General features: G+C 41.5%; 2 protein-coding genes across 2 annotated transcripts; one reads left to right on the top strand and one right to left on the bottom strand.

The window, feature by feature from the left end:
• Positions 1-14034: 14034 nt before the first annotated feature.
• DYNLT3 (dynein light chain Tctex-type 3) lies at positions 14035-21166 on the top strand. Its single transcript, XM_065643655.1, has 5 exons — positions 14035-14151; positions 15634-15675; positions 17508-17631; positions 18538-18615; positions 19730-21166. The coding sequence occupies exons 1-5, from the start codon at positions 14122-14124 to the stop codon at positions 19804-19806; spliced, it is 351 nt and encodes a 116-aa protein (XP_065499727.1). The 5' UTR covers positions 14035-14121; the 3' UTR covers positions 19807-21166.
• Positions 21167-35425: 14259 nt separating this feature from the next.
• LOC135995445 (cytochrome b-245 heavy chain) lies at positions 35426-47530 on the bottom strand. The gene is made up of 10 exons (XM_065646769.1): positions 47445-47530; positions 46035-46180; positions 45054-45244; positions 41689-41818; positions 40783-40875; positions 39061-39314; positions 38611-38773; positions 37669-37815; positions 36331-36455; positions 35426-35629 (listed from the first exon to the last, which is right to left on the bottom strand). The coding sequence occupies exons 1-10, from the start codon at positions 47473-47475 to the stop codon at positions 35503-35505; spliced, it is 1407 nt and encodes a 468-aa protein (XP_065502841.1). The 5' UTR covers positions 47476-47530; the 3' UTR covers positions 35426-35502.
• Between the last annotated feature and the right edge of the window lie 13418 nt (positions 47531-60948).

Raw genomic sequence — 60948 nt, 5'->3', positions numbered from 1 at the left:
TAATTTCATTTGAAACCGTTTCTTCACAATTCTTGCTTGATGAGTGTGCGACATATGGGGTTTGTTGGAATTTGACATAACCCTGTCAACTATGTTTTTTTTCACTGTACATCATAAATATTCATGAGATCAGTGCAACCAAGCAGCCGTGGGATCCAGACCCACCTGCTTGTCCTAGGACTTGCATTTTGTGTTTATAACAACAGTATTGGGCTGCAAGTCAGACATTCTTGTCCCTGAGCCTCCTTGCCCCACCACTTTTGTTTATGCGACACAAAGAGGTTTTCTCATTACAAAGCTAAGAAACTTACCTCTGAGAGGAACCTAGTATTTTTCAAGCTTCATTCCAGTTATTCCCTGTTGTCTTAGCCTTCTTTTCCTCCCCATACTGAATAAGTGTTGTGAAAAGCAAGATGAGGATGCAGAAAATGTTATACAGGAAGAATGAATCCTTCTCTTGTACAATGGGGCAATATTTTAAAAAGGCAGTTATTTAAGGTTTTTCTTAATGTTAGTTACTACATGAACAGGAAAATTATATGCCGCTGGCTTAGAAATGAAAAATGGGGAACCAATGTCATTAGCTGTTCCGAGACAAGACCATTTCTGTTTCAGCCAGTGAAATGATTTAGAAAAGCAGGTATTTACAAAAAGCTTTTCAGGGTAATAACAGTGTCTTCTGTTCTTTTTAAAGGAGAAGTTAAAAGCAGACTTAGAGATACATCAAATGCAGCAACATATTTGTACTTCTTTTTCTCACATCATACAATGTGGAATTTATTTACTTGCTCCTGCTTTTCTTTAGTACTTTTAAAAGAAAAAGAATAGGAGATTGGATTACAGCCTAGAATGAACTCATGCAAGCTAAGGGAATGCTCTTGCAGCCCGATTACTGTGTGTACTATTTACTTAGACAATAATTTTGGTGTCAGCTGTGGCATTCTTTGCACAAGCAAGAACTATGCAAAGTGAGTAAGAGCTGTAGGATGAAATGCTGCATAAAGAAATGTTCAGCTAACACCCAGGTGCCCTGTGTTTCACAGTAGGATGTCAAGAAGTATTCCTTGAGGAAACACTGAAAGAACCATTAAAACAACTTGAACATGTATGACGCATCTGCAAAGCATAAACTGGGAGCACAACATATAATTTAATCCTAAATGTACTAAGGTACTTTTTAGAATTGCCATTTTACTTCAAAATAGCTAGCTATAGTTCTATCAATTAGCAAATCCATCAGCAAATTATCTGTATTTTTCACAAATGTTTAATTGCAATGAATTTTAACAGCCTCTACAAAATACAGAAACATTTCGTTAAACCAGTTGATTTCCTACATATAAAATTTGTAAGGTTCATCACGAAGATAGCTCAAGTCACCTAAACGATGTTAGTGATCATCTAACTGTCAGCTGGCAAGATTTAGGCCTTTTTAAAGATGCAGAGGAAAAAATAAACAAACAAAATCTAAAATTTCACACAATAAAGAATGAGCAGAAACAGTCTTCTAGCTCATTATTTATTTTTTTCTCACACTTTATCTCAATATTTCTGTTGGAGCTGTGAAAGAGTTATGCCATTTCTTCTAAAAAAAACTCCCTAAAATTCTGCCAGTTGCCTGTAGTCACTTTGACTGAAAATGCATACACAGGACCCTTAGAGTCTGTCAATAATATGCAGCTTTCAAAAATTTCTAGAGTTTCAGGCAGAACTCTTCCTTCTCTCCTGTTTGCTGTCACTGAACTTCTCTAGGGTCAAGATATTTCACCAATGTCTTTGCATCATCTTGACTCACTGTACCACTTTGATATATGTCAACCAGAAAATGAGTCTATAAAACTATAGGGTTCACGCACTGGATTAACAGAGTGTACCAACTCACTGATCCTCAAATTTGTCTTTCATTTATGGAAGATTTCTGCTGCAAGCAAAGGTATTTGTTAGGACCAACACCAATCGTTTCAAGCAAGCTTTATACCCAATGCTTTCCATTTCGGTCAGAAACTGAAAGGGCATTTTAGCTCAAATAAATTGGTTCAACTTGTCTTTGACAAGAAAAACTGCTTAGGAAATGAGAAGCTGCATTCTGCATTTGAAACAGGGTTTAGAAAAATAACTAAGGTGGCAAACATATCTTCACAGTGAAAAATGTGTCCATTTATTTTATAAAATATTCTTCACCCTTTGGAAAACTCAATGACATGGCAAGAGTCACTAATTTGTCTTTCATGTGCATTATGTTTTGCTCGAAGTACTTGCTCACAGTTGTAGCTTTATAAGATAATTTTTGCTAAAACTGTCATCTTGAATGAAGTGTTTCTTCAACACAATTTAAGTGGCTTACAAACACAGCCTGTGTTGCCTTGAACGCTACAGAGAGATAACGCTTCCTATAGGCACTTTTCTATGCAGACGTCCAGTTTTCTCTTTGTAGAAGGCATGTTTTCCAAAGTAAACTCTCCTTCTTAAAGTCCTTAGGGCACAAGCACACCTCTTTGCTGGCTGTCCCTCCCTCAGCACATGAAGACAACTGCTAGTCCCTATATTTCCAGTTCAGAGAAGCCTTTTAGTCCAACAAGTTTCTTTTCATGCTTTTCTGTGGTATGTTGGACAGTACTCTGGACAATGTTTTTTATTGTTTCAGCAAGAATGATTAGAAGGGATGTTCAACGTCTCTTCCTGTTTAGTTGGAATAAATGTTCATTGCCTGAAACTAGGACTGTGACAGAGGTGAATCATTAAGATTTCTCACTGCCTAACAGTAGCTCCTAGCGTAGGTATAGGGACACAATCACTCTGAAAAAGATAATTAAAAAAAAAATCTTTTGATACCTGGGGAAAATGAGCTCATGTTTGGTTAAAAGGCTACATTTGCCTGATAACCTGCAGAAACTGAAAGATGAAACCTGCTGTTCACTACTTTTTTCTCTGTTTCTCAGTGGTGTCCTGCCCTCTCCCTTGCTCTGCTGCCTGTCTAACCTCTTAGCAAGCCAGTGCAGAAAACTAGCAGAAAGTTACTCAGTTTTTGTAGTTGATGATTTAGTGAGCCGCATCCTCAGGGTGAGGAGCTGGTGGAGGACCAGAGAACTCTGCCTGGGAAGGCAGAGCTGTGCTGCTGAGGATGGAAATTGAGGGACCACACCATGCACTGGTACTGAGCCTTCACATCAGCTCAGCTGTCTTGTGGTGTTTGCTCAGACTTAGAAGTAATGTGTGTTTGTTTTTTGGGTTTTTGGGGTTTTTTTTCCAAACAACAAGAAAAATGTATCCATGTAACATTCTTGCCAGTTTTTAATTTAACATATAGTGGTATGGCATTTTACATCAACTGTACTAGGAACAATGTCAGGAGTGCATCCTAGTCCTGTAATGGTTATTTTCACGTGAGTAAAGCAAATAATAGCCTAAAAGATAAGTGCTCTGGTCATGGTAAAGAACCATATGTTTCTGTTAACTTTCATGCAGTTAAGGTCTTGCATTCAAGAAAAGGATAAAGGTGTGCCTGCTTTTAGCAGGTGATTCTGCAGCATTTCTAAATTATAAAAGACTGAGATTAAGAGGTTTTAATGCACAGTGCACAACAAAAAAAAATTCATAGACTAGATGTTCTTAAACAAATAATTTTAAAAGCAATTCTTATTTTTACTTAAATGTTTATACATCATAAAACCTGTTGTCTTCAAACATGCGTGTTGTAGGAGTTTTTGGACACAAGCTCTCATAATTTATAATCTTACAGCAGCATTTTTATGACTGCTTGAATAACATTTAAAACAACAGCATATTCCATGCACTTTAAGGCACATTTAATATAATTTAACAGGAGCAAATGAAGAGTTAGAAACATGTGACCAGGCAGCCTTGGTACACTCTGATGTCTACCCAATAAGCTCACTGAAGGTCATTTTCTTTAACACGCCGTACCATTCTCAGATATCTTGAGAAATAAAACAGTTGTCTCAAAAATCATTGGAATTTATGAGCCTTCATAGTCATATTAATAGCCTCACTAAGACTTTACCTATTTCTGGTTCTTTGACTTGGAAGGTTACCCATGTACCTAAGTAAACCAAATAGCAATTGAGAATTTCAATATAGGGATCACACACTGTTTATAAACCATTTGTGGTGAATTTTGATTTTTAAGAAGTCATTCAATAAATTTTGAACAAACAAATCTGGAACCATTCTAAACTGAACTCGGGCAATTCCGGTTATTAAAAACAAACCAAAAACAACCAATCAAACAAAACCAAAACAACAGAAAAAACCAACACCAAACAAACAAACAAACTAAACCCTTATGCAATTTATTTGCTTGAAGGTATTTATTTTAAAATTCTGATAACTGGAAATTCCCACTAAATTGCTTTGCACTTTGTTTTGCTAAACAATGTTTTAAAAAGTAAAATATATTCTATAGTGTTCATTTTATATACTTGGGAAACCAAGTGTTTTGCACTCACACAACTACATATTGAATTTCCAAATCCAGCATTACAGCTATAATTAGTCCAAAAAATGTTAACATAGAATAATGCTTTATAATATATGTGAAAAATTAGTAATACATCCTAAATATAGTGTGCGTTGCCATTGATCTCTTAGATATATTCTCATTTCCTTATCTCCCTGGAACAAAGGCATCACTTTTATAACAAGAAAAAGAAAAAGACATAGGATGGAGAATGCCTAGTCATATCATCTGTGCTAGGTTTTCCGGCATTCTGCTCCTTAGCTGTTCCTGCTGTTCCTGTTTTCTATTTATTGAATCATGAGAAAAATTACAGAAGTGGAACCAATGATAAACCGGACATGTATTTTCCTCTTATGCTCTAAGAAAGCCAATATTCAAAGGTCTTCAGATAACACTTCCCACCCTCCTGCCTTTTTTGTGTCTCTAATTGCCAAGTATTACTGAATAAAACTATGCTGGCAGCTATTCTGCACCACTTACAGAGTACAGCTTGAGGTTTGGAGAAACGCATTGTTTCCAGAAGTCCGCAGGGAGCCCTGACTACAGCACCTGGGGAGAGGTAGATGTGCTGGGCTGACCCCAGCCTGCTGCTAGACCCCCACCCAGCCACGCCATCACTCCCCTCCTCAGGGCAGGGAGGGAAAATAATACAGAAAAGCTCATGGGTCATGATAAACACAGGGCGATCACTCACCAACTACTGTCACAGGCAAAACAGATTACTTGGGTGAGATTAATTTAATCTATTGCCCATTAAAAATAGAGTAGGATGGTGATAAACAAGTACAAAACTCAATCCATCTTCTCTCCAGCCCTCTCTTCTTCCCACGCTCAACTTTACTTCTTTGCTCCCGACTCTTCTACCATCTCCCCACAAAGCGGTACAGGGGGATCAGGAACCAGGGCTGCAGTCTGTCCGTAGCAGCTCCTCTCTGCCGCTCCTTCCTCCTCACTCTTTCCCCTGCTCCAGCCTGGGGTCCTTCCCATGTGATACGGTCCTTCATTAACTTCTCCAATATGGGTCCTTCCCGCGGGCTGCAGTTCTTCAGGAACTGTTCCAGCACAGGTCCTTTTCCAAGGGGTGCAGTCCTTCACAAACAGACTGCTCCTGTATGGGCTCCTCTCCACAGGCCACAGCTCCTGCCAGGAGCCTGATCCTGCACGGGCTCCCCATGGGCGGCAGCTTCCACCAGAACATGCCCACCTGCTCCGACAAGGGGTCCTCCATGGGCTGCTGTGTGTGTATCTGCTCTGGCACGTTCTTCCACAGGTTGCAGGGTGACAGCCGCCCTCATAATCATCTTTTCCACGGGGTGCAGGGGAATCTCTGCTCTGGCAGCTGGAACACCACCTCACCCTCCTTCACTGACTTTGGTGTCTGTGGGGATGTTTCTCTCATGTTTTCCTCACTCCTGTCTCGCACAGCCGCTGCACAGTGCTTTTGACCCTTTCTTAAACACGTTATCACAGAGGCACCACCAGCTTGGCTGATGGGCCCAGCTTTGGAGCAGGCTGGAACCAGCTGTATCTCAGATGGGGGCAGCTCCTGGTGTCTTCTCACAGAGGCCACCCCACTGCCAGCACCCTGCCACATAAACCCAGTGCAGAAGGGTCGCACCATTATTTGGGACCTTTATGCCAGCACAGGAGGAAACAAATGGGAAGTCAGCTCTGTTAAGCTGCGAGCGTGTTGTTCTCTCCCTAGGTAAGAGTTTGCCTGTTTCCTAAAAGCATCAAAAATAGAACCATTCTCAAGGACCACTTATTGCTTTCATTTCTTCCTTTGAGGCTGACATTTATATTTAAAACCTAGAGAGATTAATTAGATGCATCACAAACTTTTCTTAAGTTTGGTGCCAAGGAAAATACTAAAGAGCTTGTTCCAGAAGCGATCTTCTTCATAACCTACTTTGCCCCCATTTTTTTTCTCCTCAGCTTTAATTTTGGAGAAGGTAGAAGGTTTTATAAATACAAGACTACTGCAAGCATTCTTAAGGGCAAGCAACAGCTTCTCCTGACGTAGTTCAATGAACTAATGAATTACTGCCACATACAGCATCATTCATTTCTTCAGACAATCACACTCTAGGTTTTGTTAGTGCCTCACCCCATGTTCACTGAACACTTTTCCTTCTGTATTGCCAGATACACTTGCTGGTAGCATTTGGCTGCTAGTTCCAGAGCGTGTGTATAGTACTGAGCTTTTACATATAGACAGTACATATGGACCAGTACAAATTAGTTTGATCGTAGATTGTTTTGTCCTGTCATGAAAGCAACAACAAATATATTGCCTTCAGTGAGCCTGTGACCAGTTCCTACAAATTACATTTCATTTTGAAAATTATTTTTCTGCCAAAACTGTAAGGTCTGAAATGTCAGCATCCCAAGGAATAGAAATTCAAAATGTCGATCAGATTTTATCCCAAGTGAAATGTGTCTGTACAGTTGCCTGGGAACAAGGACATGACACTGTTCTGTCTGCTTCGTGCTAGAATAATTTTCAAAGCTTGGGAGGTCAAGGAGGCAAGTGCTCTGCTCTCCTTCCAGCTCAGTAGTTTCTGTCTTATGTAGGAATAGTGCTTCTGACTTTCCACAGTCATTTGCAGCATTAGCTTGTGATAAGCCTTTATAAAGTACTCAGTATTGGGGTTGCAAGAAGGTGTGTGACTTTTTTTCCCGTGCTAGAGTATCTTTCATTTTGCCAGTGGGGTTCACAGCTATTTGTTGACCAGCAGAGGCATTTTGAAATTCAGGTACACTGGACTTCATGTTCCAAAATGTTCCATGCTGGCTGTCAACTTCTTGTCCCCTCCCTACCATGCTTCTCGTCCCTTTTAGTCTGTCTCATGCCCACTCTGTCCATACCATCTTCAGATGTAACACTGTCTCTCCATTCTATTTCTCTGATCATAGAATCATAAAATAATTTTGGCTGGAAGAGACCCTCAAGATCATCGAGTCCAAACATTAACCCAACACTGATGGTGGCTTTTCTCCTCAAGCCAGTGAGGTTACTCCTCACTGGTGGCTCTACAGTTGCTTGAACACACGAGAGTTTTCAGCAGTGCTTGAGGAAAGGGCTCCAAGTTCTGCCTTTTAGCACCAAGTGCCACAGACTCATCTGCAGGTACCTGTGGATGTATTGCAGCCTGTTACTGGGGCTCTGGTCCACCAACCATGCAGACCACTGCCCTACTCATGAATGCCACAGTTTTGCTAGGGGAGCATGCCTGGGGAGCTGGGAGGCAGGGGATCTCAGCAAGGGAAAGAGGGAAAGAGAAGGCATTTAACACATTTATTCCTGAGATGAAATGAGAATGCCACACATCAACACCTGGGAAGCAAAACACATTCCTGTAACAGACATAGCCCTAATAGCCTGCAGAAGCAGCAGCTGAATGAAAAGCCCTGTTGTGTTCGTGTAGCTAACAGATAGGGCACAGAAAGGCAGCATGTTCAGTGCAAATAGAATTATTAATTGAATAATTATGATCAACTCTAACAAACTTACTCTAAAAATGTGCAAATGCTTTTTCAGAGATCTATAATTAGACCTGTTTGGGTGGGTTCTCATAAAACTCTTCTAACATTCGCTCTTTGGATGGTCTGGCCAAATAAGTTTTGGGCGGTTGTTTTTTGTTTGTTTGATTTGGGTTTGGTTTTTGGTTTGGGTTTGGGTTTTTTCAGTTTGTGCTTAGTTTTTGTCTTTGCTTTTACTTTTGTTTTGCTTTTTGTTTTTCTTCTGGAGTAGAAAGGTGCTAGACTTCCTAAAAAAAAAAAAAAAAAAAAAAAAAGTAAAAATTGTCAGTCTTTTTACATGATGAAAATAAAATATTTTCCCCTTAGCCTCAGATTAGGAAATATCCTAGCCAGTTTTGCACTAACCTTCCAAAAATATTCAACATGAAGTAGCAAATTACATAGACAGTTTTTGACCAAATAGCTGAAGTTTGGAAGTTAAATAGTTAAACAGACTCTTGCAATTGAAAGTCCTAAACAACTAGCAGCAGTACTACCAAACAATATATAAAAAAATAGAACATTTTGCACATCAACACATTAAGAAAGGAATTAATTCTTATTCCCTCTAAAGCTCACAGTACTATACTTTCAAAGACATACAGCACATAAATCAAAACACCACTTAGTGCATAGTGCAAGTAAGCATGTGCTCTCAGTTCGTACCTTTGAGGAGATTTCATTAGGTGGTTGACCATTTACTTTTACCAAGCATGGTTTTATTGCACTTTTGAAAAACGCGTAGCATCAAAAATTTCTATGTTAACTTGAGTGAAATATTGTTGCTTCGTTCTCAACTCAAACACATCATGTGAGGCATGCTTATAGAAAATAAATTTACTAAAAATCTGAATAATATTAATTGTGAAACAGAATTAAAACTTCCTATTTATTAATCAGATGTCATAATACTAATGTTACTGGTTTGGAACACTTAAGTGGGTAGGCCACTACAGTGGGTGCCATGCGAACTTACTAGCCTTGAAAAATTATTCTACCTTGATGTACATCTTAAATACTGACTACAGAAAATAAATGTTTAGGGCATTTAAGAATGTCCGCTGGTCAAGTTTAACCCTAAAATCGACTGTGTATGTCGTCATATCGCAAAGTTGATCTGACAAATCAAATCAGGTTCTGGGGAAGCCAGCACGGACTTGCAATACAGCCACTCTGGTTCAGGACTGAGCAAACACCCCGCGCTCAGCAGCTGCAGGGGCCGGAGGCAGCATCGCGCGGACACGGTTGCAGCGATTCCAGCTCCACACTTTGTTCCACGGAGCTGGGCCAAGCCGCTTGCATGGGCTTGGTGCTGTAGTTCTCACTCGTGATCACCGTGTGGTTCAACAGTACTGTGACAATTCCAAAAGTACAGAATCTGCTTTGATAGACTATTTGTAGCTATGGAAATAGCAATGTCTCTGTGACAATCTTGAAGCACTCCCCCCATCCCAATTAAAACAAAGAATGATGTTGTGCCTTAAACATCTAGTTTCTGATACTTTGGGTGGAAAAGATCAATGGCTGTGGCATCAGACACCTTGTCTTTTCTTTCCCAAGGTTTTGTGAAACGAAACATAGATTTTTAAGATAGAGGCCATTAACAGCGTTGCTGTGAAGGCCTTGTGGCCTAATTGGGATGATAGAGATGAACCATCTGGTGGACAACCAGTGACCAGAAGAAACCATGAACGAACAGCTACCCGTGACGGGCAAAACAACTCACTTCTGGTCAATACTGTGAACTTTCCCCTAGTTTGAAGACCCCAGACCCATTTCCAGAAAGAGCGAACAGAGGGAGGAGACAAACTGTCCTCTCCTACCTCACAAGTAAATGAACTGGGTTATAAAACGACCTCGCGTGAGACATGAGGTGGTGGTATGTACTAAAATCTTCAACACGTCCACACCCTCCAGAGGATGTCGTGGGACTGATCAACCTGTGGTGAAGTGATATCTTACGTTCTCTCTCTTTCTCTCTCTCTCTGATATCTTAGTTTTCCTCCTCTCTCTCTCTCTCTTTTCCTTCTTCTTGACCATATAATGGTAATATCATTGTAAGCTCTGCTGCTAAAGTCTTACTAAGTTTTGTGATATAATAATATACTTTTGCCAAGCCACTAATCACCATAATTTGTATTCTACCAAGTGCTTTTAGTAAATTCATAATTGAATTGGACCTCTTGAGTCATTATCTGTCATTCACTTTGCATTACCATGCAAAAATACCCAGAGTTAACTCACACCTGATCTCACATGGTGAGACAGGGCACACATCGCATTCGGAGTTAACTCATCTCTAATCCCACCTCGTGGGATGGGACAGTCTTTGGCACTTCACTGGGCATTTTTTAAACGATTGTGGAGTGAGCATTCAGCTCTTCAAAGGAGTTCTAGTAAGTCACTGCAGTTAACATTAAAGCATCTCTCAGAAAAAAAAAAAAAAAAAAAATCATCAAAACCTCTGCTAGGGCCAAGCATCTCTGATCTGGCCCACACGAAAGCTGCCACTGATGTTGATTAGCCCAAGATTCCATCTAATTCACCACTCCATTCCCTGTGATACCAAGCAGTGAGTGCGTAGGAAGAGAGTAAGAACAAGAGCAGCACACACTGAGCCTTCCTCCTGCTTCCAGCCACATGTAGCTTAGGAACTGAGAACAATTAAATACCAGAATTCTACTGATTTTGTGTTCAACACTTCAAGGTCAAAGTGAAGCTTTAAAATGTTTACAACAATTTAAAGGAAAAATTGAGAGATGAGGCATACTGTTTTAGCTGCATTAGGACTCAGTTTTTACCAGCTGGGCACAAGCATGGAGGATCTGTACAGCCTTGCAGAGCCCGCCACCTCTCCAGTATGCCAAATCCTCTTCAAATATCTGGTTTTTAATCAACAAGCTATTTGAGCTGCTCTGTTTATTCTCTGTGTTTTTAAGAGCTCCTGTTCTTCATTTGAAAGATGAAAGCCTACGGCTCCTTCAAATTTAGGGTTGTATTTCTGAGCCACCTCTTTCATCACTTTTTGTGCTTTCTATTACAGTTCATAGAACTAATTATACTGCCAACCACTTGCATTTTCCAGTTTACAATATAAAGCAGTGTAATAAAGAATGAAGCATGTTATCAGGTAACTTCCTTTGAAAAGAAGTGTATTGGTTCCTTGTTACAATTTAGCGTTGCTCTTGTGAAACCAGTGATAGCATTAGTCATTCTCAGAAAAAAAAAAAAAAGAAGTTGATTTTGGTTATTGAAATTAAATAAAAAGTTAATCTGTTAGGAAGGAAAGGAAAATAACCACTCAATAGTTGTGAAACCTTAATAAATCTAAGTCTAAAGCTATCTCAAAAGATGATTTAATACCTCCTCCTCTCTAAAGGCTAGCTAGATGCCTGGCAGATGTTATCTAATGTGTTATTGATCCAGCAAAGGTGATTCCAAACCAAGTCTGCTTCAGTGCCTTATTACCCTTATACTTGGATTTTATTTTTCTAATATTTGACATAAATCTCCCTGAGTTCACATTTAAGGCATTATTTTTTGTCTTGACTTTCATCATACATTGGCCCATTAATCACCTTTTTCGGTAAATCACTATGCAGTCACTCAGAGACATCTACAAGGAAGACTGGGCAAGGGATATATAACAAATGCAGTTCCTCAACAATTCACATTTTCTACACTTCCTTTCGGTCTTGCTGCCTTCAGGGCAAATTACTTTTCTGTCTCTGTCCCACCATCACACTGGGCTGAAAGTTGCATTCAGTGCCTGATCAACACCCAGCAGAACGACATAGTGGCCTTCTGTGCCCTTTATGGTATTCTTCCCTGTATTTAGTAATTTATAACTTCATGTTTGGGTTCCTATTGATTGTAATTCTATATTTTTTCTGCAGCATATCCGCCTAGACAACTAGTCCCCATTTTGCATTTGTGCATTTGATGTCCTTGTTTTACAGATAGTACTTTATATTTTTTATTAAATTTCTTTTTGTTGATTTCTCCAACCTATTCGGTATTTTAAACTTGGATCCTGTCATTCAATGTGCTTATAACTTCTTTCAACATGCTCTCATTAAAAAGCTTTTGTAAGTAGCGTTTTTATTCCATAATTCCTGTTATTGCAAGTAATACTGATGAGCTATTGGGGCAAAAAAACACCCACCTTCTTGTGTTTATTCCTCCTACTTTGATAACCCTTTATTAGGAATGATTCATTACTTTTTCCCCAGATGATATATTATGTGGGAGACAAATTTACTACAAAATAACACACCTACTGTTTATTTCCTCTTCATCCATTAAACCAGTTGTCCTACCAAAGAATAAAATCAGATTATTTGACATATACTCTTGACAAATCTGTGTTGGCTGTTCATGGGTGATGCTGGGTATTTATTTGTAAACACTTTCTGGATTAAAATTGTTTTATCATTTTGTTATTTTTCTGATGGCTCTCTGGATGTTGAGTCAAGCCTGATAGACTCAGAAATTCCTCAGACCTCCTGCTATCCTCCTATCTGTAAAGGGTAGTGGAGGAAGGAGGACAGGTAATTTTTCTGCATTACACACACTCATTGATCATTCAGGCATCCTCTCTCTTTTCAATGAAATTCACTGAGATAATTGTTGCTAATATTTCAAAGAATGCATTTCTTCGAATATTCCTAAGCAGAACTGAAAAATAGTCTAGAACTATTTTAACTTGATAGTATTCTGCATCCAAAGATACAGATGCAAAGATGCATGATCTCTGAAAATACAGAGAACAAAAAATGCACAGTATCCAAGCATAAGTTATCTTAGCACTGTTAGCTTTGTCTACAGGATGCCAGTGCATATACAAGATATGCTTCCACTAGCTTTTCTCTCTCTACAAAGAAATACACGATTTTATTGCTAGCTTAGCCCGTGAAAATACTGCAGAGGTCACAACACACAAAACTTTATACTGAAGGAAATTTTGTGTCATGTGTTTTCTTATGAATACATCTATCTGCGTTTGCTCATAAAGAGCTGCTCTTACAGAGATGTAGTCTTCATCTCCAGTCTTTTCCTTCTATAGCCATTAGCAAATATTAAACATGAAAGCTAGTTGGAGAGCAAGCAATAGAAAAGCGTTTATCTTCCCTTCCCCCTGTACTTTCATGTTTTTCAAGCCGAGTTTTTCCAATGAGCGTGCAATTAACACTGAGCAAGAGACCCTTCTGTAAGGTAAACATGTATCTGTCCAACTATACCTCACCAAAACTGAAACTAGAACTGGAGGCAGCCTTGGTCCTCTCTCTCGTGTTCACTCTGGTTTAGAAAGACCAGATACCACAGAGGGTAAATCAACACAAGACTTTCCTCCAAAATAATAACAATAAAAAACCACCAGATTTTGAAAATCCTGCATTGTTTTGTACCAGTCGCCTTTCCTGTTTCCCAGGCAACTTCGGAGAGAGAGAAAAGATCTGATGTATTTATGTATATAGGTATTGAATCAAATAAAATTCAGGATCTTTTTTTTGTTATTAAGTGGAATTAAAAGAACCTGAGATTGCAGTTTGCCATTATTAAAACCTAACAGCAACTTCGTGTCAGATAATTGACACAGATTCAACCAGAAACAGAAGGGGAAAAAAGGGGAGCTGGGCAAGCACATGACCGCTCCTCTGGAGTAACTTCTCTATGAATTCTCTATATCCAGCAAAAGGCATATAAATATATATATAACGATATAGCTACAAATAAATACTTCACCGCTGTTGTACGGGACTGTAAACACCAGGTCGCAGTACCCGGTGCAGGGTTGCTGAAAGCTGGCAACAGCCGGGGCGAAACGCACCGGCAGCCACCGAGGGCTGCACCTCCCGCACCGGCCGGCAGAGGAGCGGCCGCCCCAGCAGCTCGAGTGCCCGAAGGTGGTCACTGCCAGCCTGCCTGCGACTCTGCGGGCAGGCACCCGCTCCTCTCCTTTCCATTCGGGCTCAGCCCAGCCGGCTCCAGCCACCGCCGACCCGCGGAGATCCGGCCCCGCCCGCCCAAGGCGGAGCCGCGCAGGACTCGCCGCCGCTGCCGCTGCTGCCGCTGCTGCCGTCGCTGCCGTCGCCGGAAGAGCCGCCGCCCGCTCCGGGGCCATGGAGGAGTTTCACCCCCACAACGACGAGGTAGGGGCTGTTGCCCTCCGACGGGGCTGTGGGCTGTGTCCGGGCGGGGAGGCGAGATCCTCCGACCTCGTCCCCCGCCCGGGCACAATCCACAGCGCCGGAGCGAAGCGGCTGAGAGCCCGGCAGGGGTCGGGCAGCGCTGTCGGGGCCGCTGCCCCTGCCCCTGCCCTGGCCGGGACAGGCAGGTTGAGGAGTGTAGTGAGACAAGTGGGCAGTGCGGGGGGGGAACCTCCCGTTCCCCGCCCGTCGGGTACCCCCGGGGTCCGTGCGACACTTGGCCGCCCGCCTGCGGACGGAACGGGGTGTCGTGGTGGGGGCTGGGGGCTCGGCGCTGCCCCCCACCCGGGGGCTTCGGTTTGAGTTCGGGGAGCTGGAAGTTGCTGTGAGGGAAAGTGGAAGGGGTGTTCCGGGGTGCTGCTGCCCGCTGTGGTGCTGTCAGTCTGCGGCCATTTTTCTTATCTCATCCCTGGGGAAAAAAAAAAAAAAAAAAAAAAAAGAGAAGTGCTGGGCACGGTTGGCACTGCAGACTGATCCCTGCCAGCCAGAACCGAGGAAGGAGCCTTTCCCTCCCCACCTCCCCAGGGGACCTAGCCACCAGTTTTCATTAACAAAAAAAACCCAAAACAAAACAAAAGACTTGCAGAAACATCTTGTCCTTGAGGTTTCTGTCCTTGCCCATGTGTTTGAAATTGATGGGTGTGAAGAGGCAGATGGCACAACAGTGTGTATGGTGTTTCCTTTGGAAGACAAGCTAAATGCTGCTGAGTAGGAATGAACAGAAAACAGGAGGCATTAAAACTTGCAAGCTTTTTATGCACGGGAGAAAATTACTTGGGTGAGCTAATGACTGTGGAAACTAGTTGTTTTGATACTAGGGTTGCAAAACTGTGTGTTACCATTTGGCAGAAAAATCATAGAATCATAGAATAGTTTGGATTGGAAGGGACCTTCAAAGCTCATCCAGTCCAACCCCCCTGCCATGAGCAGGGACATCTTCAACTAGATCAGGTTGCTCAGAGCCCCGTCCAGCTTGGCCTGGAATGTCTCCAGGGATGGGGCATCTACCACCTCTCTGGGCAACCTGTGCCGGTGTTTTAACCCATGGGTAAATCCATGACTCCAGTAAAAACCAAGATTAAGACCCAGGGGAAAAGATTTGCCAAAAAGATTGTCTTGGAGAATATTCCCATGACAAGCATACACAGTGGTGGAATTTAATCTTTACAGAAAGTGCAAGTTGAACCTATTTCCAGGCTCACTGAGACCCAAGTTTTTTTGACCCACTGAAATGTGGCTATCAAAACAATACTAAATAATGTGTGTATGCTGCTGGGGAAAAAGTAAGATTTTAGAATTAAGCTAACAAACTACACAATACAAATAATCAGCCATGGGGCCTGATTGTTACATGTTACTTAGAGTAAAACTGCATAATTTGTTTACTTTTGTATCAGAAATAACAACAATTCTTTTTTATTACAGATGATCTTCAATGCTGATGAGGCCCACAACATAGTTAAGGAGGTAGGTTTTAGCTCACAAGTGTATTTCAAAGAAATTCTTTATATCACCTTGCACTGTAGTGAAAGCAGTTACTGTCATTGACCATACCAGATGAATTCAGTCTTATGTGAAAGTATTATTTGTATAAAATAAAGACAATTTCATTTTGAGCTGCTTTATCTTCATCTAATTGCTGTCAACTACCTAAACAGGAGAAGGTAGATGAGAGAAAAGAGAGAATTCGCATTACAGTGGAAAGACAAGGGGCAGCAGCCACAAGTTGCAAGGGAAATTCACTCCAATTTTTTTTTTCCCCTTTATCCAGCTAGAGAGTAGTTAATCACTAGAGAGGTCACGAGGAGAGCTTGTGGAGTCTCCATCAGTAGAGATTTTTAACACTTGACTGGACAAGGCCTTGAGCGATGCAATCAAACTTGGAAGTGAGCCTTGGCTTGAGCAGGAGGTTGCACTATGTGAGCTCGTTATTCTAGGAATGCTTTTGAAAAACAATTTTTACACAACAAGAACAGGTTGAAAGTGAGTAGCCTGATGGTCTAAGTGAAATATGTAGTAACTGGAAAGGGATTAATGAAGGGCCTGTGGCATACAGGTGCTGTCAGGTTTTGCAGGCAAATACCATTTTGAGAAAGAAATTCCTCGAGGGGCTCTGCAGGTCCTTTCCCACCTGCCCTGTCGGGAAGGGAAAGGGCTGCACTTTGAGAACTGCTCCAGTACACAACAGAAAGTTCCCGAATGTCAGATAAATGCTAATTCAATGCTTTATATAACTGAACCTGCCTTGAAAGGCTGGATATGGTATGACAGAGACTCCAGACACTGGGAGTAAAGCCAAGCATTTCTGCCTCTGATGGAAAGCTTAACCAGAGCTGAGGAGCTTTAGCACTGGGTACATTTCTGGAAGGACCAGAATCCCCAAGGGATCTTGTCCCTCTTCTGTTTCACGAATGTTTCTTTCCATTGAGCCCTTTGTCCAGCTTTATACACTGTGATCAGAACTAATTGGGCTTTTTAAGATCTGGGGCACAACACTCTTACACAGCCTGTTAGTGGGTGGTTAGTGCATGGGATTCATCTTACTGAATCAGAGGAGAACATAGTTTTATTTTATAATACTTAGGTTTTCCAGGTTTGCACTTCTCAACCAAATTTCTCAATTTTAAGAAGTATCCATCAGCACATAATTCTGAATTTCTTAGAAGTAGATAATGCAATTTAAGAGTTAGAGAGAAGGCTTCGTGTTCAAACATTTTAAGTTTAAGCAAGGATTGGGCAATTTCTAGCAGTGGGAGAACATGCAATTTTCAAGCAGTTCAGTATTTCTTGTGCTGCAAGATATGACCCTTGAGTATCTCTCACTCATATCTTCCTTATCTTTTAAGCTGGGGTGTGCATTTCACTATTGTTGCTCACAGGCTCTGAAAGGTTGGCCAGTCCTACCTGACATTATTGATTTGAGTTGTACCATTTCCATTTCTGAAAGCCAAGATGGAGCAGGCAGTCATGAAGAACAGTGGGATGTGTTAGTATCTTCAGTGGTAAATAAATCCATTCACTTAACTTGGTACTTAAAGCATATCGCTAAGGTCTTTCCTACAATAAATGTTCAGTCAGAGCCTCATTTTTCTCCATGTAATAATGTGGTAAATATGTACTAAAAATAAGTTTCCAAGAAGGCTCATTTTGCTTCCCATTCAGCAACTGATGCCTGATGAGCTCAAGTGATTTAAAGTAATCCAATTGCCAGATAAAATTCCTCAGATTATGTGAGACATTTTAAACCTCTATGTTTTGAACTATGTTTACTGTAACTAATTTTGTTTTCTCTATTTTAGTGCATAGAAGGTGTTTTAGGCAAGGCAGATTATAATCACAACAAAGTCAACCAGTGGACTGCTGCTATAGTAGAACAGTCGCTGACACATCTGGTAAAACTCGGAAAAACATATAAGTACATTGGTAAGTACAAGCAGCCATACTTTTACCACATACCATCACAATAAGTAATTGCTGGAAGGTTCACGTGAATGCAATGCTGTATTCAATAGAAAGCTTTAAACTGTAAACAGATTACTGAACTCTTCTGTTATATAGATTTTTAGTAATACCTGTGGTAAAACCATGGTGGTGTCACCTGGCTGACACAGTTTTTCCTGACTGCTAAGCAACCCCAAAACAATTACATAAACTTTTTGGTATCAGTTCAGGAAATAATTGCTTGTCTTAAATAAAATTTTCAGTAGGATTAAGCTTCCTATAAATATAGACATTCTCAGAACTTTAGTCCTGTGTGTTAAGTCGTGTCCCATTATATTTGCATGCATATCTGTGGAAGCAAAATGGAAAAAAAGAAGTTTAAGCCACTTCGGTAATTTTGTGGAATGTTGATGTAATAGCAAGTGTTTGCACTCTGTTTTGAAATTCTTGGATTCAGATTGTCACTGGTTTTATGGCCATCGCTGGTCAGTCTAGAAATGCTGCATGTTACTAGAGTGTGGTTTCAGAGAGCAGTCCACCAGTACTTTTGGGAAACAACTCTCGTCGAGTGCAATTTCTGCTGTACCTGTGAGGACAGCAGCTGCAATCCCCTTCTGAGATGCACATGACACAAGCCATGTATAAGTAGTTTAAAAGATAAAAGCCATAATCCTACTAGCAAGCATTTGTTAAAGCCGTTGTCTTTATGCGAGTAAAAATAATTGTGAAATGAATACTAAGTTCTTGAGGAAAATGCTGAGGGCAAGGGTGTTGTCAAAAAAGGTTTTGACTTGGCCGAATGTCACCAGCCAGCCATTTGAAAACATAATGCAGGCTTGAGTTCAGAAGTACTGTATGATTCACCTGCTTAATGACTGTATCTTGCAGTAACCTGTGCAGTGATGCAGAGGAGTGGAGCTGGTCTTCACACAGCAAGCTCATGCTTCTGGGATACTACAACTGATGGTAAGTTTCCTCACTCAAATTAAAAATTTGCAGTAAAAGAAACATTACTTATTGCTCAGTTGTAATAGTTAAGCTGAACATTTTCAGGAGAGATTGTAGAAGCAGTAGCTTCCAGGATTAGATGGTTTTTTACAATCCCAGCAGAAATATTTTGTTAGCAGTCAGTGCCTGCATTAAGAGCGATTGCTTTGTAAATTATGCGAAGCAGGGGTAGAAATGCCTTGATTCTGAAACAAGAATCAAAACATTTAATCTTCATCAGTAACCACTGGTCAGTTGAAGAGGCAGCAAAACATTGCTGGCAATAAATGCAGGTGGGTAGCCCTAAACATACCTGCCTGTCTGCTGCAAGGGAACAGCACTACTTTGGAGGAGAACAGAACGTGGTAAAAAACAGAAATAGTTTGACTAACAGTGTGTCTTTCAGTTGCTTAACTATCACTCAGGCTTTGGATGTGTTTTATTGCTTCTAAATTAGATCTTAATGCATTTTTTCCCAGGTTCAGAGTATCATGGGGAAACAAGATTAAAATAATCTTACGCCTGTCACAGACTCAAAAAGGTCTTTTTAGGAGAGGGCGCCAAGATTTAACTTTAAAATAAGGATGGCATTAGAAAGTCAATTGAGGTTAAAAAAACCCAGAAATCATAAAATGAAGTTAAGCAAACAAGTACAGTTTAATCTTCACGTTTCCTTGGCTTGTAAGGCCTTGATGCATTGATACAATAGAATAGGAAAAATTACAGAAAGCAAATACACTAGAATATATTTGATCCTGTCTTTGTTCTGATTTCTTGTCTGATTATCTTGCCAGTTTCAGTATGAGATTTTCAAGGATTTTTGCAATCCTAGCTTTTAAAGAGAAATACTGAAATGGTGTTTTCCTGGAAACTGTCTTAAGCACACAAGGCTCGTGTTAGGTAGTAAACAATGTACAAGTTAATGAAAATGTTTTGAGCAGTGTGGTCTATTTATAGCCAAGATGACATAATAGTACTTGCCTTAAATCACAGATGAATTACTCATGCTAATTTTACATAATTTGCACTGCAATAAAGCAAATGTAGTAAAGATACTGGAATTCTATTTTTATTTTGTAATAATCTCTTCTAGGAACCTGCACAGTGAGATGGGAAAACCGAACAATGAACTGCATTGTAAATGTGTTTGCTGTTGCTATTATCCTGTAGCTGACTGGAAGAGAAATATAAGCAACACCGAAGCCTTTAAAAAAATAATCATCCAAACACATGGCTAAATATTTCAAACCATTATTTGTTTTTGTATGAGGAGCATACACAAGTTCTCTACAGGGAGCATACAGTCTAAGCCAGTTCTCATAGAGTAATTATCTGAAAGTTAGCAAAAAATTTAAAATATATATGTATCTATCTAAAGAGAAATTTTTAGTAATTTAAATATTCAGAAGTATGTTAATGAGAAGATGCCACAAAGATCAATACAATTTATATCAAAGCTAGTATCAAAGATACTTGATATTCAAGGGGAACAAAACACATAAAGGAAAGGTCAGAGGGCAAGACCTCTTAGGACTATGGTGCATTTGTGAACAAATTATGAACACAATTCAGAGTGGATATTCTGTAAACAGTACTGGTGCTTCATGTTTGATTAAACAAAGTGAACTGTCACATTGAATGCTGGTGCTTGTGAAATTGCACGAGCATCACATTTCAGTCAAGCACGAACATTTACATTGAAATTAAATCCAGTTAAGCTTTTCCCCTGGAGGCAGAGGATGACTTCACTGGGACAAAGGTGAAATATACCTAGTCCTAGCAGAATTCTGATTTATCTTCCGAATGAAGAATGTAACATTTGTTATTGGCCAAGAGAAGCATGCTGGGGATCAGACATCATTCCTTAATTCATAGTTTCTAAAAACATTCTGAAGATACTGAAATTTGACTTCATACCATGACTGCAGAATTTGTGACAAGCACTTTATTGATTCTTCATGCAGTAGCCAGGAGCTAGGGCGTAAGACTGGACCCACATTATTCCAAGCAGGGTTAAGGTGTTAGGAGAAAAGGCACAGAGGCTCTTGTTAGCTTCGAAAGCATTTATCTTAAAGCAACATATCTGTTCTTTGTAGGAGTGTTTTCTACATTCTCTAAGTCTAGAATTGGATCTTAGTCCTGTGAAATAATACAACTAAGTTTTAAGCACTAAGAGTTCCCCTCTCGTGAAGATTTATGCAAGTTCTTAACTTTGCTCATCTGATGAGACTTAACTTGAAATATTCCACATGGAAGAAAAGCATTTGCACACACGCAAGTATTTGCTGGATTGGGGCCTACATTTTTGTTGATTAATGCACAAATTATACGATAAAGAGATGTATCAATACCAAAAATGCCTAAATGATTGCTGCCACTAAGTGGCAGCTACATTAAGTTGTTTTCTCAAATGCTGCTTAAGGATAGAATTTTTCTTTATTACTGCATGTCTTTGAAAGAGACTGGTAACTACATAACAGCCACTGTGAGGCTGTTTTGGATTTTAACAAATTAAAACACTATTACACAGTTTTGCTTTGTTTGATTTTTTTTTTTGTTTGTTTGGTTGGGTTTGTTTTTGGTTTTTTCCAGATAAATGACTATTAAGGCAGGTAGCAAGTGTCCTGTACAAAGAACAAGCTAAAAACCATTTCATTGCTTGAATTATGTATACATATAGCTAGTGTGAGACTACAAAGGAACACGTGTACATGTAATTCACAATACCATTCAAAATCTCTTGCTTTGCAGACAGAGTTCTACTTTTACCTGAGTGCAAGTAAAATTAGTACTGTAATATTGCATTTGCCTAATAAGCAGGTGTAACGTGAAGATGTATTTGTATGTTGTACTGACCTTCAAATGTATAATTATTTAACATTATTTGGGTTGGGACAGCAATTTCTGAACTAGGTGCCAGCATCCAAGAGCTGAGTTGTGGACCTGACAAAAATGCAGTAGTTTCACTGATATTTGGCATTGTGCAAAGTAAAAAAATAAGTGGGTTAGCAACTGGAAAAAGGTTCGGTACAACTGATACAGTTTAAGAAGTGGGTGAGTAAAAATACCGGTGGCTTTTAACCCCTTTTAATGGGCATTCAGGTGCCATGGTCAGACGAAATATTCCAAGTAGCCACTTGTAGTCTCATTTGGTATTTTCACTTTACTTGAAAACAAGATGCACTGAGTATCAATTTAATGAGGCTGGGTGAAGCTTCTGCTGCAGAAGAAACCTAGAAAATGCTGCTTTATTATAAGAATGCTACATTTTTCTTTCTACCAAAAAAAGATAATAAAGTTTTGCCTTAGTTGTATTTTTGTGTCATCTTCTTGATCAATTTAAATAGGAAATTACAAAAATATTCCCCTTTCCTTCACTTGTATACAATAATGAGAACTTGGGAAATTTATTGAAGTTGTGTGTGCCGTTTGGAGACAAAACCTCATCAAAGGCCAGTTCCCGGACTTGGCCTAATTTCTTACACCTCTTCTCAGACAGATTATTGTGAAACTCTGGGAAAACTATTTTCATTCCACACCAGACCCTAGTGAATTTAACTTCTTTCCCATCTTTCTTATTCCCCATCCTTTGTGGTTACAAACAGCTACTTGTATTTAATATGACCGTTAAAAAATGCTGAACACTTGTTATTTGTTTTTCCAAGTAGTTTGTTTCCAAGAATGAACTGTGAATTGCAGAATATGAAAACCTGCAACAACTTTTCAATCATATTTTCTATCCATATAATGTTTTCTTAGCTGTTGCAATCAGGGGAATGAGTTACTGTTATCGATGAAGGTCTTATTAATGGGACAGAAGAGTTTGAATTTAAGTATAGCCCATTTATATGGAGCTTATGTTCCTACATATGACTTCATGACAAAAGAGACCTGTTAGTCTTCCCATGCAATTTTCTAAAATCTAAACAGAAAACCGTGAAAGGGAAAATAAGGGAGCAGATTCATTACTTTACTTCTCATTGCCTGCCAGATGTCTGTCAGTAACTTGTTACCTTTCCAGTTACTATCTTCCCATTGTACTCAACTTGATCAATGAAACAAGTACAAATCCTGGTGTGTTCCATTTAGATTCATGCAATCTAAAGCACTTCACAGAAGCCACTGAAATTCCAGCCTGTAGCTAGACTATTTAGAGTTGGACATGAATGTCAGAGCGCTGGTATTTTAAATACACCATAAAAGAGAGAACATGAACTACTGGTAGCCTATGTGCATTAGTAGAGTAGCTGCCATATAAAGAAAACATGGTTTTGTTCTAATACAGACAGCAGACCCTTCAAAGAGGAGTGCAGCAGATCCTGTTGTGAACAATTCTTACCTGACTACTGGGATGCACCTTGTTGCTCCCTGTATAATCTTACCAGGTCGTTTTGTTCCAATTTAATTCCGAGAAGGATTTTTTAGCGCAGTCACAGTGTGACACAAGCGCAGAGCCAGATCTTACCCCTTGTCAGAATATCTGCCCCATCCCTGGAGACATTCTAGGCCAAGCTGGACGGGGCTCTGAGCAACCTGATCCAGTTGAAGATGTCCCTGCTGGTGGCAGGGGGGTTGGACTAGATGAGCTTTGAAGGTCCTTTCCAACCCAAACTATTCTGTGATTCTGTGATCCTGAGCCAAGAAGTTCTGTGTGTCTGCGGGGCATTCCCACCTCGAAGCCAGCACCCGTTTGTTTCTCAGGGAGTACCTGGGCTCAGATGGGGTATTCTGCAAATGTGGCAATAAACCCAGCTGGAAAGTGGCTCCAAAGCTACGCAGTCACATTTACATTGTGTTGCATGTGAGCTGCTCTCACCCGTTGCGTCTCTGCCGGGTAAGGAGTCTGTGGGCATTGGCTTGTAGGTGGAACAGTTTCTCTCTTCCCCCTGCAATGGAAAGAAGGCTGCAGCCAAACACCGTGTGCCCATTGAGGGAGGTTTTTCTGCTCCAATATGTCTAAATCACTCTTGAGTAACTGGAGGTTTTAGCTCACATGTTCCATCAAGTGTCTTTTTTCAAACACAGGAAACGTACTGTGACAGCAGATTTGTTTGTGATATAAAGGTTTTCTAATAAGAAACAGAGTAGTGCTAGAATGACAGCTACAAACACCCCTGTAACTCCTATCCCATATGACTTGAAATGACTTGAAAAGGAGAAATAGGGTTGCAGAAACACACCTCGTTGATCATTATGGTTTGTGTCAGGCGCTTACAGTTACTCTCTCATGCAAAGAAGCTACCAGGGCCACATTGCACAAGTGCATGAAGGAACAGAGACAGAAAGGCAAGTTTTGTAGTGACACTACCGTTTTAAATAGACAGTTCTGTGGTACCTCTAAGTTAATTACAGAGTTTGCAATTTATGCTCATGTAGCCTCAGAGCATAGAGACCACAGAGTGTTCAGGATCAAAGCTATTAAAATCCCCCATCCAAAGGGGAACGTGGCGAGATGGACTCAGTAGTTCAGCTGCAGGAAACTCAAACTTCTTTGTAGTCAGCAGGTTCTCCTCCTCAGAAGCCTATATTGGATATAATTAGAATAATTTCTGAACAGCACCTCCTAATTTGGAAAAAACATCATATCTGTAAAACTCCTCCATTGTATCTGTAAGCACCTTAGGAAGAAATGAAACATTCTCTGCTATCTGTTTTTATAGAGTTTAGTGAAGTTTTTGAGCCAGCCTTTATTCAGTGCTTGTTCATGACCACCTGGGTAAAATTAGAGGTTGGGGGAGAGGGGGATGAATGAAATTAAGTCCTTGCTTGACAAAAAGAAGTGTGATCTTTCTATATATAATTTGTCATACACATGTATATACATTTTTATAAGTACGTTCATCCCTTTTATTTATCCATTTCCCTAACAATTTTCAGTCATACACAGATAATTTTGTTCCTTTAGAATTTAGTCTCTTATTGCTTATTTCCGCTTCAGCAATGTCTAGGTATCAAAACAAGGGCTCCAAACAGTGTTCGTACAAACAAATATCCTGGCCAGACATAATACAATTTAGCATTTTGGTATTAGCCAGCGGAAGTGAGAGGTAAGAACAAAGCTGTGACTGCATTTGTCGGTACTCACAGCACTCCGCTTAAGGCAGCCGTGACTTTATCCAATCTCTGGCAATAACTTTGCGGGCTTGTTTCCTGTGTGGGCTTCTATAGTGGCTGCTGAAACTGTTCTGAACAAATCACACACAAATCCACTGCAAGGTTTCGAGTTATGTCATTTGTTATTTTGAAATGTCTTTAAAAGTATGTAAGGACCTCACAGATCAATGCTGCAATAGCTACAGAGTGTTCATGCCTGAGTTGAGCATTTTAGGAAATAATTCTTAAACAAACTGTAACCACAGTTGTAGCTAGATGGTCTGCTAATGTGAACAAATTATAGCTGCCTATTTCATGGCACTCATTATAGGTCCCCTGAAAAATAATTGAAACGATTGTAGGGATCAACTTTGCAAAAGCTGGCTTTGGAAGGGAAGAAACCAAATCATTTTAATTTAAGGTTTAGGTTCAGAACGACAGAGGCTTAAGGATGAGTGCTGAGATCTTCCAAGATTATCCTTTTGTACTGTTGCTTTGAGATCTTAAGCAAACTTCTGCAGTTGCCGCGGGGGGTATGTGTGTGTATGTGCAAAATTTTGAGTTCATTTGAGTTGCAACTGCTGAATATATGCTTTCGAGCTCGGGCTTCATGAATTGCTCCACATGAAGCGAACACGAACCTCTCTGAACATCAGCTCTGCTGCCGCTGGGGGGGGATACAGCCGGCGCCTGAGCCGCCTTTCCCCGAACTGCTCCGGGCAGCGCAGCCGTGGCAAGTCGGCCTTTAGCCGAGCCTGGATGAGCCCTTCCCGAACCTCGGGTGCTGCCTCTGAGCTGCCACCCCACACGGATATTTCCCAGTTGGAGCCGCTTCATGGCAGTAAAAACTGAGCTGGCAGCGTCAGAGCTTGAGCACACCCTGGCTGCCTGCACCTCCGGATTCCACGGCAGGCGCCGCCATCGCTGCTACGCAGGGTTTTGCGAGTCCCTGGGTGCCGTGCTGCTGCCACGGAGCCAGGGACCCGCGGCCCCCTCGCGGCCCCGGCCGCGGCGGGGTCGGGTCGAGAGCTGAAGCCGACGGCAGGTCGCTCGGCGCAGAGGCGCAGGCGGCGGGCCCGATGAAAGCCGGGCCCGAGCGTAGGCGTCCCCGAGCGGCTGCTCCGTGTGCGGGCCGGGTGGCAGCGAGACAGCGCGCCCACAGCCGGCAGCAAACCCACCCGCGGCCGAGGCGCCCGGTGCGGTGCTGCCGCAGCGGCTCAGGCGGGAGCGCCGGCACCGCCCGTGCCCGAGCGGCCGAAGCGCCCCTGGCTCCCCCGCCCAGCCGGGTGGGAAAGGGCCCGGGGGAAGGGGCCGACGCCGGCTGAGCGCTGCTCCGCTCGGCTGAGTTTCACAGCGCCCTTACAAAAGGGCCGGTGCTTCCCGCCCGGGGGGTTGGTTGGCAACTACTGCCGAGGGCGCTGGTCCGGTGGAGACCCAGGAGCCCGGGCTGGGTGCCACTGCGGGCGGCGAGGAACCCTGAGTGAGCGAGGTGGTGGGGGAGCAGTCAGCCACAGCCACTGACGCGGGGAAGGAGCCGAGGTTGGAAATGCCCCAACTGTCGTCTTAAAAAGTGGTAGTAATAACACATAACAGTAACTTTCTTACAAAACAGCATGGGGCAGTTACGGTTATGCCATTCCTCTTGAAATGTATGTTTTCTGTGAAATTGCCGTAGCCTCCAGGAAGCGTGAGATGGCAAACTGCCTTTCATTGCCAGCTGGCAGATGCCCCACAGATGCTCTTCTTACTTCCCTACTGGGAATTTGGGAGTTACGGCAGCAGCTGTGGGCTGTGTGTGCGGCAATCACCCACCCAATTTCTGGCTCGGGCTATTTTTGTATTAGCTGCTGGGCCTCTTAAAAGTAAGCATTTTGTACACGTTTAACTATATATGAGACACACTTTTAATTTCAGTGTTGCTACTATTAAAGTACTTTCTCTTGAAAAGTGACACGGAACTGCCATTCATGTATTAGACCGCAACAGTAGTGATACCTATTGATACTGAATAGATGTGGGGCAATTAAAAATAGAATTGGCGTTATATATTACCAACCTCATTCATTCGCCCACTGGAGCTGGTCAAAGGGCTGTACAATCTCACAAAAATTTGCATGGTGTTTTCTCTTTCATAAGCCAAACTTGAAATGGAGAAAAGCAAAGAAGAGAGCTTGTGTGAAGGGGCAGGGGAAAACACCAACTGCTGGAACAGAAACTTAAGAAAGAATATAGAGCTCCAGATGTACTTTTTATTTTCCACATAGGTAGATGATTTAAATAAGAGGCAAATTCCAGCTCATAGGACCAAGTCTGAAATGCAGCTGAATTTACAAAACCTGGCCTCTGTCTCTCCCTTTTTCAGTAATTCATTTGTTCCCTCAGCTCCGATCTCATTTCTTCAGGAAAACAAATAAAGCAAATAAACCTGCCTTGGAAACCTAGATTAAGAATTGCTCAAACAGTAGCCACTGGAATGTGTGATCCTGGATCTCCATAATAAAAATAGTAGCAGTGGTATTGTTATTATAATGATGTTATTATTACTGCATCATTTAATACCACTGTGTTGGGAAGAACGCCCCACTATGCTGGATGTTATTCAAACATAAAAGAATAGCCCAGCTACTGTGTGAATGCTGTTCACTTTGCCTGCAAAGAGAAGACTGCAATGGATGGACACAGGCAGTCCTAGGAGCTCAAAGAAGCAATAGTAGCCACCCCAAAAGCACTGGATCTAGAGAGGAATTAGAATCCAACAGTTGTCTCATGATGAAGATCTCTGAGGAAGACCATAGCTGAGCATATTAATGCTGACTGGTAGGTCAAGGAGAACAACTATAGAGGGTTAGGGATCTGCCAATTTAGAAACTTCAGTCACAGCGTTCTGAGTGTTGCACTGAGTTAGAAGTCAGACAGGAGAAGGTTTAGTATGAAAATGGAAGCATTTGCAATCATATTAAATACTTTCTCAGTAAGAGACGGAAGAGAAGAAGGGCTGGGAGTTAAGTTAGCAAGAAATTGTTTTGATTAGTTTTTTAAAAGTTGAGAGTATTCTCGAGTTGGGTGGAGAACAGGGCAAATGAGGTGAGAGGTCCATTTGCAGCTTGTGTGGCATTTACAAGATACACAAAGGTCAGTCCTGGGCGACACTTCCCACTGACACTGTCCTTGGCAGGAGTAAATACCTACTCGGCAGGTAAGGCAGCAGCTTGCTAGCTTGCTCCGGCAGTATTTTCTATGCTGATACAAAATGGTTACAAAATGCAAAAGCAGTCCCTGTTAGCTGGCACTGAACCCTGATTTCCTCCACTGGTAGAGAGAGAAGGGGATGGCCCAGCATCTTGAAACAAATGAAATAGCTCGGAACATTAGCTGAACAGAGGGAACACACCTGTTACTTCTAAAGGGGAAGTAGCTGCCTTAGTGGGTTACAGCTTACTCTCTGCAAATGACTTGAAAGTAACATGAGGACTTTCATCATTTTATTGGTTTGGGGGCTAGTTTCTGTTGCTTGCATGAATTCAGGTATAACTGTTAAATTTTCCTAGTAATAAATTGCCTGTATCTATCACTCCCTGACTACACCTGAGAAATGCAGATTTTTTTTTTTTCGGCATTAACAGTTGAGAGATGCTAGTTTTCCTGTCCAGCCTCACAAGCCAAGAGTCATATAGTAGCTCTCCTCATCTCCCTCCCCAATTACTGCCGTTCCCTTTTGGCTGTCCTCAAGATCCTCCCCCGAATGTTGCTACAGAGACCTTATCTCTACTCTGTCACTGATACCTGTATGCTGCTGATTTATAATTAACCACCCCACCATCCTGGAAGGATTTAGGGCACACAAGTACCTCATGCATAAAGGGCTTAAATAGGATATTGTCTTCTTGCAGCCTATCAACAAGGAACACTGGCAAATGCTCTAAATATACTAGTATTTTGTCCCTGTTATGCCAAGCTCAGGCCAACACTCATGTTACTACAGTTGTCCTGGAGGAGAGCTGTTACTCAGAGCGGTTGCTTGGGGAAAAGCTGCTGATATGCCCCAGGCAGTGATGTGAGGGCACATGGCATACAAACCTGCAGTCCCCCAAAAGTCGCTTCATTCATTACCATGGCTTTTACAGTGGTACCAGCTGAAAGTCTGATGGGTTAATGCAAATAAAGGCATTGGGGGATTAATTAAATTACCAACAGCAATGACTAACTTGAGGCAAGGTTCCCCAGCTGTGTTTGCAACACAGGCTTTGCTGCCTGCCTCAGGGGGCGTGAAATGGCAGCTTCCAGCTGCAGCAATAACTGTGGCAGAGACTATAATCTCTAGAGGTTTCCTGTAAAGTGAATGCAAAGTGATACTGGGGAACTGAGCATCAGTTAGTGATCTATAAGCACTATTTCACTGCAGCCTGCGTTGCTGTCCTTTGCACACTGTTTTTGTCATTATTTGTTTTGGCTTGTAGCATGAGATCTTTGCTATTCAGTGCTTAATTTATGCTCATGGAGCGGTCAACAGCGATGGACAATGATCCACATATTTACTTAACTATGCAACCCTGTTACAGTGAGAGTATTTCATTAATTGTTAACAGATGAGAGGAACTTTCTTAATTTTGAGGCAGAAGGTAGCTGCTGACAGTCTACAAGGCCTTTTTCTGTCTTCTCAGGGGAATTTGCTCTAGAAAATGTTTCTCGCAGTTGCCTTGTCAGTCTTTGCTGATTATTTCCTTGCTGCTGTCTGAACAAAGTTAAGGTCTCAGAGGGCTTGTGTGAATTTGCCACCTGAAAACAGGCTTGAGCTAGCATTGGTTGTCACAGATGAAAGAGAAGTATGAGAAAAAGGCAGAGCGGGCAATAAAACCACAGCAACAGCTGTCTTCATTAGCTGTTCATGGGAACTCACCCAGCCTTGTGTTAACCTGCAGAGACATTCACTTATGCCCTGGCCACGTGGGATTTCAAGGTAGAAACCTCTTTGGTCTGGAAAGGTAGAGAGTCTGTGATGTGAAACTGGACACTTGCCAAAATGTCCTGCTATTAACCCTGATATTGACAACTACATTTTGGCCTGTTAACTGCAAAGAGATGATGGCAATTGCCCTGCCCCAGTTTTTCTCTATGCCATTTCTGCACCCCGGAAAATTCCACTTGAATTTTCTCAGTGCTGTCCATAATTTGAAGAGAAACCTTACAGAGCTGTAATGCAGACCCTGGATGTTTGCACGGTCCAGTCTAACTCACAGGAGTGTAAAAAGACAGAAACAGCATAAGAAGCATTTACACTTTACTTCAAAGGTGACTTGACCATGGATGTCTCTGCAATCCCTTTGTCCTGAAGGCCATAAAACTCATGGCAAGTGGTATTTGCATATTTTCTGGTCTTAACACCAGATGACCTACAAGTACAAAACAAAATCAACCAGAGTTACTTGCAGGGTACTCTGTAAATTGTTTCCAGAATTATAAAGCATCACAATTCCAAGGGAGAGGTGGCCTGACTCCCCCTTGGCTGGCCTTTCCCTCCCTCTGTGATAATGCTCAGCAGGGTGGGTTGGTATTTGGGGGGAGAGTGAGTTTTTTGGCCATTTTCCTCATTCCTGAACAATGCAAATTAAATACAGGGTCAAATGCAGGTATATTTTACAGAATAAAAGCACATAATTTGGCCCACCCGTGCTGAGATTCTAGAGCAGAACAGCTCATAAATTTCCTTCACTGTATAATTTAAAATAAAAATCATTAAGCAGGGGGAGAGAATATTATGGGAGATGACCAAAACAGTCTGTTTGGGCAATGCAGAGGTGGCAACAGCCCTGGTCTATTTGTAGTGACAGGAAGGTTGCAGCTGAATCGTGTTATGTGAGATGTGTGCTGCACTGGTTGGAGCTCAGAGCAAAGCCCCTGTGCTTCTCCCTGCCCTTGCAGTGGGTGCAAGCACTTGCAAACCTGGCAAAATGATTGGGGGAGCTGGAGATTTTCCGGAAATTTGCAGAGCCGAGGAGGAAGCAGTGGGTGAGTGAAGGGGTGGCAGTAGCAATTGGCAGAAGAGGATGGACGGAGAGAAATTGGTGGTAGCTGGGTGGACAGAGATACGCCAGTTAGGCAAGCAGAAAGGTACCAGTGACAGGGGAGAGAATCAGGTAGCAGAGGTGCAGAGCAGGGCTGAAAAGCATTTTTAAGCTTTCAGCAAGTCTCTCAACACTTCTCCACTCTACTGTAATTAATTTTGCTGCTAGTCTCAGCTGGTTTGTTTGTGGTGAATATAAATGAGACCAGCAGGTTGCTAAGGTCTGTATGAAATGCAAAAATGAACGTGTGGTTCACGACAAATAACTACTCTGGGTTGCGTCAGTGGAACTGGTGCTGTTTTACACAGACGTGAGGATCTTGATCCTGACAATGCTGATAACCCTTACCATCTTAATGTATGCTCCAATTTTCCCTTGAGCATATATACCTATGTGTTTGGGGTGTTGGAGCTTACACCTGGCTATGAATTCTGCAAAGAACTCATTGAAAGATGAAAAAATAAAAACAGTCAACAATTATTTGCTAAGAAGACTTCAAAATAGACCAGGATCCTGAAAAAAAAGTGCTGTAATGAGACCCTAACATTATTACTCATTTGTTCAAAAGTACCTTGTGTTTCACAGGCAGCTTTTTGTTTGTTTCTCTGTTTCTAATTTGGTTTAACCCACTATTTGAGGACTGAAAGGCAGAAAGTCCCCACCCAGCAGAGAAAGTCTTACAAGACTGAAAAGAGGAAGACCTATTTTGCAACCAGGGTGGTTTCCCCCTGGGATGTGCATGATGGTGAACAGGCAGAGTAGCAAACTTGGATTTCATTTGCCTACCTGCACAATTTGCAAGTATATACCAGGGAAGTAAGAAGGACTAGATGAGATCCAGTACATATCAAGGTCTCACTTTAATGTATTATCTGAATATGGCCAGTTGCCATGCCCCCTCCAAAGCCCCCTTCCAGTTTCCAAAATCAAGATGAGGCCGATGGAAACAGAACATCCCAGCACCCCAGAGGTCAAGATCTTTAACTGTAAGACTGACTACAGTGAACTGGGAATCAAGGATATTGATGAATTAATTAACTGCTTGTTTCAGATGACTACATATGGGAAAACAGAGAAAATACTATGTAAGAAGGGAAGGAAAATATGCCGAGTTGAGGCCATAAATGAGACTAACTTTTCTCTTTGGTCACTTTGAGTTGGACTCCTAATTGCTTCCATTAGTTGAAACAGTTATTTTAATAATCCAGCAACTGGCTTTTCTTGCCATCAGCAGAGCATTTTTCATTTGAATAGGGAATTTGTGGAACTAGATGGAAGGACAGATCAGACATCAGTCTACTTTGTAGACTCAGGTACAGCATGAGTTCAACACGCGTTCCTGGTGGTGTCAGGAGTCCTAAGAGGCTCTTACCTCTTTTAGAGTCGTCTCTGCAGATGAGGCAGAACTAGGACCGAAGTTTACTGTCAAGGACAGCCTTAATGGGAGAGCTGCTTGTTGTATTCAGACCCCACTGCAAGTGGGAATTATTCTGGACGGTGCCCTGAGACCCTGTGGAGCATGGGCAGTGGTGGAGTTCTGCCAGAGCAAGCACAATAGCTCATTTACCTTGGCACCCAGCAAATCAGGAGCTTAGTAAAGATAGGAGGAAGAGTTTTGTGGTGGCAGTTGACCCTCGTCAGTGAAGCATGGAGCTCCCTCAAGTCCTGCCTTCAACCATTCACTGCCATCCCCCTTGTGCTGCTTCCCTGCACTGTCCACAGAAGCAACCTGGAGACATCCGTGCCTTTCTGAAAATCTTGCTGGTGCTACTGAATCACAGAATCATAGAATAGTTTGGGTTGGAAGGGACTTTCAAAGCTCATCTAGTCCAACCCCACTGCCATGAGCAGGGACATCTTCAACTAGATCAGGTTGCTGAGGATGGGTCATGGTGCCACATAGCATTGCCTGAACTACTGAGTACCGTGTTCAGTTTCTGAAACAAAGGTGAGAAGCCACCCTTTGTTCCCAGGCCATTCAAAGTCAGCAGCTTGACAGCAAAAGAATCAGTTTATTGTGAAACTGACTCCTTCCCCTGCCTCCAAGAGAGAAAATCCCCAAACACATAGAAGGAGGAAATTTTCAGTCAAAGGCCCAGCCGATAGCCTTGGTCAGATTCCAAGCCTTCTTGTCTGGATGAATGCGGAATACTGTACGTCCTGTCTGGGAAACACTGGTGGTGTCGCAGCCACAACTGTCTAAGAATTTAACACTGGCATGGGCTTTATATATATTATATATGTTGTGGAAGATGTTTTATTATGAAAAGGTCTGTGTGTAAGGTGGCTTACCAGTTAAACCACTGATCTGGGGAACTTCCATATAGCAGGCAAGCATTTGGAGGAAGGGTTTTACTGCTTTACCACCCAAGACGACAGCAGTATTGACTTAAAACAGTACCACTGATATACTCCTGTGCTTTGCTGAAGATTAGGGAGGACTCAAGCCAGTTTGTTTCTTCTGTTTGTATTTCAGTGCTGTCCATTTCACTCACATGTCCTAGATTGAAAAAAAACTTTGTGTTCAGACCACGACTGATAATGCATAGCTTGCTATTTTAGCAGGATTCAACAGAACAAACCTTTGAAAGAAACTGGGAAGCTCTCACCTGCTTATGCTTTTATATGTTTTAGGAAGACAGTGATTTATTTTTAGGCACAGAACTCCTTTTTCTGAATTCAAGGTGACAAACAACCCTTGGTACAAGCGTGCAGCAGGTCAGGAAGTGTTATTACAACTGCCTGAGTAAGGAAAGATCCCTGGAGTTTTAAGAACAAACATGGCAATGTTTAGAAAATTAATGGGTCAATTAAGATACACACTCTCCAAGACTCTTGACATGACAAATATGCTGTCTCCCTTAGACCACTTGCTATTCCTCTTTACCCACTTTCTAACAGCATAGAAGTCTGATCATACTTCCATTAAAATCAAAGCCAAATATTTCAGTGCTCTCTGCACAGAATGGGAGACTTCCTATGTTTCAGTAGCATTTTTTTCATTCCACAGAAAAAGTTTCTTTAATTCTGCTTAAGCTCTACTCTGATTTAATAGATGTGCTTCAAACAGAATTATGCGGATTTAAATATGCCCCTTCTGAGGGGAAGAACTGAAAAATTCCTGACCAAGAGTTGATCTTTGATAGCATTGACCAACTGTGGCTTCCTCCCCTTCAGATGTTGACATTATGTCAACATTGTGTCATTTAACAGTTCACAGAAACAGATATTGGTAAATGGGAATGGGTAAGCTGTCCTAAGTAGCATGGAGTGCTTGGATAACATGTAAAAATGGTGTAAAGGGAGAACACATCTGGCAAGTTGAAGTGGCAAATATGCTACATGTAACCAGATGGCTGCAAAAACATGTCTGAAATTGCAGGAGGAGTCCACCACTTTCTTTTGTGACTGTATGAAGCTGTCAGCAAGGTCTCATACTGTGTGGGAGCTATTACAGGGCTTGGCTGTGGAGTTTAAAAGTCACTAAGCAGGTGACTGGGCAGCAAAGGAGACCCACAGTCTACAAAACTGTGGCTTTTTCAAGGCTTTTTGCACTTGCTTATTCATTCTTTTTTCCTATGGTGCAGGTCTTAATGCCCCCTTTTTTTTTTCTCTGCTACTGGTATCAGAAGTTTGGGTTCCTTTTTTTTAAGAACCTGTTACCTGTAATGTACATACTAAAGTACTGTGCTGTGTGTGGGTGCCTTGTACACATCAGGAACTCTATTCATAGCTATTCCAGCTACTGCCCACATGATCATTGCTTTCTCAAACCCGTTTCACTACCAAAGAGGAACAGCTGAACAATAGAGCCAAAAGCACCATATGCATTTAAGAATGCTTCAGAAAATACCCATTAAATCACTTAGCAACAAGATTTTTCAGCCTTGAAAATCAGAAATTACAGTTTTAAGAAACACAAGACCTCTTCTTGTTCAGATCCCTGCACTGTGAATTTGAAGACGTGAAACTGAGAGTGTTCGAAGCAGCCAAGCAATGGCTCACGTGCCAGGTGCAGGACTTGGTTTGACTCCATCCTTGTCACCCCCCCGCAGCTGGGGTGGGGATGGCTCTCAGAAATCCAGGTGGTTCCTTTCCAGTTCTCCACTTCCCTAAAGAGGAATGGCTGCTTTTCAGCTGCCTGTGCTATTTCTTGGACAAGATGTATTTCTTGGACAAGGCTTGTATTCAGAAGCCTGAAAGATGCCAGTGCACAAAGGAGATTTCCTCTTGTAAGGAACAATCTTTCCCAGTTCCCCTTCCCTAAAGCTTGCCTCGTTCCAGGGACTGGCTGCAGCCAGGATAAGCTCTCTCCTAATAGCAAGCATTATGCTAGAATGCTTTATTGTTTAATAGCATTAAGCTTCACCAGCGCAAATTGGCTCCCAAATGCATATGGCTGCTGAGACCCTTCAGCAGTCATTATGACTAACAGGAGGATAAAGGCAGTTAATTGAGGGGAAATCCCCTCACACAAACAAAGAAAACAGGTTTCTGCTAAATTGCCACCATGCAAAGGGCAGTGCTCTCTTCCCTAAGGTAAAACTTGACTTTTTTACTCTACCACAGCACCAAAATAATTCCCAAGAAGCAAAGGGATTTGCGTTAGTGTAGCCGAGATTAGAAGCTGGGCTGTCCTTCCCAGGCTCCAAATAGAAAAAGAAATCCAGTCTTTAGACTTTGTATTGAATGAATCTCACGTGCCTGGGAGTTAAAAGTTTTCCTTGTTAAAAATGAAGTGTACTCCTCGTGGGTCAGCTTCTGAGTTACTGATGCTCTGCTTGTTGAGTGTGTCAGCGAGGGCCTCGGGTCCACAGAGAAAAACACCTATTCTGGATCTGTTAAGAAAATTAAAATACGGTCAGGAACTAGGTATGTAGCAGCTGGACATTCTTCATGTAAATCAATTTTATGTTCTGTAGGTGGAAGGTATTTTTTTCTCAATTACAGGAACTAAAGTAGAACTGGATGTCTGCCCCTTAAAATCTTATAAGCCCTTAAAACTTGCAAGGCACTTACTGCTGCTTCTAAAACAAATGGTGGGCTAAACCTCAGCTCAGCAGAAGTCAGTGAAGACAGTTTTATTGACTTCAGTGGAATCAAGGAAATAGAGCTTCAAATAGCTTACACCACAAATTCTTGAAAGGAACTGTTCTGGTTTTCTCCTACTAATTTTGGGTGCTCAGCTAAAGGCCATCCATATTCAGGTTTTGGGTTTTTTTGAGGTAGAAAGTATTTTTGGAGGTATTTAGACCTCACCTGATATTCCTATCTACTTCAGCTGAAATGATAGGGTATAGTTTTTCTAAAATTTTTTCTAGTAATTAGACACTCCATGAAGTACTTCATCAAAAAGGGATGACTTTTTTAAAAAGAGTAGGTTAAAACAGTTTGGTCAAGACCATAGATCATGTCCATGGCTGAAACAAGAATAGAAAATACCTGGAAATTGTTAGAAAAAAACCGCTTCTCAACCAAAGGAACAAGATTGTGGTATTATGGCATTTAGATAGAGGAAATCCAATTTGTAGAGGTTTACCCGGGATGCTGCCCCGCAATTGTTTTGAACTCGTTTTCCCAATTAGGTCTTCCATACAAGGTTTTCTGTTTAAGGCCTGTAATCACATCTTTCTCTTCTTCATGATGCATTACAAAATGAGTGGCCTGTGGGAAATCAAACACAAAGGGCAGTGTAAAGACAGAGTTAGATATGGCAGCATTATGTTCTGTTAAGGAAAAAATAATGTCAATAAGTACTGAACTATTTCCAAACTGAGAATGTGGAATTTATGGTGTTTAGCAAAGAAAGCTGACATTGGTAAAGTCCTGACTCTCAGTGTCTATCTCCCCCTTTTCCCCAGATTGGGCTATCTCAAGAGTTAAACCTATGAAGCATTCAACACAACAATTAATTACATTTCTTTTGCAATTAACTGGTTTAGTCTAAGAATAAATCCGTAAATCAAAATAAAACCGTCCCTTCAGGTACAATAATACAAGTCCTTGACTTCAATGAAGTCCTGCCAGTTTGATCTCTCGAAGGTTTGATCTATATGAGATGGTCTTTTCCACCCTCCCTGTGTAACTTTTGCTTAGACCAAGTTAAGTAGAGACAGGAAGAGGAGAAGATGTGGTTAATGGCATAAATTCAGGCCTTGCAGAGTTCTGCAGCACTTTTATATGCCAAAAAAGTTACAGGTAACTTTCTTCCCAAGCAAGAATTGCGTGACTTTCCTTCCTTCCTTCCTGTTTTTCCACTGCCTGTCTGATAACTTCTTACCTTACTCCTACCCCTCCCTCTCCATCTAGCTGAGCTACAGCACTTCAGGCACATGATGAATTTTGTAATGGTGAGATATAAGCAAAATAAAACATCACTAGAAGTAGTAGAGTGAGCACCTTTCCTGACTCAATCACACGTTCTCAACTGGCTCATGGGAGGAGCTGCTGCTCTGTATCCTCACAGCGACCTACGTACATGCGACCAGACAGACAACTTAGCAGAGCCCTGAAACAAATATGCTGCCATTGGTCAGACCTCATGCATTAGCTTCTCCAGTCCCAAATGCCGTTAATTAGTGATTTAAGCAGTACTAGCTGTCTTAGAGATACTTGCATGGTCAGCTGAGGCGGCTGCTGTGAGGACAGACTGCTTCCCAGAGCACACAGCCAGAGTAAACCAGAAAGCAAGTCAGAGTGCACATTAGCAGCCAGTCCCATGTAACTTCTGATGGATAATAGCTATCTGCATTTGAAAGCCCTGAGAGCCAGATGGAGGCCCAGGATAAAGACCATTTGAACATTTCTCGGAACAGAACAGACTTGCTAACATCAACCTGAATGCATGTGGAAGTGGTATTTTCCACCATGTTGTTACCTGAGACTCATCCCAGCCTGTAAGGTAGATGTTATAGCTGAGAAACTCTGCGTTATTCCTCTCCTGCATTTGAGTCTCCAGAGATTGCAAGAGGTCAGCAAACCATTCAAAGGCATGAGTGTCCCTGCAAAGCCAGTAAAAATAGATCTGGAAGAGACAAGAGTAAGCTGTCAGGGGCAGAGGCACTTATGATTTCTGGTTTTATGTCTGCTGACAGAATGAGGATTGTGTGGTTCTTGTAGAAATTGCCCTGACCACTACAGTAGATGAGTAGGCTGGTATTGAAGCTATTCAGGATTTGTAATGTGACTGCAAGAACAAGGAAACATCTTTCTATTTCTTTTCTACGATCAGTTTACTTTTTTAGTTCATCCTTGTAAAATATTTTGTTAGGACATAAGTGAATGATTTAGAGGTAGACTTTATCTCCCTGTCTGCTGGCAGGCAAGGTAAATTATAGCAGGTAGGTAACAAAACCAGTTCTTCTATGAACATGACCATAACTGCAGAGCGTGGCCCTATTCCTCTGCCCAGGGAGTTTCCAGGGGCAGGAGGTTAGAGGGGGATGGTAGCAGTGCTCTTCCACTGACATGAAATTGCTCCCTCTGCACTTAGGGAAGTAATGCAATATTTGCATGAGCTGTATTAGTGCCTTGGACTTCGTGTTTCTCCCACAGGTTGAACAGCATCTCTGCTGCAAGTGGAAATCCCCTGGGCCACAGTCAGGATCTGTGTCTGATTCTGCTCGTAAGCTATTTCTCCTTTCATGCTGTTTTTGCCTTTGAGCCTCCCACTTCCCTGCCTGCCAGTCTTGTGAGATAACTGGACTCTTCTTTTGCAACTCATGGATGTCTGGAGCCAGACCATCTTTGCTGGGCCTGTTTTGATACGGGCTGTTGGCCCTTGAACAATTACATGGGTTCTGGGAAAGGGGACATGCACCTTCTTGAGTTTTAGGTTGGTTGCATCATGGCAGTATTTGTACCAGACAGACTTGAGTACAGATGCAAAGGGTGTGACCCCTATTCCAGCTCCAACAAGCATAACAGTTTCATAACTGAACACGTCCTCACTCGCTGTTCCAAAGGGGCCGTCCACAGCTATCCTGAAATTGAAAGTACACTTAATAAATCAATATTTATTAGCACCATTTAAAATTAAAAAGGCAAGACATTTCTCTGCTACAATGCACATTTGGGCTGAGTACTAGTCAGCAAAAGAAGAAGTGGGGTAGTGGGGTTGATAGAGGAAAACTGGAAAGATCCATCTAAGGCCCACATCTACAATGGAAGTAGATAAGGTTTGTATCATAGGTACCACCAAACTGGTTGAGCAAAATCTACACTGTCATTGGTATTGGTTGACTTTACCATGGGGTCTATTTGTACATACTTGGGCAACTTCCATGCCTCCTGGAATTCCTGCTTATCACACCCGCATGCATTGAACAAGCCCTCTGTCCAGTCCCCTACAATACGGATGTGAATGCTGAAGTAATCCTCTTCTGGAGCAGAGGTTAATGTAAATGGGTGCCACTCCAGTTTAGAGACTGCTGGACATTTGACAAAAATGTATTGCCCGACCTCCATCTTGAAGCCCTTCTTCATCATCTGCAGCTCAATTGTCTTGAAGGGATGAATGACCACCTACAGTGAAAGGGACAAGGGGAAGGAAAAGGAAAACAAAAAGGCTGTCTTCACTCTTCACTGTTCACTGGATGTATCTACATCCTTCATCACTAGCATTGTCCTTTGCTATAAGAGCAAGGAAAGCAAGTGAAACTTGGTTCCCAGCAGAACTGGGAACAAGGAACAGCACCTGACAGCCAGAAGAAAGACTGCAGAAGGTGCAAAATTTTTAGCTGAAGTGTTTTTTCACACCATGCTTGCAATCATTCCAAAAGGGACAGGTCAGACTGGAACATGTTGTAACACATCACCAGATCTATGTATGCACATTGTTAATTCCAGATGCACCTTACACAGTGGCACAGAGCACAGTGTTAATGAATTTGCTGGTATATATATAGGGGCAAAACCATAGGGCTATCATACAGATAGGGAATTGGATAGGTAATACCACTGGAAACTGAAGTTTTCATGTTATAGCTGGCTGGGACCCATATTATGGGCATTTGCATTCTGCGTATCTTTAGCCAAGAATAGATAGAAGCAACATTCTAGAAGCAAGGCTAGTATTTCTGTCACTGTGATTTTTTAATCCTGAAGTAGTTTTCCAAGGTTACTTTTAATTTCCAGAAGAGATTTGCAAGAGAGAGAACCAAGTGTCTCTATTAGTGTAGGTATTAATAGTAGTGCTTAGGATTGTGAAAGGAACTTCCTGCTGTCTGGGAGCTAAGCAGACACCAGAGACATATGGTGTAGAAATGGCCCAGAGATATTTTGTTTAAATTACCAAAAAGCACACTGGTATATAGGAGCCTTCCAACATATCAGCATTGTGCCAGGGCACAGTAGAGATGTCCAATGTCATTCCCCAGACCCTGCTACGACTAGAGCAGGGTATGTCCACAAGATGCAGCACAGTGCCATGTTAGGAAATTGCACTGGAGAAGACTAGGGTAGTTTTCATACATTTGAGCTTAGTGCCGCACTAATTTGGCTGTCATACTTCCAGAACCAACATTAATATTTCTGCAACATAACACAGAATGCAAGCTCAACTTTAGCTTTGGCTGCACAAAGAAGGTACCTCCTAACTCTCCTTTTCAGGAGTCATTTGTTCTGCTGAAAAAACCCAGAATTCCTAAATATCTGACTAGTTTTGAAAAAAAAATTTGTTGTTCTAAATTACTCTTAAGTCTATGTAATTTCTACATTACATAACTTTTCACTCAATACTAAGAAAATTAATTTTTCTTTCCTAAGATTCATTCCTATGCCTTAGCTAACTTCCTCCTCTTGCTCTCTATTAGAGAAGGCTATGTTTAGATGTTAGTGGTTGGCATTATTTTTGCATCGTAGCATCCATAACATTCCTGAGAGGCCTTTCACTGATAACTTTGTCTGCTGTGTAGGAGCCACTGGCTTTGCTGCACCATTTGGAAAAATAGGTAATGTTTTGCCCAGTGTTAAGCGTAGCATCAACACATACCTTTGTGATAACGACCTTCTGCTGTGACCTCCAAAACCGCACCAGCCGCTCACACAGGTACAAAAACATGGGACCTACTACCCATTTCCACGTCTGTAAACAGAGTAAGATGAGGAGTCAGATGATGAAGATGGCAACTTAGATTAAATCAAGTCATGGAAACTCTGCAGATGTGAAATTCAAGAAACATAGGTTCTTTATCAACCAGAGTAGGGAACACATCAAGAGATATGACACCTTCAAAATTAATTCTAGTCAGAGAGGGAATTTCTTTCTCTGTTGGGAGTGGCAGCTGACTTTTTAATTGCTCCAACAGTTACACCAAGGTATTTTCCTATGAGTGATTTTGTCTCTGTCTGAAAATTAAGATAACAAAGTGAAATGTGGAGTAAAGCTCTGAATGTATTATTGACTCAGGTCTGTATTACTGCATGAGAAGATGTGGTTTCTGTTAACGGATCAGTCTGAAATGTGAAAGAACAACCAGCCTGATTAGTCAATAGAAGCTGAAGTTTCAATGTCACATTTCCAGAGGCATTAGTTTTTTGTTAATGATCATTAGTCCATAAATTATGAGAAACTATTATGTGGATTATGGGACTTTCTAGAAATCCCCACAAGCCACAAGATACATTCTGGGTAAACAGTTCTCAGATATGATTTGGTCTTTTGCTTTGCCTGTTAATCATGCTCATTTTATGGCACACTAGAAGTGGGTTGTCTGTCTGTAGTCCATTTTACAATCTATTCTGTCAAACCCTATTTCTTTATGTAAAGAAAGCTGCCGCTGAAGAGCACTGGGGGTTATATAGCTGCTTTTCTACAGCAAGTGCATATGTTTCTTAGCAAAAAGAGGAAACTGTTAACATTTTAAATTGAAATTACACTCAAGAAAACTGTTCTTACCATAGGAGGATTCCCTGAAAACTGAGGGATTGGGCAAGATCCCTCCTTCCCCCAGTGAGTGAAGTTCTTGTAGCAAATTTCTGGATCATGTTCAGCCAGACTCTCAGCTGTTTGCCCCCGTACAATACGCCTGGAAAAAAAATTAAAATCACTAAGGCAATAAAATGAAAATGAAGGTATCTGTCCCTTGCTGTTATTCTACTTCTATACTACTCTATTTATGTGGAGTTGTGGACTTCTGCAATGCTACAGCTTTGATACAGCTTTACTGCACAAAATTGCTATTAAAATTATATAAATGGGAGGAAAGTTTGTAGGGGAAAATACTGACTACAAGATCAGGCAAGGAACTGAGGGGTATGTCCATTACCATATCCAGGAAATGGTCACAATAGGAAAATGTCATTCATTTCAGACTTATCCTACTTTTTACTTCAATAAAAACAAACCCTGGAGTGGGCAAAGTAATCAGTTTTCTAGTGACCAGGACGAAACTTATTTCTGTCTGTTATCTTAGGAATTTAGATAGCCCTTTCCAATATGCATTCTTCCTTTGATGCTTCCTCTCCCTCTAAAGCTGTGGAGTAGCTGTTCAGTTGATGTGAATGAACACAGATGCTTCTGATGCAAAGCAGCTATGCCAGCTTATGTCAGTTGATGATCTGGCCTCTATATTCTAGCTTGGGTAGGGTTTTTTGTCGTTGTTTGTTGTATTATAGAGAAGCCTGACGGCTTCAGTTCAGCTGTACTTCCAGTTGCAGAGCTAGTACCGAATGACGGTTTCAGTTTGAGGGGGAAAAAAATATTCTGACCTTGTTCACTATTTCCTGCCTCTGTCTGGATTTGTGCCAACTTCAGGGGTGTGTGAAAGTCTCAAAAATGATGGTAATTAGTAGGATGAGGGTCGTAGTAGGGAAACTCAGATTAAGACCTACTGATTTTCCCTAGAAACAGTCGGATTCTGATCAGACTGTACAGTTTTATGCCAATATGATTCTGTTGATATTTTCTTCCCATGACTTCTCTTCCTGCTTTTCTATCTCAGTTTCCATGAACTAGACTGTGTTTCTGCTGTTTCAAAAAAACCATGATATCTAAATCATAGGTATGCCTAGCTGTAAGTGACAGATTTATCAGTGGATTATTAGAAAGCCTGTGCATAGTCTTGAAAGTTAAAACATTGCACTACTCATAAATATTAGTAATGAACCTCTCCCTTAAAGGTTTCATTAACATCCTGCCTGAAAAATAAAGGGAAGGCATGACACTGTTCCAGGACCATCACGAGTTGCAATTTGCAGGAACATCACCACATGCAGTTTACTTCCCCACTAGTGACAAGGGGTTCAGCTGAGCCGCCCTCGGGGTTGAGTTAGGGGAACAGGAAGAGCCCACTTCCTGCTGCTCCTCACCCCGTTGCTTAAGGGAAAGGGGTCTGAGGGTTTTTGTCTTGCCCTATGCTCCGTTCAAGGTTCGACAGTGCCAGTATCCTGTACAAGAGAAATAAAAGACTTTTTTTCCCCCTTATTACTCAGTGTAGATGCCCTTCCAGTACTGTAATTAAGCTCTCAGTAGTATAGCCTTCGAATTACTTCTTTTTCTGCTGAAAGTTTTACTTTAGCTTCCAAGGCAGGGTGATCTGCATCTCTGTACCCTCTTCTCTTTACATTTATTATGATGAGAAGTTAGGGACATTTGTCTGTGACACATAGGTCATGCACAAAAAAGAAAAAAAAAATCAGCACTACAGAAGTGCTGTAACAGCTTGTAACTGAGACGAATCTGCCCCTTTGATTTTCTTAATTGTCTTTGCTTCAGTTTTATATATATATATATATATACATGTATATATGTGTATACACATGTGTATGACACACAGCCTTCTGTCTCCTGAGATACAGTGACATCTATGCCTCTCTCTAACATGTTACTTTGAGACTGTTAGATCATACTTATTCCATAACATCCATCTTTGCACACCTAAGATAACTTCCTTGACTGTAAAAAGCCTGTCCAATATTTTTTAGTGTATTATCATTTTCTCTAAACTAAAACTATCATTCTTGCCTTTAAAGTGAAAGAAGTGAGGCCGCTGAGGTTGGAGCCAGAAAGCATCCTTCTGTCTACAGATAATAACATTCCTGTGTTTATCTCCTTCCAAAGGATAGCTGAACTTCTCTGATAACCACGTTCAGCCCCACTGCTGCCCAAACTCCTGTCTGTTCAGTACAGTGCAATTAAAATGGTGGAAGTATACTGAACATCCAAGTAAATAAAAAGTCAGCTTTTACAAAATAGATGCTCCTCATTGACCACTAGAAAGAGCAACGCTTGCTTTCTGATAGTGTTGTGTAGTAACTACTAGCAAGTGTAGATGTTTTGTCAGTAACTATACAATATTTGCTGCAGGAAACATGAACCACTTGTTCTTTTCCTTCAACAGGTTTTGCTCAAACCTTCTTGTTTTGGAAGTTGGAATGGACAAATATGCTGGTGGCGATTCTCATCTGCCTTCTATTTTTGTTCTTCCTGTTGTAGTCTCATTTCTGTCTTTTTTCTGGCACTGCTGGACTGAGGGGAAGTGTTTTTGAATAGTCATTTTTGCTGGACATTTTTAAAGCACACTTTCTAGTGCACCTAGAATTCGCTTAAAATGGACAATGTAGCATAATTATGAACTATGAAATGTGGCTCGGATACTTTAACATTTTTTTTCCTTATGCATGAGTTTTGTGGTTTTCTAAAATGGAACTAAAATTCATTCTTTTAAGTACTAAAATTGTTTCATTAGGCTGTCGAGCTATTACAGCAGCAGGTATGGAATGCACCACCAGTGGAAAAAGATGTTTGTAATTTGGAAGTTACAGAAAATTACAGTCGCCTATATTGAGCTGCAACAGCTGAAAATCTGGTCTGAAATACTGCTGATATTAAAAGTTCATGCAAACCTGAAGGATAAATCTGCATTATTGTAGTTTTCATTTACCAAACACAATCCCGAGCTCTGTATAATTTTTATGGTGAGGTCTCCTTACATGCATGTGTATGATGCAATTCCTTTCAGACGAGAAAGGTAAATTAACAATTAGAAACAGGAACCTTGGAAAAGAGCTTTCCCATTAAAATACCAGAAAAAAATTGAGTGAGCTTAAGTATGCTAGAGTACTGTAAAGCCTCAGGCATGCAAATAGCTTGTTGCATGTATCAGAGAGAGCTCCTTGGCTCTCAAAACCTCTCTTGGCCCATCATTACCATAAAAAATAACTGCCGCTTAGTGACTTAAGTCCCTATATCTATGTGTGTAGAAAGCTATACTTTAAGATACAGTAGTTGTCATGTATTCTGTGTCAAGCGTGAGTACTCACCCAGCACCATGGATGACAAGGCCAATAAAGAAGATGACGAAGAGATGGTGGGTGTACCAAAATACTTCAAAATACGACCTTCGGATTGTTTTGGTGGATGATGTGATGATTAGTATGAGGGCCAGCGTGATGATAACACCGGTGAGACCAGCCAAGTATGTGAAGGCCACGTATAGGCCCCCCACAGGATTCTGTGAAATAAATGCGCATGTTGATCTAAGAAAGGCATTGCATCGAAGCAGAGCCAGCTGAACCATCAGTCTGTCTCGCTCACCAGATCCTTTACCTTCTTGTCTTAAGCCACCCACTATGAATCTGCATGCCAACAATGCCAAAATCCCACACCATTGTTGTTGCACTGCAGATTTACTTGTACTAAAGTAAGTGGAAGAGGAGAGAAAGAGTTTTCCACCGATTCACACACAAACATTGTTTCTTGCTCTGCCACTCCTGAGCAGTACAGGCTTGGGGAAAGTGAACGCTTCTGCGCTGCTCTGTTGTTACATCCATATTTAGGGAGCTAAATGAAAGCTCTCCTTTTCAGTGGTGTTGTGCAATGGGTCTCATAACTCATACCGAGACAGGATGCTTGCTGCTTCTGAGGAATGGGGAAGGTTTATTTTCCTTTTTTTCTTTTTTCTAACTGGAGTTAAAGAGCCCAAGTTCAAAACTTTTGCCTTAATTTCTGTGTGCCTTTCTGTAGGCCACATCTACCTTAGTCAGAAGACTTCTTTACAGGGTACTTGTTTTTACATAATGTTTTAAAAATACTTTGAAATCCTGAGGTGAAAAAGTTTGTACTACCAAAATTCGCCAACAATGTTACTGACAAATACAGAAAAATGAATTGTGCAAAGTTTTGCTGCAAGGTGGTCCAAACCCAGGTTGTGCGCACCAGAAATAGGCAGTCTGCTCAGATTGTCTTACATGGTCATCTAATCTAATGTAATACTGATTCTTCACAGCCTGGATGTCACTTACCCCAATTTTTTTTCTAAAAAAGTTGATATAGCTTTCACTTGGGTTATCACCAAGGCGAGAAAGCACAGCTGCCAGAGTTCTGTCCTCTTCGACGCGGGCTTGAACGCTCCACTCTACATTGAATAAGTGTGCGATGGTGTGAATTGCTAGGCATGACGGGAAAGAAATAATCAGGGTTAAGCACAAGAAAAGTTCTCAGTGGTTTTGGATAACATTGTAAACTTCATAACATTTGCCAATGGCAGTCTAAGACCTTTGCCACTCTCACCCTTTTCACCACAATTTCAGATCACTGACATATTTTACTGTTAAAGCTTTACCATCTGAATTTTACATCTTTTTGAGTGGGCAAAGGAAAGAAGCAAAGGGAAGAAGTTTCTGGCATATCTTTGTTCACAAAGGCTTTCAGCAGTTCAAGTGGAAGAGCAGTGCCCTAGTTTTGTACCTGAGAAACTGAAGCGTGGGATGGCTTAAATTATTTGTTAGGAATTCTGTAGAAGAGCCAATAAGTGAATCTGGATCTCTTTGTTGTCACATTTCCTAGTGCTGCTTTGCTCTGCTGTGTTGCTAATAATCACTAACAATGCTCTTGCTGTGCTGCACATGTCCCATAAACCTAGTACAGCTGAGGTGCTTCATGCTATTTCCACAACACATGATTGGAGGGGTAAGCCATACAACACTTCTCAAAATTTTTCTCCTTTTGTATCACCGGGTACTTATTCAGCTTCAAAACGAGGCCTGATGGTTACAGATCTCACACCCCCAAACAATTTGTCTCTGCTGCAGACCTGCTCCGGGGCCTTACGTTAACTGCATCACCCTGCTCTTTTCTATGAAGTAGTGGTGAGATTTCAGCCACAGCTCAGGAAGGGAGCCTGCTCAGCTCAAGTAATGTACTGATACAAAGACTGTTCTAGGATATATACGATTTGTGAGGTACTTGCATTGAGAAGTGACAAATTTGAGAGGGAGGGTTTGAAAGACAGAAACCCCTTAGTTTAGGAAATGAGAGATGAAATATGAAAACATTTTCATGGCCTGTCCAAGCTTTTTATACCCTTTTCTTTCATATTTTCTGTTGTTTCAGACATGCCAGCTAAGAATTAAGTCCAAACAAGAATCAAAGCCAGAGTATCTAGTTCTTGGGGCATTGCTAAACACCCTTTATTAAGCAGTGTCATGAATTGTGCTAACGGTTCAAGAGAAGGGTGTCTTTTCTTATTTATCTTTTGCTGTCTGCCACTTGCAGAATAATATTTGGAAAATTATTTGAGCCTGGGCATGCGCTGACTCCTTCACGCTAATGAAATCAAGTCTCTGCCCATATACTTAAGAACTTGAATCCCACCTGGATACTGTGTAAAATGCATGAGAAAGCAATAAACAAAGAAACATCTAAGCACTAACCAGTATGAAGGGCGATCATCCATGCCACCATTTTGTGAAAGGTGAGGTTCCTGTCCAGCTGTCGTCTGACACGGGTAGAGCAGCACTTTGGGTTTGAAGAAAATAAGTATTTGAAGACTATTTGTGATGTCTTTGTTTACTTATTTAAATGCAGGGAAAAAAAACAGAGGCCCTGACCACAACAGTTAGTGGCATTGCGGGTAAAGATTTAGAATTCCTGAATACAGAAAAAAATATTGCCCCCCAAACTTCAGAATATGGTAATAACAGATTATATTTTAACATGTCCCATTGAAACAGAGCATTTGATAATGAGAAAAAAGCTTAACATCCTCTATGGAAAAATAATATATCTTATCTGTGTTAAATTTAAATTGCGCATTATAAATAGGAGGGATCACCCTTGGCCATGGCAGGGTGACTGTTCTGGTAGAGTCTCAAGTTGCCACCTAAGAACAGGATTCTACAGTGGTTCACAGTGTAGAAATGAATTGTAGAGCCTGGGTATAACAGTCTCAGGGAGCTTCCACCCGAAACATGCTGGTCACTTAGGGTCACTTAGGGAAGTGATTCTTTCTCCGAAAAGCTGGGTGTACTTGCCTGACATTCACTTACAACTTCTTGTTGGAGTTACCCAAAGAGAAGCAGAAAGAAAAAACCTCTGCTGATACAAACTGAAGAACTTGTTTATTATGGAAAACAAAGTGATATTTTCGTTAAGAATGATGACAGGTCCCTAAGAGGCCCCATCTGCATTTTGCTGTGGTCAGTGAGAGTTTTCCTGTAACTTCATGTTCCTGTAAAGCTAGCATTTGCTGTCTCCACACAGTAGAAAGCATAATTATCTTGTGTTGTGTCTTTGTATTGCTTTTGCTGACTGGCAAAGGTAAAGAAAACACTATGCAAACTAACACAAACATTTCCTCACAAGAACTGTGTAGATGTTTCCCACAACAAGTTGAGACCAAAATATTCTCCTGAGTGTTTGCCAGACATTAACTTTGTAGATGGCAGGGTAAGGTAAAGTATCTCCCAAGCTGAGTGAAGCTGATCATTCCAACCATCCAGGAGTGAAGCAGAAGAAGGGATGATGAAACACCAGAACAATTTAATTTCTAGTTTGTTCTTTACTTTGTAGACATATACCATCAGTGGCCTTGGTCTTCCATACTGGTCCTTTTCTAAATATCGCATGAGTATTAACTGCACAGATAAACAGATGAGCAGGAAACAGTTCTCTCCTTCAGTTATTCTCCAGCTGTGACACATTGATTAAAGGGTGAATTCTAACACACTGGAGCTATTGCAGTGACTTCAGTAGACTACAAGAACATCTAGGAGAAATTTGGCTTTCTCTGTATATCTTGAGACATAACTAAAAAGATTGTAGAATAAACTCTAGCATAGTGAAAAAGTGCCGATGCTACTTGACTGCCTTAATCTTTCTGTTTAAGAAGCAGACGGCCAAGCAATGGCAAAATGTTGTAGCTGGGTTCAGTAGTGAGGTTCATTCACAACGGTGATGAATACAGCAATGAAGGGCATGCGAAGACAATGCAGCTGTTATTTCAATTAATGACAAATAACTTCGTAGCATGTGATTTCTGGGCGGCAGGATGTAAAGGGCAAGAGATGCCAGCACATTCCTACTGAACACTGGGTCTGAACAATTCTCCCCTCTTCTTAATCCCAATGACATTGCTATTGGAAAGGTTGCTACCCTTTCAGTATGTTATGTGACACTTTAAACTCTAGATTTTTCTTAGAGATCCTCACAGGTGTTACTTGCAGAGCACAGATAATGAGAGACAACAGCAGAACAAGCATAAGGAGCTGTACCCCTGTGCTAAGGCCACCGCAGTCCTGATATGACCACTGGCACACTGGGCTGTGCAAGCTTTGCTTGAGATATAAAATTACCTCCTTCATGAAGTATAGCTTTATTGCAAAAAGAAACAGAAGTTAAACAAACTCCAACTGTCTAACAGTCCTATTTTATGTCCTCCCTTACCACCTTCCTCATCCTCAGAGCCCTTCATGTCCTCATAGAGGCTGGCACTATCAGCAAGATAGCGAGCTGTGGGCAGGCAGCAGAAACAGAGCTGTAGCTCTCTGCATGGTTCTCACTTGCAGATTGGGTGTAGCCTGAGACACTACCACAGTGCCCAAGGCAGAAGGACTTACTCTGTAACTTCAATACTGAGATAAGAGGGACAGCTTCATCAAGATCCTAGTTAGAAAAGTTAAGCTATAGATGTTAGGATATGAGCAACTCAGGACAAGTAGCATAAAGCACTTGGAACCAGTTTTTAGCCTTCCAGTAACATCTCCAAAAGTATCCCCAGCTCTTTCTTTGTTTTGACCTCAGAAGACCTGCCCAGCTTGCTTTCAGCTCGACCCCCGTGGAATCTATTTCAGACCTCATAAAGGCCTTGTATGATCAAAAGCTCATCAGTATTTCCCAGTTACATTCATCCAATAGCAACATTAAGTCTTACTAAATGTATGTTCATTACTGACTTCTGCAGCCTGGGGAGTCACCTCTGAATTTTGGCAGACACTACTTGGTCTTTCTCAGAGAAGGGGAACCCTATAGTTTTATTTACTACTCTTTTTCGTTTTACACACATGGGGACATGGCTGCCTGCTTTTGTAGCATCCCAGAATCTGAGGGAGAATAGCACAAGTCTGAAAGCCTGGTCTGTGTAGTTCCAGCTATATATTCCTAAGTGTTATGCCTTAAAAAGGCCAAGACACTGGCCTTACTCCTAAATGTAATTTAGGAGCTTAATGTGGCAGACACTTCCCATTTATTCAGCCGTACTGATTGTCAAGGTATATGTACTAGATGAAGTTACAGCTCTGGACGTCTCTGATTATTTTCTTATTACTTTGTATCCCACTCTCTTCCCCTATGAAGGACCCTTGAAACACTTCATCTATTTTATTGCTTCCTCTTCTGCTCTGTTTTTTTCAGCTCCTGCAGGCTGACTCTTTTGTGTGAAAGAATTTATACTAGATTTACAGATGAAAACCAAATTCCGTGAACTGTTTTTGTTCACCATGTACATATTAAAGAGGCTAGAAATAAAGGAGGAATCATTGTATATTTCAAAGGACAGTTTATGAGCTTGAGGACAATAATCATTTTCACTGCACCACGGCGTGCATTTTCTGCATTATTTCTGCTATAACAGTCAGAAACCTAGATTTCAGCAGTACTATCCTAGGAAGCCTCTCCAGCTGTCATTTAGAATCAGTTGTCCTTTTCTTAGTGGTGGGTCCTCAGTGCTGTGTATAAGATTTGCATTTGGGAGCTGGAAATGGTCAAAAGGCACTCAAGCTATTTCATCCTGAGATGGAAACACATCTCGGACAAGAAAGAATGTAACTGATGAACCACCTGAAAAAAGGCCCATTCTGAAAGTCTGTGAAAGACTACATTTGCTTGAAGAACTAAACGTGCAAAGACAGAAGACATGGGCTAATATCTCCTGCGATAATTGGGTGTTGCATGGATGACAACGAAGGCAAATGTGTGTGAGCACCACCAATGGCTCCTGCCAGCCAGAAGAGAGACTTTGCATCCAGGGCAGCACGATGCCCAGGAGGCAAGAAAAAAGAGAAGACTCAAAGGAGGCTAATTCAAAGCTAAACCTCTCAACAGACCTCTAGATACATTGTTGGCATACAGACCTCAGTCTTGCTCATAGCAAAACTCCAGGCTTATCTACTTCTTAAAAGAGGACATCCCCGAAGTACAGTATATTTGGGGAACTTGGACAACATTGCTTGGCATATGTGCAAGGCTGCTTGGGTTATTATCTTTCACAGATTTTGAAATTCTTTCTTCATCTTACCGCACTTGATCCTCTGAGGAAGGAGAGCAAATTTCGACATACTGGCAGCAGAATCAGCATGCAGTTGAAATTCAGACAAGCTGCAGGGGCCCTTGCCAGAGCCAGAGCACGCTGTAATTGGAGAGGTGCTGTTATTAAATACATTACCGAAGACATTAACCAGGACATGCATAGGCATGGATTTACTTTATGTATTATATCACAGCTTTTAATGAGTGGGAGATCTAGAGTTAATTAACAATGTTCACATTTCAGTGGAGTCATGCTTTGGCGAAGCCAGAGACACAGATGCAGGCAGAACACATTCCTCCAGATAGACATCTCCTATTTCCAGTTTTTAAATAATAATGATTGTATGAAAAGCTCCCTGTCATGTCTGACAATAAATGGCCAAACACAGATGCAAGTCTAAGCCATTAGTAGAGTTTTCTGTCCCCAAGCTGTAAAGAAAGTATCACTGCTGTGGCTTCAGTTGCCGGGGGTTTATGGTAGACAGGCAGCTTATGAAGGAAGTGGTTTAATGTTCTCTGTTGTCAGTAAAGTGAGTCTAAGGAAATTTGTTGCCTCATCTCTTAGGAATATGTTCCCTTAATGTTGCTCTTCACATCCTGAATGATTTCAGATTTGTGAACAAAGACTATTTGAAAGGAGGGAATAATGACTGTATTAATCCAAACACGATGAAGTGAAGGAAAAGATAATGTTTGCTTTCCTTGCATTGATTGAGACCCTTTCAGGTTTCAAATCACAGTTGGTTACTTGGGGTTACACTGAGCTCTAGTTATCCAAGCATAGGTCTCTGTGACTCCAAAGGCAACTGCACCATGATTGCAAAGGATAGAATTTGATCCATAGATCTGAAGTTGTATTGCAGAATGGAATTTCATGCTTTGTTGAATTAAACCATGGTTTTGCAAACCTTTTACAAAATGCTGTGTTCTGTAAATTGAAGCTTAGACTGACTTTTATGTCTGTGATCAGACTTTTAAATTTTGTGAACAAATGAATTTTTGCTGTCGATTGGTCATGACCCATGGTAGCTTTGGAAGCAAGTTTGTAGTAGGACAGATAATGCTGCATTAACCATTGGGTTATATTGAATAGCCCAGGGTCCAGGATACTTGACTACTATTCACATGATTGATGAATATGTGAATGATGATTGCTTTTCAAAGATAACAGCTTTATAAACTCTGCATGCTATGAAAAATAATTGCATGTGGAAATGACTGCACAATAGTTCAATGGCAATATTTTGTTCATCTTTTGCTTAATAAAGCAGGCACAATGCATGTTCACTTTAGTTACCAGGAGCATATTTACCTGAAAACATCTTTAGAATGGGGTCCCTCTGTTTTGTGTACCAGCTTTCTATTTAGAGGTACTGAACGTCTATCTGCATTCAGTTATCTGTTTGCACATGACTTTTAACTCTGCCATGAACCTACTGCTCCAGTCACTTGATCATGTTTCAATTAGATAAAACTAGGGAAAAGATGCTATGTGTTCAGTCTATGCCAAGATAGTACATGTCTTGTACTTACGCCAAGGAGTACTCTGGTGTAGAAGAATTTTGGTGGGATATCATATGCAAGATAGTACCACCAAAAGAGGAAGACATTTAAGCCCAGCCACACAAGCTGAAAGAGAAATGAACAGAAAACTTTACAGTTTGTTATTAGAGATCAAACATCTGAATTTACATAGTTCAGAAAATGGTCAATTAGCCCATTGTGCTCCTGTTTGCCCAGAAAGGCGTACTGCAGGGTATGAAGGGTTCGGCAGGGGCGACAGAAATTTTTCTGGTGGAAGCGGGTTCTGAAGTGTGCACACAGGAGTACAGGAGTGGCTATAAACCAAAATACAGCAACGAGGAGGTAAAACAATTGCATAGCTCAAGGGGTTTAGATGTGATTATATAAGGACCATCACATTACAGGTGTTTAGCTAAGTCGGCCAGCCTAGTTGAATCTCCAAACATCATCAAAGGTTCGGATCTCTTCCAAATGACAGTTTCTTAGACATATTAACTTATGTAAAAGGAAGACTTAGGAGCTAGGCCAAAGGCCAAAGAAGCTTGAGATCTAAATATAAATGGCCTAAATTACACTGAAGGCTTAATGTTTTCTATGGAGTAGGAGGCTCTGAAGGTCTGAAATCAGTCTGCAGGAATATTCAACACAGGCATTTTGGTACTGTTGAAATTACCTCAAACTGGGTTTCTTTGTTGCTGTACTGCAGTATTGTCTCACACTTGCACATTCTACTCTTGCAGGTTTCTTTAGGAAAAGAGAAGGTACAAGCCCTTCTCAAAGCTATCTAAGGCAACTACAAGCCTGTCTGGCCACAGAGATCATAGAAAATCTGGCCATTTGCTCTTCTTGAGATGGTCGGCTGATTTCACATCCCATAGTGAAACCAACCTGTACCAGTGCACCCTCAGTCCAAGTAGATTTACTCTAAGTGGTGCATGAAAACAGAAGATAGTCTGAGAAAGAGAAAACCCAGTGTATGGTTATAAGTTAAGGATGCCATAAACTGTGATATTACAGTCCTTCACCCCTCCTAAACAATATGTTTGCTAGTTCTTTGGCCCAACTGACACTGCAAAAACCTTGGGATTAGTTAAGATCTTGAAAATGTCTTACACTTATGGCATAAATATGGGAAATGAAGGGATTTCCATCAGGGTAGGGGAGTACATGGGAAATCCCCAAAACTTCATTAAAAAACTAAGCTCATCTCAGGATTAAATGCTTAGGATATATGTCCAAAGTGGGAGTGTGCCGCTCCCATCTACGGTAGCCTAACAGAAAACCCAGAAGCCCAAGAAGTTTGGCGTGATTCCTGATGGTCTCTCACAGTTCTTCTTGGTGTTGACCCATATGGAACATGGACACTTTGAACAACACTGTGACACCCTTTGGCAACTTGGGTTAAGTTGCAGAGTTAGGAGCCATCCGTGCTATTTAGCTGGGGCCAATGAAGGCCGCATTGGTTGGGCTTAAGGCTGACAAATTTCTGTTTTGTTGGGGTAAATCAATAGAAACTGTTGCTGTTCTGTTTCTATCCAGCACTGGATAATCCTGTACCTAGTCAGTGTACAGGAAAGCTGTAGAGGACAATGCAGAATGTTTTGGTAAGACTTCCAGTAAACTGTCCTTTTAGCTGGTTTCTTTATCAGTGACTTCTTGAGTTTCCTTCCCTATTAGCTGACCTTGCTATAGTTTTGAGACTCTAAAACCAAATTCCTTATTTGAACAAAATAAGGGCCTCTTACTTAATTCTTTCAATATTTGGGTACTGGTGGAAAAAAAAAAGCCAGAATTCATCTCTTGGCAGTTTCAACTTCCTCAATTCACTGAAGGTGACGGCAAACACAGTTACACCTTTTCAAAGCACTAAAGTGCCAGGGTTATGTTCCTAACCTAGAGCTACACATCTACAATGTAAAGGTAATATGTAAGTATTGATTGTCCATAGCAGCAAAAATACCTTTCTGAATAAAGATGTTCACATTTCAATTACCACAAATACAGAAATTCTATCTCTTCTTTTTCTTCCTCTCAGTACTTACATATACTAACCACGTTTGGCAACAATCCCTTAACTAATATTACACTTTGGTGTTGTATATATTTTTATTTATATATCTATGTAAAATTGTATCACACTGTGAAGTGAAAAAAAAGAAAACACTGAAATACTAGCTTTTCCCTAAGTTTTCTCCAAGCAGGACTGCCCTGCCTTACTCTTTAGCACTTTTAAATGTGACTGGGATTTTCGATACTTTTAGATCTTGCTCAGAATGAATTTAACTTGCTTTCATAGCTATTCTGTGCAAGTTGTCTACAAACTCCATTCAAATACTAGTTGTCTTAATGAAGGATTCATGAATCTCTGCTCTAAATTCTGAAATCTGACTCTTAAACAAATTTTATACCATCAAGACACGGTGTTTTCAGTTACCCCCACTTCTGTTTATAAAAGTGCAAGAAAGGCTTGTTGTTGCAATTGCTTTCTGTGTTGAAGTGCACATTGTTAAATGAGATGTAATGTTATTTTTTTCTTTAAGTCACTGTTGCATTCAGAAAACCCAGATACTTAAATATTTCTAACAAAGCAAATGAAAGTTAAGATACGATCTTTCTCAGTCAACAATGAAGCAATTGAGATACCAGACAGAGGTCCTTAAAAATAATTCTCTTGAAGCATTTCACTGCATTTGCTGCCCTCGTTTCTGAATAACCAGATGCATCCTTCACTGACACAGTGAAATCTGCTTAGTACACCTTTCTGTAGAACTTTTTACTAGACACGAATCACAATAAAAATTGTACTTACAACAACGAAGATGGACAGTCCTTCGTTCTCCACCCAGTTACCCATGATTGCCTGAGATAAGCGTGCACAACAGCCCCGTTCTGTCTGGGACAGTGCCTATGTCTTCTCTCATAAGGAAGTGAGAGTAGAAGCTTGCAGCAACCTGTTTCCTTTCTCATTCATTTAGGAAACAAGTTAACCATTGAATCATGTACATAGTTCTGTTTCAAACATGTTTCTACCACCTTCACATATAACTTTCCATAACTCAAACTGTTGAAATAAACTGTTTTTTCCTCGTGATACAGAGGGTAAAATAAATAATATAACTGGTCAGGTTTTCTGCTAAAAAAATGTATTGCCACTTTATATAACTTTCAATGCTGAAATCTAATACAGAATGCACAGAAGAGTTATCTCTTTGCAGCCTTGTCCTTTTTTATCCCCTCAGGTCTGAGCTGATGTTCCTGCTGATCCTCTTTGATAAATAATCACTAGAATTATTTCTTTTCTAGTAATTCAATGTCCACAGAAGCTTCCAAATGTAATCTACCATTCCTCTTGTCTGGTACATGCAAACCTTGCTACTTGCTCTCTGCTCAGGCCAAAATAGAGGACATATGACAATGGATAGGCTATTTATTTTTCATATTTTGCACTCTTGCAGAGTCCCTAACCCCAGGAACCATGTCGCTATGTATGAAAAAAAGTAAGCATTGTGCTTTTGTGATTAGAGATAAAAATATGGGAAATTGCCCAAATGTATTTTAGAGCTTACAAACCAGAGGATACTTATCCCAAGCGTATTTATTTAAAAATAAATAAAAAGAAAGAAATAAGGGAGTTTATTGATTTCTGAATGTTTTGTCTCTGTGGTATCACAATTCCCAAACTTGCAATAAAGAGTGCAAAATGGTAGTTTGGAGGAAGCTTTGGGATTAAGAGCAACCATCCTTCTGCAAGATCCAGGCCCTAAGGAGGACTTGATGATCTTGAAGGTCTCTTCTAACCAAAATGATTCTATGATTCTATGATTTGTATGGCTGAAGTTTGCTCTCCAGGGTAAATGCTGATTTGATTCACAACTGAAATGAAGATGTTGAAGAGCTAATGAGGGCAAGAGCTGGAGAGGTGGGATAAAAACTGTGTGATTCACAGCTGTCAGAGAAGAGACATAACTGGGACTTGAACAAAGATTCATTGCAGAACAAACTCATACATTTCTACATTTTTCTAAAACAAATGGACAAACACGGCTATCTGAATGATACAAGTGACTTCTGCTTTATTATTCCTTCTTGAGATGTATAGAAGTAACAGCTCAAATGTAGACCAGGGACGAACAGCAGTTTTTCACCTTCTCACGCAGGCTGGACTGTCTGCGTTTTAATCATCTTCCTCCGCAGAGGCCTCTCAAGCTTCAGTAACTGAAAACCAAAACGAAGCCTTCAAAATCTGTTAAATGGTGTTTGCAGCAACCTCATTTGACAGGCTCTGTGATGCGCCAGGCTCTCACATGGTGTCAGTCGCTTTAATGGCCATCCCAAAGAGATGTCAGCAGAGGGTCTGGTCTCCCATATTTTTGTTTATGGAGATAGTCTTTGGGAGCTAAACAGCTACAGTGGTTGGCGAAAGAAAGCAAGGGGACAATTCTGATTTGTGGATATCTGTTCTTGCTGTGAAGACTAGCCTGTTCTCCCTGCCCAGAAATGCCAGTGTTCTCATTGCCTTTTCCTTACCCTTAGTTTAGGCTGAGTTACTTATGGGGTGGGCAGTCAGGATGTTCTGAGCTTTGGCAGCCATGCCTTGTCTGGAAGCTCCTCAGGCACTAGAGCCACTTAAACATGGATTTACTGGCTCAGGAGGTTTCTGGCAGGCCACAAACCCAGCAGGGGTTTATCTTAGATCAGTCACAGCAGTCTCAAAGTCTGATGTCCTCTCAAGAGACTGAATACAGGTCACGAACCAGAATATATTTCAGCTGCTCCTCGCCTACCAGTTGCCGAATGCACATAGCTGATCTGACTGCCTGAACTAAAAAGAATGTGAAGACGTGCTGAACCCTTCCACAGCTGGTGATTTCTGGTGCCCCCTGATGTTTGTGAGTTTTTCCATTAATTTAAAAAGTGACAGGAGAACAAACAGCAAACTTTGCCTGGTTGCTGCAGGTGGCAGGTGTGAGTAGAACTGGTATCAAAACCATACATGCATCACTCCAATTTATTTCAGGTGCTTGCACCTTCTGAATGAGGGAAACATCTTTGCTATTATATTACAAAGACTTCCATGTTTTGTACTTTCGTCTAATTTGAAAGTGCATCTGGTACAAGAAAAGGTAACATTGGCAGCGGTGTATTAATTACGTAGGATTGTGTAAAACTGGAGTACAGAAAAAACTGAATGCTATCTCATTCCGTTTCTAAAATTTCTTTCAAGCTAACTGATCATGCATAGCATTTTTATCTTTCTTTGCGCTGAAAAGTTCATTGAACAGCAATCCTTTTGCACCATGATAGTTCTGCAAAAATATTCGGGTCTCAGGGTTCTTAATTTCTTTGCAGTAATTTTACCCCCTTGCTTAGAAAGTAATTTAGTTCCTCTCCTGCTCTGTGCAATAGTGTTCTGTATATTCCTGCACAAATTTAATGCCAGACAGTTGCAATAGGCCTAGATATTTCACACCTTCATCCTAAAAGGGACAACTTAAAATTCTGGATGTATAAACCCCAAAAAAGAGAGTGATGTAAAGATTGGAATGAAAGAGACCCAGCTCCTGCATTGCTGAAGATGTTGCTGAGCTGAGGTTGCTGGGCTCCTTCCCATGTAGCAGGAGGAAAGCTAAGGAGAGACCTCAATTATCCTCTTTTATTTTGTAGGCTGAAATCTTTATTTTGAACACTGTAAAATCCTTGTTTACCAGCCTTTCCTTGGTTCTACACCAAAGAGGAGTTAAGCTGTCTTTCCTGAAGGTACTGGCTTCACTTGCAGCCTGAAGCACTCCCTGTATGCACTTGCCTTCACTCAAGGGAATGACATAGTCTGAAACTTCTGCTCTGTTTAGTTAACAAAATAAATGATTCCATGCTAAGACCAGGGCAGAAAAGTGGATAGATGTGAGCCAGGACAAAAATGTCAGTGAGACTCCAGTAAGGATCGGCAGATTCTTCTATGTCTTTGCTTTACACTATAACCTTCAGTGTAGTTCCCTGCTCCGGCACTTCCTCACACTGCCTTTTGCAATGATCATGAGAGGCCCACGTGCTGTATTCAAAAAGTCCATGTGCGATTCAGATGCTATTTGCCATGTCAGTCTTGCTTGAAGTCAAAGGGCACTATCACAAAACAGGACAGAATGGCTGCACACTGCTGTTATTGGAAGGAAGAGCCACTACCAGCAAAGTACCCTGTCTAAATACAGACAGAAATTTTATTACAATAAGCTGGCAGTAGATTCCAGGTAGAGCAGGATTAAAGTTATGATAGCACAATCTCCCACGCTGTTTTAGTTTAGTCTGGCAGGCAGCTAAACACCACACACAGCTGTTCGCCCACTTCCCCCCCTGCAGTGGGATGGTGGGGGAAGAAGGGGCAAATAAAAGGGTAAACCTTATGAGTTAAGATAAAGACGGTTTAATAGGACAGAAAGAGAAATGATAATAATAACAACAACAACAGCAATAAAAATAGCAATAATAGAATATACAGAATGAGTGATGCACAATGCAAGCGCTCAGTACCTGGTTATTGATGCTCAGCCCGTCCTCAAGCAGTGGTTCCCCTGGCCAGCTACCCTTAAAATAGATACTGAGCATGACATCCTATGGTATGGAATATCCCTTTGGCCAGTTGGGGTCAGGTGTCCTGGCTGTGCCCCCTCCCAGCTTCATGTGCACCTGACACAGTGTGAGAAGCCCTTGCCTCCTTAGCAAGAACTAACATGTCAGTGTGTTATCAACATTATTCTCATTCTAAATCCAAAGCACAGCACTATACTGTGGGAAAGCAAGATGTGCGGTTCCAGCCACCTGGATGATAAAGGAAGATCAATACTAACATGGCCATCTGGATGGTCAAAGAAATAGTACTAACATAATTAGATCATAGCAAAATATAAAGGGCCTTGGACAGATTGTGCTGAAGTGACGTTTCTCATAATTGTGAAGAGTGACAGCCCAGACTCGTGAGAATGGTATCTCGGGCTGGATGACCGCCCCCAAGTGCATGGGATGTGTGGATGTCCTTGGGCCTGGTCTGTGAATGAGTGGGAACGTAACTGAAACAAACATAACACGAGTCTGGTGTGTTTTTAATGACAATTATTGGAAAAACACGTTATGTAACATCTTAGTCCAGGCCTGTATCTGTAAATCCTATAAATTGCCAATGGCTAATAAAGAGGGCTTCAGCCTGGCTCAGCTCTCTGCTCTGCGCTCCTTCCTGAACAAGACCTCTGCCTGTGTGTGCACCTTTGTCTGCGGCCCGGTGTGCGTCGTTCCTCACCGCCGCACTATACCAGCTGCTAGGAAGGAACACTCCACGCCAGCCGAGAACGGGACAGCTGCAGAAAGGCAGCCGGCAAGCTGAGGGCGCCCCGCCAGCGCCGCCAGGGGGCAGCCGCGGCTCCGCAGCCCGTGGATCCCCGGCACGCGGCGGGCGGCTGGGCAGCGCCACCTGCTGGGGAGCGCGGGCTGGCCCAGGCGCGGCGCCCGCGGCCGCCACCCCGCGTCGCTCACGGGGTGCAGCTCAGCTGGGGGTGGTGGACTCCCGTTCTGTCCTGGTCCCTCCCGCCCAATGCACCTGCCCTCCTGTCCCCTTGCCTGTCGCGTTCCTGCTAAAAATCTCTTTCCTGCTTCTCCCCCCACCCCCAGTCTGTGATCTCTCTTTCAGCGCTGGGGTGTCAAATTCTGTTTCTAATTAGCGGCTCATGATCACAGCCTGGGAAAGGACCTCCCGATGACCAGTTAGCCCACACTCTAAATAGGATCCACTTCTTCTTCTTCCACTTCTTGCTTCTAAATAGGATCCACTAGAACTGTATCACTCCTGACACGTTTACATCACCACGTCCAAAATTAGAAATAATAGAACCATAGAGTCATAGAATAGTTTGGGTTAGAAGGGACCTTTGAAGCTCATCTAGTCCAACCCCCCTGCCATGAGCAGGGACATCTTCAACGAGATCAGGTTGCTCAGAGCCCCATCCAGCTTGGTCTTGGATGTCTCCAGGGATGGGGCATATACCACCTCTCTGGGCAACCTGTGCCAGTGTTCCACCACCCTCAGAGTAAAAAATCTCTTCCTCACGTCTAGCCTGAATCTCC

Source organism: Caloenas nicobarica, chromosome 1 (genome assembly GCF_036013445.1).
Source record: "Caloenas nicobarica isolate bCalNic1 chromosome 1, bCalNic1.hap1, whole genome shotgun sequence".
Classification (NCBI taxonomy): domain Eukaryota; kingdom Metazoa; phylum Chordata; class Aves; order Columbiformes; family Columbidae; genus Caloenas; species Caloenas nicobarica.
The sequence above is the reverse complement of the archived record's forward strand: the minus strand, read 5'-3'. Positions and strand labels throughout refer to the sequence as shown.

Coding starts and splice junctions, on each gene's coding strand:
- LOC135995445 (XM_065646769.1), bottom strand. CDS start 47,475: ATGGTGGCATGGATGATCGCCCTTCATACTG. Junction 40,876..41,688: donor TTTCAGGGAATCCTCCTATG/GTAAGAACAGTT, acceptor CTCTGTTTACAG/ACGTGGAAATGGGTAGTAGG. Junction 39,315..40,782: donor AGAAGGTCGTTATCACAAAG/GTATGTGTTGAT, acceptor CTTTCACTGTAG/GTGGTCATTCATCCCTTCAA.
- DYNLT3 (XM_065643655.1), top strand. CDS start 14,122: ATGGAGGAGTTTCACCCCCACAACGACGAG. Junction 17,632..18,537: donor AAAAACATATAAGTACATTG/GTAAGTACAAGC, acceptor TGTATCTTGCAG/TAACCTGTGCAGTGATGCAG. Junction 18,616..19,729: donor CTGGGATACTACAACTGATG/GTAAGTTTCCTC, acceptor AATCTCTTCTAG/GAACCTGCACAGTGAGATGG.